Source organism: Ornithodoros turicata, chromosome 2 (assembly GCF_037126465.1).
Source record: "Ornithodoros turicata isolate Travis chromosome 2, ASM3712646v1, whole genome shotgun sequence".
NCBI lineage: Eukaryota > Metazoa > Arthropoda > Arachnida > Ixodida > Argasidae > Ornithodoros > Ornithodoros turicata.
In genome coordinates, this window is record NC_088202.1 from 21,333,569 (window position 1) to 21,405,657 (window position 72,089).

General features: G+C 46.4%; 1 protein-coding gene and 1 long non-coding RNA gene across 2 annotated transcripts; both read right to left on the reverse strand.

Annotated features, from left to right (window-relative positions):
• Positions 1 to 2,096: 2,096 nt before the first annotated feature.
• Positions 2,097 to 3,335, reverse strand: LOC135384390 (uncharacterized). Its single transcript, XM_064613593.1, has one exon. It carries the CDS (start codon positions 3,333 to 3,335, stop codon positions 2,097 to 2,099), a length of 1,239 nt encoding a protein of 412 aa, XP_064469663.1.
• Positions 3,336 to 16,427: 13,092 nt separating this feature from the next.
• Positions 16,428 to 19,346, reverse strand: LOC135383200 (uncharacterized). Its single transcript, XR_010419733.1, has 2 exons — positions 19,175 to 19,346; positions 16,428 to 17,323 (listed from the first exon to the last, which is right to left on the reverse strand). It is a non-coding gene; the product is annotated as an uncharacterized LOC135383200 (long non-coding RNA).
• Between the last annotated feature and the right edge of the window lie 52,743 nt (positions 19,347 to 72,089).

Consider the following 72,089-nt stretch of genomic DNA (forward strand, 5'->3'; position numbering starts at 1 on the left):
GCATGTGGCTAAGTTCGAGGATGAACATGAAATCTGTAAATCGTCGACATAGAGTGAGTATGTGATAGTCGCGGGTATAGCTTTGGCAACAGAGTTCATTTTGAGAAGAAACAGGGTGACACTCAGCACACATCCCTGCGGAACGCCATTCTCTTGTACAAACAGGCGGGAAAGGGTTGTACCAAGTCGCACCCTAAACATTCTTCCACTGAGGAAGTCTGAAATGCACTGGAAGAGGCGGCCGCGTATTCCACACGATTTGAGATCAAGCAATATACCGTATCGCCACGTTGTGTCATATGCCTTTTCTAGGTCAAAAAAGATTGATACACAGAGTTGTCTTTTAACGAAGGCTTCGCGAATAGTGGTTTCCAGGCGAACAAGATGATCAGTGGTAGAACAGCCAGCCCGGAATCCACACTGGTATCTGTCAAGCAGGTTATGCTGTTCTAGGTAATAAACAAGGCGGCTGTTGACCATTCGTTCGAATGTCTTTCCTAAGCAACTCGTGAGTGCTACAGGCCTGTAGCTTGTTGGGTTTGAAGCTTCTTTCCCTGGCTTCAAAAGCGGTATGATTGTTGCAGTCTTCCAATTGGAAGGAAGGTGCCCATCTTGCCAAATTAAATTGAAGAAATATAGTAGTGCTTCTTGGGAAGTTTTAGACAAATGCTGGAGCATGGAATATGTTATACGATCTGGTCCAGGTGATGTTTGCTTTGTTATTGACAGAGCTTTCAAGAGTTCAATCATTGTGAAAGGCATGTTGTACAGGCACCTGTCACCTCCACTGCTTTGAATTGTTGCTTTTTCAGCACTTTGCTTAATTTTTATGAAGTCTCTACTGTAATGTGACGAACTGGAGACGTTTTGGAAGTGCTCGCCAAGGACATCGGCCTGTTCACTCATGTTTTTGCAAGGTACTCCATTAACATGTAAGAGTGGTATTGTGAATCCTGTGTAATCGCCCTTAATTTTTCTAACTCTGTCCCAAACCACTTTAGAAGAAGTGTTGCTGTTCAAAGATGACAAGAAGCTCTTCCACGATGCACGTTTAGCTTCTTTTCTTGTCCACTTAGCTTTCGCTCGAGCTCTCTTAAATTGGATCAGGTTGTCTGGAGTCGGGTACCTACGAAAGATACCCCACGCTCGATTTTGATCTTTCCGCGTTTTCCCGCATTCATCTGTCCACCAAGGTTTGGGACGCTTGGGGAGACGGCCAGATGTCTGCGGGATAGATCGCTCAGCAGCATTTATAATTATCCCGGTGACAAAACGGTTTGCATCTTCAACAGACCTACCAGCTAAGGATGATGCCACAAGACTGGCTTCCTTTTGGAACAAGTTCCAGTCAGCCTTGGACAGTTTCCATCGTGGTGGTCGTGTAAGAAAAGTGTTTGTGGAACCACGAATTGTCAGGACTACGGGGAAGTGGTCACTCCCACGAGGGTTCTGTTCAACGGTCCAGTCAATACAATTATAAATGGAAGGACTACTAAGAGATATGTCTAAGGATGAAAAACTTTGTGTTGAGGAGTTTATATATGTATGTAATCCTGTGTTTAGTAGACAGACTGGTCGTGAAAGGAATAACCTTTCTACCATTTTTCCCCGGCTATCTACCTTTGAACTGCCCCACAAGGGATTGTGGGCATTCAGGTCACCTAGAATTAGGTATGGCTGAGGAAGTTGGTCACAGAGCTGTTCCAAATCTCTCTGTTCTATTACCACTGAAGGGGGCAGGTACAGTGAACATATCGTAATGACCCTGTCCAGGCATACCTGGACAGCTACTGCTTCCAAATGTGTCACGAGTGGGATCTGTTTTGCAGGTGTGGATAGTGGAAGGACCACAGCCACACCTCCAGATGTACGTGTGGTGTTAATACGATCCTTTCTGAAAACATTGTGTCTGCGAAATGGGTTTACACTTTGTTCATTCAGATATGTCTCTTGTAAGCAAAAACAGACTGCATTGTATTTTTCAAAAAGGTCGTGAATGTCATTTATATTTGAAAAGAGGCCTCGACAATTCCACTGAAGGATTACCTGTCCCATAAAGAAAGTAGTGATAAATAGCAACAAAGAGAGACTGTACATTATGTGGGAGGTGTAACCCTTGGGGGCTTATGTTTCCCTAGGGACGTACTACCCCTGCCTCGGCCTCCTTTTTTCGTTCTCTGTTCCTTCCATGGGGAAGGATTGGGGGGAAGGCTTGACGATGATTTCTGCGACATGCAGTCATCATCGTCAACATCCATCGTGTGTGTGGCAGCCTGGGATGAGCCCCCTGTGAGCCCGTCCCAAACTGACAGCTCGCCATCAACCTCCGTAGAGGTTGTGGCCGCTACTTCCCGGCTGCCCCCCTGAGCAGCTGGTGCCAGCGGAAGCAAGCTCTCCGCAGGCTTTTCTTGTGTGGGGGGAGTGTGGGGTAGAGACCCAGAAGTCTGGGTCTCTACAGATTTCCTCAGTGGTGCTACTCCCCTGCGCACCACTTCGGAGAAGGTTCCCTTTTTTGAAAACTCAACCTGCGCTTTTGCATCTCTGTACGAAAGATTCTGTGTCACTTTGACCTTCAGTATGTCTTTCTCTTCCTTCCACCGTGGACAGGAGCGAGAGTAGACAGGATGATTACCTTTACAGTTTGCACATCTGACATCCTTCTCACAGGTCTCTGCAGCGTGATCCGTGCCTGCGCATTTCGGGCAGGTGGCCTGTCCACGACAGACCTGCGAGCCGTGGCCAAAACGTTGGCACTTAAAGCACCTCCGCGGATTTGGGATATATGGCCGGACGTGACAGTTGATGTACCCTGCTTTAATGGTAGTGGGAAGCTTATGTAATTGAAATGAAAGGACAATGTGTTTAGTGGAAATCTCCTTACCGTCTCGACGCATAGTTATTCGCCGCGCTGTCACAACACCTTCATCCTTTAGACCTTCTTCGATTTCAGCATCTGAACAATCAAGAAGTTCATGCTCAGATATCACGCCCTTCACTATGTTCAGCGTACGATGCCTCGAAACTGTAACAGGTACGTCAGCAATTCTGTTCAGGGAAAGCAGAGTCGAGCTTTGCTGTCGTGTCTGGACATCGATCTGCAAGTCTCCTGTAGTCAACTTTTTCGCGGAGTAGGACTTCCCTATGGCTTTTTCCAGTTCCTTCGCGATCACAAATGGTGATACTTTGCTCAGGGGCTTAGACTCGTTTTCTCCATGGATGATCAGGACCTTTGCAAACCATGGTTCTGGTGTGAGGTCCAGTGATTGTGTTGCTAGTACATCGGTGCGGTGCCGCTTTCGGTACCGATCATGTTTTTTTGAGTTTGAAGAATCCATAAAAGAAATGTTGTGGTTCAGTGCAGTGGTGCGTCGCCCACCATGGAGCCCAACAAGGGAACGTGTCCCACACGCTAACGCCTGCCTCTGCACTATACCCTAGTGCAGCTTCTGGAGAGTGAAAGGACTGCCAAGGTTGACCCTTGCCGCCAAAGAAGGTGAAAAGAGGAAAAGGAAGATAGTGAAGGAGTGGAGAAAGAAAAAGTAATGAAGGGGGAGATGGCGACTAGCTGAATAATCCTGGCCGGGCCTTCCAGGACCACCCGACTATGGGAAGCAGGGGCCAAAGCGGTGTGTTGCTTTCCCGGAGGGGCCCCGAAGGGTCCTAAACAACCTCCGGGTCCACTCAACCGCCAGGATCCCCCTTTCCCCAGACACGGGAAAGCCACGCACAGCTATACGTGGGGATCTCCCTCCTGCGGCGACCCAACCGTGAGTGCAGGAGGGGGCTACTGCGGCTGCTGCCGGGCGATGGGGGCGCCAAGTTCCCGACGCCGGGACAAAAAGGTAGGAGCAATAGCGGACAGGAGAAGACCGAAAGACCCGAAGTGTGGATTTTGTGGTAGGGTTCACGCTCCCAGGACATGTGCAGCCCATGGTAGAACAAGTAAGAAGTGTGGCAAGTAAAAACAGTTTGCAGTCACTGGTGAACAAGAGCGCGTTCGACAGGTGCAGGAAGCCGGGAATAATAATGAAGATGAATTTGATATTCTGTTCGTATCTGTGACGCCGTCGATCGACGAGAGTGGATAGATGCAGCTCAGGCAGCAGGAAAGACAACGCTGTTCAATGTTGACACCGGTTCACAGGCCAACCTGCTTCCACATTGCTTATATCCGAAGTTGAGAAGCGATCAGGAGCTGTGGCCAAGTAACACATTTCTCAGAGGTTACAGTGCTGATGCTATCAAGCACCTGGGAGCGGTATCGCTGAAGGTAAGATGCCGAGATAAGGAGCAACACCCAAGTTTCTTCGTAGTGAAGAAGGGGAATGGTGCAATCGTATGTCTTCAAGCCTGCGAGCAGTTTCCACTTATATTCCGTATTCTTCATGTGACGAAGAGAACTGATTTGAGGTCTCAGATGATTGCAGAATTCTCAGATGTGTTATTTGGGATCGGTCGCGCTCGCAGAGACTACAGGGTAGTTCTTAGGGAAAGAAGTAGGCCTGTGATACAGTGCTGGACAAAAGTTTACGGAACACGCACCGGCGCATTCCTTTCTCAGAGTGACATGCTAGCAACGAATGATACCATACGGACTTGCAAACAGGTGACTGCGTTACCTAGTCACATGTCTGTAAGTCCGTATGCGCCGGGGCAATACTCTACCCCATTGCTGGTGGTGATGTGGGGAATAAATAATGGGTCCCTTCACAATGTGATCGAAGTTCTATGATGTTCAAAAATGAAAAAAAAAGGGTCTGGATTTGGCCAGGTGGTGATGATGATTCACGTTTTCCGGGCGCACGAGCGACGAACGCCATAATGCACCAAGACAATGGTAAGGAAAGTACTAGTTAAAAGTATTGTGATTCAGTTCAGATAAAATTGTACAGTTAAAGCAACAAAAGATATAAAAATAAAATAAACTACAGTGCGTTTAAAAGACCAATGTCTTGAGTGAGTGTTAAAACAGGTTCAAACGGTGGAAGAGCCTCATCCCCCAGCAAAAGGGAGGGATGTAGAGGTGAACGGTATGTGTAGAGCTCGTGAAAATAGTGATGCCCGTGTGTTTCATATGATGGACATGTAATGAGCACATGGAGGACAGATTTCGTCTCGTCTCACCGAGTGCAATGCGGAGCCTGTTCATTGCGGAGGAGGTGAGTATGGGTCAAGCGAGTGTGCCCAATCCTCAACCTGGCAGGAACAACCTCACGAAGACGACTGTTCAAAATCGGTGTCGGTTTCACAATGGTAGCTTTAACCAGATTAAGTTTGCTGCTGTGCAGTGTATCCCAGTGCTGCTGCCATTTCCTATTTGTTGTTCTAAGGTTTTTGGAGGGTACATCAAAAGGATTGACCTCAGATGAAAGGGCAGCTGTAGCAGCTGCATCAGCGAGTTCATTCCCGGGTATACCGACATGACTGGGTACCCAGCAGAATGTTGAAGACAGAGCTTTTTTTATTACCTTACCAGCAAGGCACCGTGCCTTCTTTACAAGAAGGTTTTTGGACATCCCTATGTTACCTACTGCTTGAAAAGACCTCAGAGAATCTGTATAGATGACCGACGACTTGGTGTGACTTTCTAAGATGTAGTTCAGTGCGAGGATTATTCCGTACACCTCGGCACTAAAAACTGAGAATATGTGAGGTAGACGATATGATTGTGCGAATGTTAACAATGTGCAATTGTAACATCAGTTACCATTGCACATGATACTGAGGTGTCTTTTGGAACCTCTATGTAAAGGTCTCTGTGTTGCCCAAGACTTTCTTTAAGGGACTCGAACTCCCGCTGGAGCACAACAGGTGGTGTGCCCTGTTACGTGAACTTAATCAGGGTACGATTAAAACACGGAGGAGATTGCCACGGTGGGACCCGTGGACTATCCTGTACTACGGTGAAACCATTATGTGAGTATATTGCAGTGGTTGAGTTTCATTCATTCTATTTCGAACAGCAAACGTTGTGTCTGAGGATGTTTGCAACTCATGGGATACGAGTTAGCATCTGTAAGAGACGACGTAAAACGACTCAGCAGCAGGGAATTCAAGGATTTCCCCACAAGAACGAAAATAAAGTACATCCGTTGAAACCCGTATCATCCAGAATCCAACGGGATAGCCGAGCGAAGGTGAAAATGACACAGCTTCTACGAAGAACAAAAACTTTTTGTTACGTAAACGTTTGTAAACGTTATGTAGCGTTACGTTACGTTTTTGTCAAAAAGTGATTATGTTTGCTGGAATTATCTTTGGAATGGAGAAATACGCAAAAGCACAAAGTCCTTATGTCCCCGACATAAAGGCTTATGACCACGCTTGCCCCTGGACACATAGCTATTTCAACCCCGGCTTATTCGGTCTAGAGCGGTGAAGAAAAGGCGAGGAATACTCTTGCATCTGAAGCTGCTTATAAGCCTATATTGTGACTGCTCGTCCAGACAGCTACCAGACATAGGAGGAGGACCGCATGTAAAGGCTGGTTCACACTGCCAAGTTCGCGCTTACGGGCTACGGGTTGCGCTTACGTAGTACCCATCTCGTTGCCGGCTGCCGTGCCTCCATCGTTCACATTACTACGTTTCGGCGCTCCGTTCCTCCAATGAGGAGCGGCCTCCTTGAGCGCCATCCTTCCGAAGAAAAGTGAAATAGAGCCACAGAGTAGCATGACGTCCAGCGTCCAGCACCCCGGTGCCGGCTGCTTGGGAAGACAATCCTTCCTTGGGAATTCCTTGACGATGTTCTTAACTGTTAACTGTTAATGTTCTTAACTTAACGCCATCGTTGACAGTGCAACGTACAACTAGCTACTTCGGACAGATTCATTGAGTGAAGATATCACCTGACAGACCCACTGCCATGCTAATTGTCATCCAGAGTTTTCTTTTTTCGTGGCATCCCTGTAGTCGTTTCTTTTGCTATTGTGTAGCCAGGGAAACTTCTCAACTTGGAGAATAAGAGCTTCTAAGACATCCAATATTTCCGCCATCTTTGCAAGGAGACGCGCGAGACAAAACGCATGCGCGGCATCCGAACTTTTCTGCCATCCTATTGGCCAGTGCGCTTACGGTTACGGAGCTTGCGGGAGAAAAGTTGAAGTTGCCTCAACTCCTTGTGGAAACGATCTTGCGGGCGCCGTCTCTTCGTCGTCATGGCAACCCCAACCGTAAGCGCTCGTAACCCGTAGCCGCAAGCGTAAACGTGACAGTGTGAACCAGCCTTAACACTGGACGACCCTGGAAGCAAAGTCTGATAAGCAGTTCCGGTAGGGAAACGATTAGTACCCCTATCATAGACTGCAGAGACCCCTGAACAGCGTTGCACCTCCACTCAGAAGCACGACTTAGGGAGAGACAACAAACACAGATATGAACGAAGAAAGTGAGACGGCCGAAATAAAAACAAGTTACAGCGGGTTCTTTACAAAACCACAAACGGCCAACATGGTATCCAGACAATGGACGTTATAAGGGTTTTGACATGAATACGTTTTCAAAATCGGCATCGTGGAGGGGTGTCATCCAGGAAAGTCCAGTGACACGATAAATGTCACTTTGCTTTCAATCAGGGATGACAAGGCTAAGGGGAGGGGTACCCAACCGTGCTCCTCCTGTTAGCCTTCTAATCTATGATATCTGGATGGTTGAAAGGGTGGTGATAACGAAACGGCCCTCAGCCTTTCTCTCAGTTCCCCGCGGGCGCGGCACACGTTTGAAGTTGGCTGTCAAAAGGGGTGATTCACTCTGTCGTCTCCCTGAGGGCACATGAGCGCCCTGAGCGCCCTTTGTTTGCGTCGCCAGAAGTGTGGAATTAGAGACGATTCGTGTACACAGCACCACATGCTACAAGTAGAGGAGATCTGTAGCAACTCATATAGTTGCCGGCGCCATCGTGCGAGAAAGAAAGTTGAACGGGGAACCCAGCAAAGAACAGGACTGCAGAGTCTACTTCGGAGTCGACGCGTTCACGATAGAGTGAACATCCAGTTGCTGTCGTTTCAGTGTCCCATGCGAGACGTATTCACGGATAAACCTAGCTGCAGTAGCCCGGACAAAACTTACCCCGATATTTCCCCTTCGGGTTTATCTTCTCTTGTTGCCATTTAATGCATCTTGTGCAGGGGGATGTGATAATGGACATTGAAGGCGCATATGATTTATCGTGGAAGAAGAACTGAGTATATAACGACGAGGTAGATGTCAATAAAGCAGGAGTACGGCGGGCTAGAAGGACTCGTGTGCCGAGCGCCTAATCTAATCCATGCGGAGCGCGTGGTCACGGCCGTCGACAAAATGGCATCGAATTGTACGTGCTTTTGCACTGTCGCTCGCAGCGCGCCTAGTGGGAGATCACATTTCTGTGTGGCTCACAAACGATCTTCTATTTCGAGCCGACCACGTGTTCCTTCGGTAGCACAGATTTGCACCCCGCCGGTTGGGAAGTTGTACATTGTTCTAGAGCCCATTTGCGCCAAAAGTCGCAAGCGCTCGCACGAGATCTTCTCTATTGTTGTTTACTTGGATTTCCGGTGAAACTTTAGTTTGTCTGGGACGTTCAAGAATTGCTGCGAAAGTAATTCTGTGACATAAAACGCATTAACACAAAATTTAGTCCACAGCAGTAAAAACATGGTGCCTCCAGCGTTATGCTATCTCATTACGTTAGTTCTATAAGTAAACACACGGAGTTCATGTGCCTCTGTCATAACCGACGGCCACGGAAATGCACGGGCGAACTAGGAGGTCTTGCTTTCTGTCAAGTTGCAAAGCAAAGAGCCCGAGGTACCAAAAAGGCGTCTCGTTATTTCGTGCGCCCAAAGATCCAGCTTTTTTCAACGCATCCCTAGTGAAAAGACCCCTCAGGTCTAATGTGTTATGGGACTGAGAGGGCCTCTCAGGCTGGTGGATCTCTCAGGCTGAGAGGGCCCCTCAGGTTGATTTCTCAGGCTGAGAGCACCCCTCAGGTACCCCTCTTAGAAGCTATTGCCCAGATTTGACATCGGAACATCAATGTTCAATTTCGCAGTGTACGCTACACTTGTCGTCGAAGCGGTACAATCACACAGTGCTATGATACACCAGAGATAGATACAGACAAGTGCATGTCACAAAACTCCACATATATCGAGTTCCTTCGATTGCACAGACACACTCAAGGCATGCACACTGCCATCAGATTATCTAACAGTTATTGCAATGTCTTGCAGAATTGTGAATATCTAATATTTGTTGAAGGATCGCTCGCAAGAAACTACACGAAACGGTAAATAGCAGCAACAGAAACTAGATTTAGCATTTACATGTCTACGGAAACATACAGTCATCATCAACACATACTGTCGTATTCCACAAAGCGTGAGCTCATGGGACACGTATTCGCAATGTCGGTACAGCGACGATGAAAAATATTCTTGAGGAACTCTGCTTCTCGGTGATCAAGTTCGTCTGTTTTATGTATACATGGGGACTCGCGATGCACCGTCTAGTTTCCGTTGCTTGCGTGAGACGCCAACTAACTGGCGAGATTGGGTTCTCACCACCTTGGGTTCTCACCACCTGTCGCTTCGTACGAGATTCATCTATAAGAAATGCAATTTCATAATGTCAGTGTAAGTCAGTGTGTAGGCACCGACGTATATAACATACCGTTTGGCACAAAGCGCCCTTGGTAACCTAATGTGGTTCGTAATCTTCCTATCGGCGCTCATTATGCGTGTCTGCAAACAGTGGTAAAAACGTAAAGTGAACAGGAATGCCTGTCACTCACAAAAGCATATTTGACGCATCGTCTACATACCTCAAAAACAGTTAGAATCCCGAAGACAAAACGTAAATTACAGATATCCGCGGCCGACGCCCTCACACTTCAAAATTTCAAAACAGACTGATTGAACCGCTGGAGACTGGCCAAACGCTTCCACTTACGTGCAGTGCAATAATGCACGGATTGCAAGAACAATAGCTTCAAGGAGGAACGGCAATACAAGGTTATCATGGCACCTGTTCCTTGGAGGAATAATCCATAAACATGCGAAATCTTGCGAACTATTTTCCAAAGCGGACGAGGTAGCATGTCCCGTGGTGCGGAAAACATGTAGCAACTTGATCCGGGAGGTGTTGCACGACGCACCAAAGCTGTCTGAAAGGTCCCCGCAAACCCCTTAGGGCTACCTGAATGATTCTACAACGTCTTCCAGATTTTCTCTCAGACCCTTCAGATGCGCTAAAGGGTCCTACCCGAAAGGTCCTCTCAGACCTCTCAGGAAATTTGGGTGGTCTCTTAGACACATTTTCGACACATTCGCAAGTTGCACTGTGCACACGGAGGAGGCCGTCAGCCTCTGGTATACGAAGTTCTTCCATATGGAAAAACTTCGGGCTGACGGCGTCCTCCGTGTGCACAGTGCAACTTGCGAATGGCGCTTTGAGGACCGGTACGTATGATTTGCTTTCCTTCATACATACCATTCCCTGCCAAAAAAAAAAAAAAAAAGAAGCAAGCAAAGCACATCAGGGAACCGCCTCAGGAAATGCCTCAGGTTAATGGGGTGTGGGACAATGCCGATTGCCTACAGGCGCATTGATGACGTGTGCAGCAGTGCAGTTGCAACAGAAGGAAATAATATTCGAAGCGTTGTCAACATCCAATATTTTGCGGACTAAACAGTCACGAACTCGTTAGGAAAATGGACTCGCAGTGACAGCCCGTTCTATTTATTCTCGCCACACAATTATTGAGATGCTATCGTAGGCTCCTTACACATACATAATTCGCTGGTATGAAGATGTTTTAAATGGTCAGGTTCTACGCGTACCACGAGGTTACCCGGTACTCCGTCACGAATGTCATTCCAACTATCCTGCACGAATGTGAAATCAGGAAAAGCGCAAGCCTCAACACCGAATACCAGATTGTCAAGATGTTTTCATGCAGCTTTTTCCTTGGTATCACGCCATGGTGACGGCGAGAAGCATATGTACACTATGCCAATTGTGGGAACGATTGGCTCATAGCAGGGGAGGCGACCGGAAGCGTGAGATGTGTAGGTGTGGAACCATTGGATTCTAGCTTCTACAGACACGTAAGACCGCAATCCTAGTGAAGTTCAACCTCACCACCCACTAAGTTCCCATCTACATCACTTAATTACATTACATCTACATGTTTCCTCGTTTTATTTTGTGTGTGTTTTCATTGAGTTATCTGCCATCACGGTCACTTATTTGTTCTTCCGTGTGACTTAAGTTTGATCGTGATAGAATGACATATTCCTACGGTAGTGCGCATGTATGTGTGTAGACTGTCATGTCGTGGCTACAAGCATGCGTCGTCGTCGTATGTGCAACCAGTTTCAACGACTTTAGTTCTTGCGGTATCTACATTATTCATGTAGTTACATGCTATCTGCAACTACTCGTCGGACTCATCGTCAGAGGCACGATGTGAGATACTTTTTCTGTCTTCATAAGCGTTGTTTATAAGCGTCGCTTAACACTTCGAGGGTTCCTCAACTTCGAATTAGCGCTCAACCATGTTTTCGAAACGCTGGCTAACGTTGAGGAGTTTATGTTACATCACCAAATAGCACGGATAAAAAAAGCTTTCACCGTTAACTTCAAGTTTAAAACATGATCTTTGTTGAAAATTAATCGGTATTCCTGAAACCGGGCAGAAGCTAGCTATTGCAGTTTAATCATGAAACTCTGGAGGCATCTTATTTCGTTGCACTGTCATTAAACGTCACACGCAGTGGTCGATAGCGGTTAAAAAAAGCGGTTTTCGTCGCCGAAAAACCGTTCGTAAAGAAGCTCTCTACCAAGGAGTTTCTAGCACCTCTCCTGAATATTGACTCGTTGTTCGTGTCGTTCCACGCTGACTGCCCTGCCACCTCGACGGCTTGGAATACTTAACATTTGGCGACGATGAACGGAAACCTGATCAGAAACTCAGCCCAAGCATAAGGTATGACCTTCTAATTACCTCAGTTTGAAGAAGGTAGACACAAGTGGCCGTCGTACCAAATTCGAGTGGAAGCGTACTTCGAAGCAAATGGTGTTAAATAAGACGCCCAGAAGCGAGCGTTATTGGTTGCAGCGTTATGCACATCACCAATTGAGGTATTGCAAGGCAAATGCTCACCCAGTGAAGTCAAAACGTTGACGTATAAAGAGATACTGCAATAACTGAATGAGTATTATAGCCCGAAACCTAATGAAATTAGTGAAAGCTTCAAGTTTTTCAATAGACGCCAACACGATGGAGAAACTGCGGCAAATTTCTTTGTCGAAATTCCACATTTGGCCGTTGGGCAAAGTCAAGAGGTACGTAACAAACGAGGTTTGCGCAATTTGTGGAAGAAACAAGAGCGGCTGGCAAGTAGTGGGACTCGAGGTGGTGGTGGTGGTGAAAGAGCTCGCCGTTGTCGGCCTCACAGAGGAGCGGGACTCGAACCCACACCTCTCCAGTGAGATTTCCAGTCAGGTGTGCTCAGTGAATGCATGCTTTGCGTGTCTTCTGAACAAGGCCCTGGCAAGTTAGGGGCGCGATGTCGGCATGGTATAATTGGCAGTACACCTGACCAGAAATCAGAGAAGTGTGGGTTCGAGTCCCGTTACCGGCTCTTCGCTGACTCTTTGCCAATTGCCCTATAGTTTCTATATTGACGTGCTTGCGTCTTGACGAGTTTCTCTAGCCTCATCCATCTGCGTTACTACCGTGTAATTTGTGGTTCGCGCTAATTTTGATGAAAACATTTCGCACTTCAGATTCACTTTCTTCATTACACAGGCAGGGCTTCTCTTGACCTGATTGTAATACGTTCATCTATGTCGCTCTGTTGGTGGACACTATCTTCTTTTGTATTGTGCAATCTTATTACAGTGCATGCAGTGTATTATAGGTCATCGAAATAAATAATGTGCCTGTTATTTTGACTGTTGTGTTGCTGTTTAGGTCGGCATAACACCCTTACTGAAGGGTGTTGTCTTGCCTGGGGGTGTAGACATACACCAAAATGGAGTCAGTCAGTGTACCGCTGGATTACACCAAAATAGGTGTTCAGAGTACACCCTATCTGGGGGGTTTAGTCTTGCCAGATGGTGTATATATACACCAAAAAGGGAGTTAGTTAGGGTATCGTCGAATTACACCCAAAAAAGGAGTTACATTTTTTAGAGTGTACCACCGAATGGCCTAACTGTGACGGCTTGCGCGATGAAGAAAAGGGACCAACAGTGGGATTGGAACCCACACCTTCTGATTGTCGGTCAGGTATGCTAGCAATTACACCATGCTAGCTACTCACTCTTCAATGTATCAAGTCACGCTAGGAAACACGGGGACACGGACTCACCCGCAGCACATACTCTCTTACATTGTTACTAGTCCCTCTCACATTGATACAGAAGAACACGCTAGTGGCGGGCGGCATTTTTCTCGTGTAACATTGTATATGATGCGGGAATTAAACATACAAGGGCAAACCATCCATGAACACAACGTCCAGTTGAATACCTATGTGGTTATTGTCTGCAAACGCGCCACGGCGTTATGAACCGTGCCCATGCTTCACCCTGAGTTCAAAACGAGTTCGACAGCCTAAGCTGCAAGATACCGCTCTATCACGCCATCCTCGATCCCTGAGCCCGCGCTCTCCGCGATTCCGTTTCTGGCCGCACCATCCCCATCACCATCGCACCATGCTTGCGTCGCCAAAGCGTCGATCAGGTGCCAAGAGTCCCGCATCTTCCGAGCAAACGTAGCAACCGGCAACTACAGGCGACTGCGATTTCTGGTCTTCACCAAGGTCGCCTATTTTTCATCACCAATAATCTCTTCAAGGTCCGCTTGCTCTTCGGAACCGCTCGTCCTTGCCTTATTGACTGGCCGCTGGAGTCTACACCGTGGCCCTCCACTTCCAGCTGCCACTGATACTCGCATTGCGACCTACGGAGAACGTTCGCTCGTCCTCAACCTTGGACTCAGGCGTACTTTCAGCCAGGGATGGGCAGCATATAAATACATTGTAATTAAAATGCTATTTAAAATATAAATGCATGTATTTATATTTTGTATTTAAATAGGGACTCGAAAAATATATTTATAATTATATGTAAATACCATTTTTTGGGTATTTATTCTTGTAAACACTTTATAAATATTTCTAAATACTGAATATACTGACTCATGTCTTAAAGTTGCCGTGCATTTGACCTTTCGAGAAGAAGAGCGAGTTTGGGGCGCAGTGTTTGAGCTAGCATGCATGCGACAAACCATTTTAGAGTGCGAACTTTTCGCTGTTGTTGCGGACAGTGGTTGCGCCTGGTCACCTTGTTGTACGAAGCATCTTCTGCAAATTTAATACAAGCCTTTGTTCATCGGCAACTGTAGAGATGCTGTTCTCCTTTGCGAATCCGATTGCACGGCAGAACAGAAGACGCCTAAAAGATGCAGTCTTCGAGAAACTTCTAATATTAAAGTTGCCATGATCATCTAACAAATAAATGCTATTGTCCCATGCTGATTTGTTATGATCGTTGTCATTTCTTTAATTCCAGATGACATCCTCCTCACTGTATTAATGGTAGCAGTTACGGTATTTAAATAATCATATTGAAAAGTATTTATGAAGAGTGTTTAAGTACTGAGTATTTATATTTATATACTCAAAAAAATGTATTTATGCCCATCCCTGCTTTTAGCCTGTTTTTTCTCACCGGTCGTGTGTCACCCAACCCACGAGGCTAGTTTTCTCAGTCGCTTTGACCTGTAATCACCATGCGAACTCACTGATGGTACAACCACGCTCAGTGTGTTTGACATAGCGAGCTGCATCCCCTCTTACGGCCCCTGAAGCATAACGTGTACTATAACGTTGACTATACTATACTATAGACATTGAACAACTGGAGCTGCGCAATATATTAATATTCACAATATTGCAATATTTATAACGCGTGAGAGCTTAGTGTCATGGCGGTGGTAACACCAGCGAGAGAAAGCTCCTTGTGAAATGAGCAAGGGCGGAAGATAGTGCGCGCACAGAAAGAGCAGGGCCAATGCCCCGAAACATGCATCCAGTCCGTCCAGACCCCCAGGATGGTTCGTCCTTCACCAGCAGGGAGGCGTGGGGAAGACGACTACAGGTCAACACCTTGCTCCACCGAGTGATCGTCGTCGGACTTCATTATCAGAGCCCTTGCCAGCCATTTGGGATCTCAGTGATTCTATTAAGCTAAGTTCCGCCCTCGCTTCCCCTATGAGCCTATCTTATTGCTCGCGAATGTATCACGAGTGAGAGAAAAAAAAGGAAGAGGAGAACTGTGAGAGAACAGAAGGAATGTGATAACAAAGGCAGCTACCAAGACTGTGTGACTGCAACTTGTTACCGAAGTATGACGTTGAGTATCGCATGCTGTCAAGCTCGAGTGGGACAAAAGGGCAAGGTCGTATAGGATCCCCTCCGTCGTCGCGGCTGGTGTCGCTTCTACCGTTGGTGCCGGGCTGACGCCGGAGGACATGTGACGTGTTACAGAACTCTACACGTCCATATTTTAGACGACAGTCAGTTGCCTGCCATATTTTAATAGCGCTAACAGCTCCTGGAAGGAGATGAAGAGAAAAAACGACATGGTGCCTTTGCTGGAATACGACGCTCTGTTTTGGCCTGAGGAACACTGCTCCGGAAATATTAGAATTTTGTCGCAGTGATTAGGAGTTGTTCGCAGTGTGAGCGAATATTTTGGCTCAGTCATGAATCATAAAAGAACGCAAGAAACAACGCGGAAAGTTTAACCATTAAACCATCAACGACAATATTTGCGGATTCACGCATGAAAAAGCTACGGTTGTATAGCCTTAGCTGCAGTTGTATATTCTAAGTAAGAAAAGTCATATCGTCGAGGCCTGAAGGTCGGGATCAGTGATGGGGAGAACTGGAAATGCCAAGTTACACTTTATGTACATTTCTGAGTACTTGTACTTTGATGTCCGTTTCAAATCGTGTGAGTGGTACTTTACTTAGAGTACGTTTCTCTATTACATTATTTTCAAGCACTCAAGTGACAATTTTAGACTCGAGACAAAATTCCGCAAATGGCAAAAAATAATTTCAGTGTCTTGAAGTTGCATGTTTGACGAACAAAAGCCCTTGCGTGGAAGTTTGAAATATTAAGACCTAGTGCGTTCATGTTGTTTACGGGTAAGAGTTCGGAATGCGGGACACGGTCGTCCAGACATGTAGAAGACACTCGAAAAACGTATTTCAAATAAGATTCTAAATATTCTAATAATAATATTCTAAGATTCTAAATATTGCGATCTTAAAGTAATTAAAATACAGTCTAAATACTCATAAGATTTATGTATTTAGAGTAGAGTAGTAAATACTTCAAAAAGTATTTAAGATGCATTCAAAATACTAGTCAGAATTAGACGTAGGCTGTATTCGCTCTTAATAATAACTGCATGTCGAAGTTGGCGTTGGTCATCCGTCCTCGTTTCCTCTGAAAAACGTTTCCAAAACGCTGAACAGGCGTTCCACTGGTACACTTGATGGTACGGCTGCATTCACTTTAGCCATGAATCGTCGACGTATGCGGTCAACAAGCATACATCGTGTCAACTGTTTCTTGGTGGGAGCAAGGGATTTCAGCAGCTGGACAAAATCGTCCTGTTCGACTACAGCGAATGGCTGTATTGCTCCGATGAGAAAATTATCGACGAGCCTCTCGTAGTGTTGATGCGATACAGCTCCCTCAGTTACAGTCCTGGGGTCGTACTTGCTTCTGCGGGGTGCGCTGGTGGGACGAATCCTGACTCTCCTCGCGTTCCCGCCGTCGCTTTCCGTGCTCGGGCGCATTGAAGTCAATCTCTGCAGCTCTGCTTGGACGTACATTCTAAGAGAGGGGGGGGACACGAGTTTAAACGGCATTCTAAAGCATACATTAGTAAGATATGTAACCGAACATCGACCGTGTAGGACAAATATGTAGTACTTCCTTATGTGTACAGTAGTGTTGGCGACAAACATCGCGTGCATACGACAACGGCATGGAAAGTCATGAAAGAGCTGTGAGGCAGAGAAAGCATTGAGAAACCGGAGGGGTCAACGACATGAATAATACTTTAACAGCTTGATATACATACCTTGATGTGCTTCCTGAGGTTGGAGTTGGAAGTGTTCCCGACGGACAACACCTTGTTTTTCGGCAAGCATAGTTTGCAAATCACAGAAAGATTGTTGTCTTCCTCTGAGACACATTCCAAAAATGGCATTACATATGGCCACGGTAGCAGAGGTACGTCGTTGCTCCCCATTCTGTGGGAACAGCCAGTATGATGCGGAGAAATGAAACAACCCAGACTCTTTTCGCGATGAGGCGCGTATGCCTTCCAAAGACGAAATGGCGAAAAGAGGCGCTGGCAGGGTCACTAAGTAGGCACAGCTTACACATTGACCATCTGAATAATGCTGCAGCACAAAGCAACGTATGGAGGCACTTAGTTCCTTGAACAGCCACAGCCACTTCTAAACGCACAGAAACGAAAGCCAAAATGCTATTTAAGAAGAAAGGCAGAGTAAATATCAACGGACAATGGGGGCAGGGGGAAATGAAGGTAGAATAAAGGATCAGAGGAAAGGCGGCCACCCAGCAAAAAGAACAGAACTCCATAAAATGGATTCCTTTGTGACCTCGAGAACATGCCAATTACCTGCTCCATTCGCGGTGTCATCCTATTCACAAAGACACTTATGTATGACACACATGGGGCGATTGCCTTTCTTTGTAACTTTTAGTTTACCTCTTCGTTTCCTCTTTGTCACCCTAGTTTGCCTCGGCCCAGTTGCTCTTTTTCTGGAACTGTAACAAGCAAGTTGCTAGCCAGCCCTGTTCGCACCCCTTCTCTGTGGTCGTCGCGCAACAAGTGGCCCGTGGTTGGCAAGCGGAGGTATTGTAATGAAAGCTCAATATTTGCCAATGGCCCCATGAAACTCAAACTAGTCTGCATATTCCCGAAAAGATAAAGTAGTAGTAGTAGTGGAGTATTGAGTAGCAAATACGAAAAAAGTAAGTATTTTAAATAGAGTATAAAATACCTTTTATTAAAAGTACTGAGTAAGATACTTAAATACCACCAACACTTTTTAAGATACAGTATTTGGAGTACGATACTCCAAATACCTACATGTCTGGGGTCCTCCACGTGGTCGTGTAACCCACCTTAACCGATAACTGTGCCTGCTCCCATAACTTTGTTACAAAATACCTCCAGAGCAGAGCAATAATAAAAAAAAAAGAATTGTGATGAAGCAAAGCAAGCAGCGGCACACATGATTGCGTGCGCTCATGTCTGTGCAAATTATGTTATGTGATTCAGCTTCGGAGTCGCCAGTACGTAGTTAATCAGCAGGCCTTCATAGCACCTGCGAAAAGTGCTAGCTAAAGCCCTATGAAAAAAAATGAAAATATAAATGCGAGGCAGTGGTGCAAAATCAATCCCGTCACAACGGAACCTTGTCGAACGGAAGGACGAAACGGACACACACACACGCACACATACGCAAGGGCTCAGAACAAGCAAGTGACTATTAACGTCAGATCACACAGGTGCGATCCGACCCCAACAAACTCATTTGCTGGTTCTGCGCCCTTGCATGTGTGTGTCCTTTTCGTCCTCCGGCTCAAGGTTCCGTGCTGATGCATCGCCACCTGCTTTCCGATTTTTTTTTCTACCTTATGAACTAAATTTGTGAGTACCTCATTGTGCTTTGCTGAGTAGGTCCCACATCACTGTCCCTAATACAACGTAGTTCACGCGTGGCTCTGTCATCACAAGTGACAACACAACATATTTTCGCTGCTGGACGGACATACAACTCCTATTATTGGCTTTTAGTTTCATCCTCGGCTGCTGCGCTCCGCCGCGCAGAAAGGGTCACTTGCATCTGACAGAAAATGTTCTCAGCTAAGCTCAATCGCAACTGCAAAAACTGAAATACATGCGAGAATAAACTTTTATTTTTTAGGTGACAATAATAATCGCCAAAGTTCCTTCCGTCTGCCGTCCGTGTGCTGGAATTTTGCTTCCATTAGGTACTTTTCACGGATCATGCTCGCCACCCGGTTGACAGGTTCGTACGTAAGTGAACGAAACTTATCTTGTGTACTTGCGTATGCTGCTCGCAGACTCGTAGACTCCTACGTCCATTTAGCTGGCATGAAAAGAATTGATTGTGCACGAGTTACAACGTAGATTGCTACACTGGAAGGCACATGGAACATGCTACGCAGACACCGAGAAGGCCACGTGCACGCTCAAGTCCGATCGGAGTCGTCGTCTTCCCCGTTCGCGTGGCGGGCGGTATTGAGAAATATTCTAGGAGTGAAGGTTGCATGACAAAGACGAGCTGCGAGGGCCTACAAGGGCTTGCACACACAGTAAACGTGTTACACCTTGTTGAGTGTAAAAAGGGTGGTTCATAACTAACACCCTTTTCAGTGTAGTGGTTACACCACATAGATAACGTGTTTGGTAATACACCCTTCAATACACCCGCAATTTGTTGCCTCGCCTCTATAATACAACGAGGAAACACAGCATTACTGGCAATCATCTGTAGAGGAGGTGGTGTTTCTCTACATGAGTCCTGACCGGCGATAATGGAATGTCCCAGCGGGCAGATGGACGTGGCTTCACACTAGGACGGTGCCGGTAGAACTGGCTGGCAGGCGCTGTGCCGCGCGCCAGCAGAGGCACGTCTTCATTATTGTGCCTTATATGTGTGCATTATGTGCCTTCATTATTATCAGTACGATAGCTTATATAATATCACACAAAAGGGGAGCTGCCTGGAAATGGAGACACAACGACATCACTTGCTGCACCTGTTCATGAACTTCACTGCAACTGCCCCCAGTCTGGTCTCGTCGATCCCAAGACACAGATGTTCCAGGATGCATATTGTGCTGTATGCGTGCTTGTCATACTCTATATTAAATATGAAATACGCTGCCATAACTGCAGCTATTCCTTCTTGGGCGTCCATGGCTCGGAACAAACTGGTCCGGTCCACATGAAGGTGCATTTATTGCGCGCCACGGATATCGGGTCCAGAGAACACCAGACATGGCGTTGCTGGTATGCTTCTCTGGAAGGGCGACAAAACAGAAAAGAATCAATCAGTGCACTGAGAGAATAGCATAAAAGCAGGCAAGCTGGCAATGGAGCTCTCTAGTGGGAAAAAGCATGAGGCTGGGCAGCATTGTACAAGAAGTGTGTTTCACGGTGCTTTCAGGTACTACGGACAACACTGCAAATGCAGTAGCTGTCAGTGCCTCCCGGACGTGCAGCGAGACTGGTCGTGCCCCACGTACGTTGGGCGCCAATTTGTGGGATTCCGTTCACCCAAATCCCACTTGGGGTCGAGCTCAACCAGTCTCCTACCGAAACCACCGCACCGAGAGACACAGACACAAATAAGTGAACACCTCCTTTACTGTGCCACAGAATGTCAACTTACATTCTAGCGAGAAGAAAAAACCACTCCACTCCGTCTTCACAGCTGCCGCTCAGACCAGAAAAAAGAGACACCCCCTCGCGCTCGGCGCCTTATCAACCCTCGCTGATAAGCGCGCTCAGCGCCCCCTTTTTGTCTTCCACAGTGGATACAAGTGCAGTTTCAGCCATGGGCGGATATGTAGATTTTGTTTGGCCCTCCGTCAAGAAACTGAATGCAAATATCTGGAAAATGACTTTGTTCTACGCACAGCTGAAGGCCACCGACATCATTTAAGCATGTTGCAGTTCCTCTCTACGGCGTGAAAGAGCCCTGCTGCTTGACGTTCTCGGGGTTTGACGCAACCCAGGATCTGCCTCCAGACGTCATGCATGACGTGCACGAGGGCGTTCTCCCATTCGCAATGAGACACATCATGTCTACTCTGATTTCCTCACAATTTTGCTGCCTTGATGACTTGAATAGGGAAATTGCAAATTTCGAATATTCTCTATATGACCAAAGGAACAAGCCAGAGCCGGTGTCAAGGGACATTATACACAAGAAGGCCAACCTCAAAGGGAATGCAAGTCAAGTTTTTTCCTTGTTTCGACACATGTCATTTTGCGTGGGTGATCGTATCCTTTCTGATCACGAAGTTTGGCGGTTGTACCTCTTACTAAGAGATTGTTGATCTCATCATGTGCAGAAATATCCCGGTGTCGTGTGTACCATATCTCCAGCGCCTTATTCATTTCTTTGATATTGATTTTCGAAACCTTTTCCCATCTGTCGCATTTCCGTGCAAGCTGCATTATTTGATTCATTATCCGTCATACATCTATTAGTACGGACCTCTAATTAATCTTTGGGCTATGAGGTACGAAGCAAAGCATCGGTATTTTAAAGACATTGCTCGAAAGCTCCGAAATTTCAAGAACATAACTCTCACTCTAGCCACAAGGCATCAGTTCTTGCAGATGTATGCGCTGTCACAGCCTGAGGGTGAATGCAGACTCTCAACTGCTGGCTGTAAGCCCTGTTTAACTGAGCATGTTCCAGAGGTCCTGTTGTCTTACATGAACGATCATAACATTGCCTGTGATAGCATAGTTGTCGAGAAGTCCATCACTGTAGATAGCCGTCTGTACTCAACAGGTAGCGCACTAGTGCTTGACATGGGTGAGGACGAGCTCCCTCTCTTTGCACAGATTTGCGATATATATTGTGTGAATCGAGTGCTACTTGGAGTTGCGCAAATTCTGGATACAATGGAATTTGACAAAGATTTTCACACATACGTTGTGAGCTTCACGTCGCGATCTATCGTTGTGACAAACTTTCAGGACTTCGAGAATGAGCCCCTTTTTGTTCAGAGGACGAGAGGCAGGCATGTCATCAATTCACGTAATGCGCTGGTTTAGGAAGAGCTGTTGTACATTGCATTCTTCACTGACACGTTAAGAAAGTCTGTAGCTTGAGCTTTCATTCCCACGATTGTAAGGGAATATCATGGTCGATTCCCTTTATTATATTTTGCAGTTCATTGATTTTGACAATTGTGTACACGTAACGTGTGTTCCCTCTGACTAAACATTAGGTGCACATTCTTGTTAGTGTCCTCGAATGCAACTTTCTCTTAGAGATTGCACGTGCGTATTTAACTTAATTTTCCTTGCTCTCCAATACCATTAAAAGTGTATTATTCACGGATATACAACTGAGTGTGTGAGTGAGTGTGATTACGACAGTAAAGAACATCAAAATAAGCGGCCTTCAGCAGCATGCATATACTCTGATATTGCACCCGCTACTCCCGTACATTTTGAGAAACACCCATGACACACTCAAATGGGTGTGCCGTGATGATAAATGAGTGTAAGTTGGATGTAAACACCTGGATTCACCCTTGTTACACTCTAATGGGTGTTACACTCACACTCACTCACTCAACCGTAGGGGTGTGAAACAAGTGTAAGGAAGGTGTGATGCGCAAAATACACCCCATTTACACTTAACTGGGAGTAAACATTTTTACTGTGATGTGATGGGTGGCGAGGAAGACCCTGACAGCATCGCTCTTCCACTTTATAGCTGCCGGTCTACATATGCGTAGTGAAATAGACCAACAGCTAGGCTCTGAAAAATGAAATTCACCGAGTGAAACCGCTCAGAACTAACAGTCATCTAAAATGACATCTGTCTCCTTCCCGATTTGTTGAAAACGGGAAGGGTATGTCTTTTTGTGCCAATTTACATGCATGTTGATATAGTACAAGGAGGCATGCGCGTCGAATTTCTTTTCAAGTCAGAAGCGTGTTATAGGGCTAAGTTATGCTTGTAGAGTGTACGCAATTCACACTGGGGGGGTCTATGTATTGCTAGCTATGACACGTAGCAAAAAACAAATACTTCCCCCAGTACAATGCGTAAATGATGGAACGAACAACATCTGTCGATATAGCACATCCCCTTCCATTTTGCCCAGCTCACTTTACGCGCCCTACAATATCAACAGAACACAATGTGCATTTCATGTCCTTCGCAGAGGACGCCGGGTCCGGGGAATCCGTACCATGCCACAAAATTGTTGCCGAGTGTGAATGGATTCGAAGTTCATTGCGACCACTTCAAGCGCATCTCCTATGTTCTCGCTTGGAAAGTCCAGAGTTAACATACGCGAGACCCGGCAAATATTATGACACACCTGACATATAGCGAAAGCTGGTAAGGACGCAGAATTAGTTCCTTAGCTGATAAAGTCCAATATAACGCGTGAGAAACATCAGTAATTCGCAGCTAAAGTACATTATCAACAAGCATAAACTACACTTTTCATTGCTAAGAGACGCGCGAGCTTCGCACACTGCTGCGTTGATGAGCATCCGTTTAACTTCCTCCATCAGACTAGCGGTTCCTAGTTTCCTAATGAGCCTTCTCGTTAGAAAGTGCCTACTTCCTTAGTAGTACCAAATGTATAGGCTACACGGCATTACCTTGACAGAATGTGTGTATACGGCTGTAGGTGCACACATTTCCCCACCGTCTCACGGCAGTCTGGGTGGCTGATTTGCCGCCTCATATTAAGCAGGTAGGCATTAACGTGTTGGAAGCCTTGGAGATCTTTTCAGTTATTTCCCACCAGTCATTGCTAGTCACACGCTTTAGCTGCAGCCGCGTCCCTCTTGTAAAATCGAGCCGGGTCGTTTCGGCACTGGCTGTTAGGAATATCGCGAGAAGCACCGTGAAGTGATGGTAATGCTGCTGGTTCTTCCGTGACGGTTTTTATTGTTACGCTTGAAATGCTCCGGAAATTGACGTTCATATAAATGTCTAACAACGATATTGCAATGTTCGAACACCACGATTGCAAGGAGACCAACTAGCCTTTTTAGTTTCTTTAACCGTTGTCTTCGTTGCGGGGTTAAACGTACTTTGTTGTTACTTTGTAGCTAAGAGGAAAGTATCACGGCAGATAATTGATCGAATAAAGTACCAAATTTGGCATGTTGGTCAAGCATAATAAAATCGCTAAAACAGTGTAGTTCCTTAGTAGAACATTTAAAAACATGTAACAATTGTGCAGCCGTGTTCGAGGAAACTCAGGTTCTAAGGAAATGTAGGGGTAGGGGCGCGTTATTGTTGATGAAGCGAGGCAGATCAGGTTGTTTGCAGATAACTGTGTTAGTTCGTGTTCAGTCCTTTACTCTGATAAGATACATGAATTACTTGAAAACACGAGCTAGGAACGTGTTTTTGGAGTGGCGCGACGTGGCGCTGCTGTGTTGTGTAAGGTGTGTAGGTTGTCGGATCATTAAACCTTTGTTGAAAGTGCAGTGCGTCCGTCCCGTGTGCGTCCCGAGGACGGACGGAAGAAAGGTCCCAGCAGGTCGACAACGACCGTAAAGATTGTGAAGTTTGTACTGCACAGCCAATACTCCTCCAAAGCATTCACCATCGAAGCTTAAACCATTCTACTTATGTGCAAAGACCTCGCGGCGACACTAATTGATCACGAATTTATAAGCTCAATTCGTCAAAGGCTTAATCGCAGATGACGTGCTGTGCCCAGACATCTCTGGCGAAGTCCGAATAAGTCTCCTGGTAAGCTGCGATCAAATGTGGAAGCTGTGGACCGGCGGAGTTCACAGATGCGAGGAAAACGAGAAGCTGGTGGCGATCTCGACAATATTCTGCTGGACATTTCAAGGGCCTACCACGCTCACCTTTCACTTTGCCAGACAGACCACGACGGCGGTGTGAGTGCTGAGTGCAAACGACGCCAAATCAGGAACCTGACCTTCGGAAACGATGTTGGGAATTGGAGAGCATTGAATAGCCAGCGAAGACAAGAGCAGTGCAAAGCAGAATAATTTCGTGCTGGAGAATTCGAACGACATCTAAACCTAACAGATGGCCGATACGAAGTGGCACTTCCTTGGAAACCAAGTACCACCGATTTACCAGATAACCTGGAAGTAGCAAAGTCTAGGTTCCAAGGTCTTGTGAGACGACTGCAGCGAAATCACAGTGTAATGGAGTATGATGAAGCCGTACGATGCTATGTAGAAAATGATCACGCCGAGCGAGTGCTCGGTGGCTCACAAGATTCGAGCTGCACGTATTACAGCATGCCACACAGAGCGGTGATTCGCAATGGTTCTAGCTCTACCAGAATACGTGTAGTTTTTAACGCCTCATCACGTAGTGCTGGTGCTACATCACTGAACGATCACCTAAGGGCTCAACTCTGAACTAATTGCGACTTTACTGCGCTTCCGGATGCACAACATTGCTATTACAGCGGATATTAAGAATAAGAAGGCATATTTACAAATTTGCATCAGACTATCCCACAGAGACGCTTTGCGCTTTCTCTGGTTCGCCACTACACCGCTGCCGGGTGCTCCGCTTCCACCAATTGAGATTTGGAGGATGACCCGAGTGGCGTTCGGAACTACTGCAAGGCCTTTCCTACTCGGAGCCACCCTCAGACATCACCTGAAAAACACTAACTGGGGACATCGCCGACGCACTGGCAAACGCGTTCTACGTATACGACATGCTACACGGTTAGGAAAAAAAAAAGATATTAATGAGGTGTAATAATAGGCTATTATATCTCTTTATACCTTCTGCTTAAGATGTATACCCTAGAAGGGTAGAGAAGAGGTACAAATTTCCGATGTATACCTCCAACCCTTCTCAAGGGTATAAAATAGGTATAAAGGAGGGCTAACGTAACATATTTATACCTCATCACCACGCGTTTATACTCGGTACCAATTATAGATCACCGAAGCCCTTCTGCGTTTTTATACCTTTATGCTGTTTTATACCTTTACATCAACAACGTGCTGTATCACATCATTATTAATGTTTTCTTCAGACGGTATCAGCTAAGTTAAACCGATTTTTAATTAAGAAACACGGACATTAGTACAGTACTGTCTGGATCCGCATCGTGAGTTCATGGTTTCATAATACTGTGTATATCTGCAGTGATTAAATCTAGACGTCCCCACCCTTAGAGTCGCTTACCAGGCAAAGGCTGCTCCACAACTTGTCAAGTCGCCAGCGGTATATATCAGTGTGTGTTGCCCTGTAAACGTCTATCTCTGATGAAGCCTTTTGGGGGATATTTGGCATTGGCAGTGCCGTGGGTCTACCTGACTAGCACTACTTGATCCTGCTCTTCGTTTTGAGGGCGAGGGCAGTACTATTTTCGAAATGTGATGTGGGCAAGCTTTCACTTGTCCCATCCTGCAGTAGGCAACACACTACGCACTGCCAAACTCGCTGACCGGCATTGCTCCTTGAAATGTTTCTTTTGTTCTTAATCCGATGTTTCATTTCTACATGGGAAGTAATGCGCACGAGCTTTACTTTCTATTTCTCACCCAAGCGCTGGCGCGTGTCTGTAGTTCCTGTACGTGTGTGTATGTGTGTGTGATTTTTTTTCTTTTCTCCCCATCAAATGTGATTTTTCTGGTTCACTCCTCTAACAATTTCTCAAAAAACTGGATTATAATATACCTTTACATCGGTATAGTTTGTGTACCCATGGGGTATGAATTCGAGACCTCCACTAGGGTATAAACTATTTACACCTTTTCGGAAGTTATAAATTTATACCTTAAATGTACGAGTTATTGCACGAGCGATTTATACCCTAAAAGGTATAATTTTTTCTCACAGAGTAACTGTTGCTGGCATTGTGGAAGAAGCGAAGAGGTTGACTGAAAGGGCACAAGCCATCATGAAAAAGGGTGGTATGAAGTTGGAAAAATGGTCATCAAACTCTCTGGAACTCCAGAAGATATTCGAGCAGTCCAACACCAGCAGCTATAATGCAGAGAGGCGGCTCGGTGAAACGGAGGACACTAAAGTACTTCGCATTGCCTGGGACAAAACACGTGACCGCCTCAGATTATCCGGAGAACATCTCATAGACACCATGGTTGCCGCAAAATCGACTAGGCGAAACGTGCTACTGACATACGCCGAAATATTTGACCCGCTCGGCATCGATTCTCCCTATACAGTATGAGAGTGAAGATTCTATTTCAACGCCTATAGGAGAGAGGACCCGAGTGGGACACTCCGTTGCCGGATGACCTATGTGGCTTTTGGCTTTCATGGTGCGCCGAACTTCGAACACTTCACCTGATTTCACTGGAACGGTGCTTGGTGCTCCATGGGGAGAACGGTTACACGGCAGAACATCATATTTTTTTACTGACGCCAGCCCGCAAGCAAACGGTGCGTTGCTTATGCGCCAAGAAAACCTGAATCATCATCAGCAGCAGCAAACGGTGCATGCGCCTTCTTATGGGCGGTTGACGGAGAAGGACACTTTAAGGTGGGGCTACTGTTGGAGAAGTCTCGTGTATCACTCATCGAGAAACTCACACTGTCACGCTTGGAACTAATGGGAGCGCAGATGGGAGTCGGAAACGCGAAACTGGTGCGTGACTCGCTGACAGCTACAATCGATGATCCCACGTACTGGACGGATTCCACCATTGCCTCAGCAGGATAAAGGGGAATTCCTCAAAATGGAAGCCATTCGTCGGGAACCGCGTGAGTGAAGTACAAAGTGGCAGTGACCTGTCATGCTGTCGACACTGCCCCGTTGTTTCTACCCAGCCGCTGCTCTGACAAGAGGCCTTATCGTCACAGCAGCGTCATACATTGCACTCTTCGCGTTTGCGACAACGAGAGCCATCCGCCTCGAGTTGGTCTAAGACCCTACTTCGAGATCCTTCATTGCGACGCTTCAGCTCACGAAGGGGACCACCATCTACGGTCTACACCGATAATGTCCTCACCTTTAAGAGAGCACAACCGGACATTAGGGAGCTGTAGGAAGTTATTCCATGTGATGCCACCCAACTTTGCTTCCACCAACCGCATGCGTTGGAAGTACATTGTAGAACGAGCGCCTTGGTGGGGAGGTTGGTGGAAGTGTGTGGTTCGGAACGTAAAACAGTGCCTTAGGCGGGTCCTCGGACGTCAGTGCCTACCTTTTGAACAAATGACGACTCTCTTACACGAGACCTAGGCGGTTGTTTATTCCCGTCCGTTGACCTTCCTTCCTTCAACGCCAGACGAACTAACCCCCGTTCATCTTCTAAGGGTGGGTTCACACGAGGGACGCATCCCCGGGATAAGTCCGCGGATGGTGTAAACGTCACAGCCTACATCATAAAAATGTGCGTCTTCTTCGGTCCGCGGAGGACCGGAATCCCACCGCGGACCATTCGTCTCCGACCCACAAACGGTCCCCGTGTTGGCGGGGGACTTGAGGATGGAGCAGCGTCTTTTGACTGTTTTCTTTTCTTCTTTCGACTGGCTGTTTTACAGCTCTGACCGCTGTAGCAGAGGGTATTCGAAGAACAGCGTAATAAAAGAGAGGAATCGTGTACGGGTATTCACGAAGCAAGAAAAAAATGGGGAAATCGAGGGTTTTGCTACGAGCAAGCGGATCTCCAAATACGATACCCACTATAGCACGACGTGGAAATGTGACTTTACTGCACGATAGAACAATAACAGATAAATTATGATTATGATAGGTTTTGCATAGGCATTTGTCGCTTTGTACTGTAAATAGCTTTTACTACGTGTCTAGACTCGAGAACTCACAGTTGTCTGTTTCCTTCGCTGAAAACTCAGTGCAGTTTGAGTTCTTTCTTTTCAACGAAGTGGACATTTTATGGTTCCGCGGCACGGCAACACTGCTCGTACGTAAAGGTGTCGACTGCGAAATGTGTGTTGTCATCGACAATAGCAGTTTCTTTTTTATTTCGCTAGTGCAGTGGTTCCCTCCATTGTGGACTGCTGGAGGTGCGACAATGTACCGCAACGTATAAAATGTCATTTTTTCTGTTCAACGACAGTGCAGAAAAGTGAGAAAACTGGTTCACGCAGCCTGATAAGTGTTGTTGGACACGGACTTATCCGCTCCCATCCCTCGTCCCGTGTGAATGCTCAGCGGGGACCGGGACTTCTCCGTCCACGTGACGTCACCGCCCGCCGCGGACTTATCCGGGGATGCGTCCCTCGTGTGAACCCACCCTAACTGGGCGAACGGTGACACCGTTACTTTCAATGCCCCCCACGACTGGTCATCCCTCGTCTGCGGTCAGCCTGAGGGAACGATGTAGGCATCTGCAAAGACTCGCCGATCAGTTTTGGCGAAGGCAGAAGCGCGAGTATCTATTAGAGCTAATATCCGATTGGTATTACACACTGAAGGTTCTCCTCGCACGTGCCATGGATCAAGCAGTTTCCTGGGACCCCACATTGTTCCCTCGCTAAGGTCGCAGCATTGGTGTGTCAAAAGAGTGATCTGTTTTCCAACAATGCTCGGTGAGCTCAGTCTTAAATCGCGTTGCGTTTGTTGAGTTGCGTACGTGACGTTCGTGCTCTTTTAGTCTGTACTGCGCTTGCGGCCCGTCTCTCCAATGTTGGACACCTCGCAACCGAGACATTGTACTTTATACACAATACCCGTCTGGGACTCAGGGGGAATAGGGTCTTTTGGCTTGGAAATGAGTGAACAAAGTTTCCGGCAGGACTTGAATGCAGTCTTGATTTGTAACGGGAGGAGGGCTCGCCGAATGAACTCTGATGCACCTTTGACGTATGGGATGGTGACGATGCCGTGTCGGAAATCGTCTTTCCTTCGGGTACTTGGTTCGTGCATTCGCTATCGTGTGTTCTCAAAGAAACGTAGCGGGTATCCTCGTTTCATGAGTGACTCCTTGATTGTCATCTCCTCGGACGTAGGTTGTTCCGGGCATGAGACGAAATTTTCACAGCGGTGAAGCAGGGTTCTCACTACACTGCGTTTGTGTTCAATCGGATGGGATTCGAAATTTAAGAAGTTGCCAGTATCACAGGGCTTACGGTAGACGGAAGTTTGAATCTGGCCGGTGGTGAGCATGCGTGGAGGACTCACGGTGGAGGACATTATCACGCTGCTACGCTTCTGCCTGAACCAATCTTACTTTTCTTTCCGGGGGCAGATTTACTATCAGATTTAGCGTTGTCCGATGGGCAGCCTGGTGTCCGTGACAATGGCGAATCTCGTCACGGCACATGTTGAACAATCTGCCTTCTAACGGTTTACCCACAACATCAAATTCTACCGACGGTATGTCGACGACACGTTCGTGATCCTGAACAGTATTGAACCGTCTATTCAGTTCACCTACGAACTTGAACAGGAGAAGCGGCTCCCCTTCCTGGACATGTCCGTCCGCAGGCTCACCACCATCCAGATTCAAACTTCCGTCTACCGTAAGCCCTGTGATACTGGCAACTTCTTAAATTTCGAATCCTACCATCCGATTGAACAAAAAACGCAGTGTAGTGAGAACCCTGCTTCACCACTGTGAAGATTTCGTCTCATGCCCGGAACAACGTACGTGCGAGGAGCTGACAATCAAGGAGTCACTCATGAAGCGAGGACACACGAAAGCGAATGCACGAACCAAGGACCCGAAGGAAAGACGATTTCCGACACGGCATCGTCACCATCCCATACGTCAAAGGTGTATCAGAGTCCATTCGGCGAGCCCTCCTCCCGTTAAAAATCAAGACTGCATTCAAGCCCTGTCGGAAACTTTCTTCAATCATTTCCAAGCCAAAAGACCCTATTCCCCCTGAGCCCCAGACGGGTGTTGTGCATAAAGTACAATGTCTCGGTTGCGAGGTGTCCAACATTGGAGAGACGGGCCGCAAGCGCAGTACAAGACTAAAAGAGCACGAACGTGACGTACGTAACTCAACAAACGCAACGCGATTTAAGACTGAGCTCACCGAGCATTGTTGGAAAACAGATCACTCTTTTGACACGCCAATGCTGTGACCTGAGCGAGGGAACAATGCGGGGTCCCAGGAAACTGCTTGATTCGTGGCACGTGCGAGGAGAACCTTCAGTGTGTAATACCAATCGCGGCCCCCTTCCACAAGTGTTCGCCGACCTGGTTAAGTAATCCGCTGGTTGCGGTCGTCTCTCATTCTGCTTTCACTGATGATGTCCCCCGCATGGGAGACGAAACGTCTGCATTAAATTGTTATTTGTTGTGTCAAGCCGGTGTGCAAGTTCGTTGTTTTCTCATTACTCTTCCCGTTAGAATGCACCTAAAAAATGACCGTCGGCCCAGGAAGCATACTAACCCAACTGTCCCCCACTCCTTCCTGCTGTGCTCTCTCCATCAGTCCACGTCTGTACGCCGCTCATAGCCACAGTTGCTTCGCGGCGCTAACATCGAAATTTAAAAATATATATGCATAATGGACACTCATTTTTTGGGGAGGATGTTGTAAAATTGTTCTACGAATTGTTTCCACCCGTGGATTTTTGTATACACGCCCTGAGGACATTCACAGCGGGAAGAATGGCACCCGTGTGGGGGACCCCGAGGGAGAGAGAGCTCCCGGGCTCTCTGGGAATGAAGACTTTTCGCTCTCTGTGTGACTGTAAATACGTCAGTTGTTTCACTTGTTGTACAGAATAAAGTTAGTGTTTGTCTTAATTCCAACGAGAACGGACGTATTTGCTTCTTTCTAGCGTTACAGTGCGATGCAGTTGATTTTTATACCGAGCAGCGTATGTCGGGTGCTAACAAAGTTTAACGAGTGTTTCCTAGATTCACAACAGAGCGTCTCTCCGCTTTCGTGGCAACGCGCCGCCGTTAGTGCACGCAACGAGCATAAACACAACAATGTGAACCAACCTTTAGAACAGCTGCGTGGCAGCGTGATGCAGTGCTCTCTCAAGTACGGCGGGGCTAGCGCACCCAGTAGATCTGGCCACCGATCTGCCCCACAGCAGCTTGACGAAAGCATTAAAGATTCGTGTTATAAGAGAGTTACTACAAAATAAGGATACATACGGATAGCGAGGAAACGCGACGAGCGCTGAAGACGGCCGTACATTTCGATGTGTGTACGAAACGAGAGCAACGTTCCGTCATCAAATTTGTAACCGCCAAGTGTGCAATGCGTAATGCATGTCTCCCAGACGACTGTACGAGTGCGCATACAAGTTGAAAGATGATGCGACACGTACAGAATATGCCCCCGTCCATGCCGGGCGCACCGAGCCATTAGCCCGGAGAATATTGCGACTACTGAGGATCTTATTGATGAGAACCGCTGTATCACCGTGGAAGAAATGGCGGACATTCCCCAGATTCGCCAGTGTGCGCTGCGCGACACTGTCCACGAGGAGCTCAAATACCGGACGATGTCCGCCGTACCACATGAGCTTCGAGAACGGTGAGAGCATTCCTGTAAGGAGTTGCTGCAACGTTACAGGAACGACTGAGAGAGCTTACGGACTCGGATTATGTCGGAGGGAGGGGGGGGGATGAAAGCTGGACCCAGCTCTCATACTCTTGCACAATCCGATCAATGATGAACCCATTTATCATTGCCAGCGAGAGACCGAGCGGTCAAACAAGGAGTGGCGACGGTTCACGTAACCGAAATCAAAGAAGTTTCGGGCACAACTATGGGCCAAGAAAATGTCACATGCTTTGTTCTGGGACCTGGGAGCAAAGCAGCGCAATCACCAGCGGAACCTATTACGAAACCTGTATTTCGCCGGGAACGCAAAGGGTTGTTAACCGAGGATAAGGGTTGTTAAAGTCGCCTTTAAAAAGTCACAGTTACAGATTAATTGATTAAAAAATATAGAGGTTGCAATTACAAATACCGCATTTTAAAAGACACACTTATATAGTTAGTTACTCCAGAAAGAGTACTCAGTACTTTAGCAGTTACTTTCCTCCATTTTATCCAACAGATAGCTAGATAAAAATATTATTATCGGGCCACCCTGTGTATTGAATAGTGCGTTTCTTATTTGCGTATGAATGACTCAAAATTTTCTGCGTATTCTAAACTCGTGTCAGTGGCGAATTATGAGCACATTTTCATCGAAAAGAGCATCTGTTGATAAACAAGTAAGGATTGAAGTAAACAATGACGCACAAAGAGCTCCCCACCAGCCCTTTCGGCCTCCAGAGAACTTCACTTGCAACCCTAACCACTACCTCAATTGGCTAGTAATAGTGGAAGAGTAAACATTTGTGCCTGTTGGTACTGTGGGAATCCTACTGTCCTCCAGGGGCAGGCGAGACCCACTCACCAGGACCACCGCCGGTTTACCGGCAAAAGGGGTGCAACACAAGAAATACAATGCAAACAAAAGTTTATATATAACAGTATACCAAAAGAATTCCCCGTTCCGCACCGTCTAGCCGATGAGCAGGAAAAAGTCCCCTTTCTCACAGCAGCGTCGCTGCTTAAGCACTTCGAGGAAGCTCACTTCGCGCCACGAAACAAGTCCGGACAACGAGACACGCCAGCGTACGGCGTTGGTGGCGAACGTACCGAGATAACGATAAGTTATCACAACATTTCCCCACATTGCCCCCCCCCCCCCCCTGCAAAAGATGGACTAGAGTGTCCGAAATCGAACTGTCATACAATCCTTCGGGCGTTTACAAAAAAAGGGGAGAAACAAACAACGTTAGGGTTGCTTTTCACATTCAGAGGTCATCGGGGATATCAATCAGCACATCGTCCATGCGCTCGGGAGGCACATCAAGTTGTTGGGCTTCCGGCTGTCGTAGAAGATCTGGACGCTGTCTAGCGATAACGGTGACGGCGGCTTGCACGTCCTCAGGAGCAACTCCGGGAGCACGAGCAGCTTCAACTCAGCTACGATGAAGTGCACCTCTGTGATGGGTTGTTCGATCAATCTCGGGTACTTGGCAAACGGGGCAGAGGATACGGCGCTCTTCCTCCGTATACGGGATTGGGGGATCCGCCGGGTGACGCTATTCGATGGTTTAGCCCCGGAAAGGTGAAGGGACCTGTGTCAAATCCTTCCCTCGAAGAGGCCGCGGCTGAGCAGCCCATCTCGAACGAGAGGCCCATGAAGCTGGTGCACCGTGTGCCACAACGGTCCATATGGCCACTGACCGGAAGCGGGAGGACCTCTGACTGTTAGTTGAATCCGTAGGTGTTGACGCCAGACGGCTTTGGCCGAAACTTCTCTGGCCTGCAAGGCGCCTGCGACGCTGCGACATTCAACAGACTGAAAGCATAAAAATGTCAGAAAACGCCAAAAGGAACCTCCTGGCGGAAGGATCTGATAAGTCCCCAAAGGAACTGCAAACCATGCAAACGGTTAACAACTCATGTAAACAATCAATTACTACGAGAGCGCCATGTCTTGGCGACCGGGTAACAACGTTACGTGTGCTACACGAAAAAGCGCGGGCTGCAGTGAGGAACACGTGGAAGGAACAACCACTCCCCAGGCCTGTTGGGAACCAGACAGACACATGCGTTTCTGAATGAAGCCAGCTTAAGCTTTGCTGGAACATGGGCACTGGATGTGTTCGGTGAAAAGGGTATTCTGCCGTGAAATCAAAGCACGTCGTTACCGCAATAAACTGCAGATACGTTCGATAAGACAAGCGAGGGCTCCTGTCTACCATACGCTCGCCGATAAGAGAGGAAAACTCCCGTTTTGATCAAGGACAAGTGTCGTACGCCCGCACAGTAAACGGCGATAAGCGACTTCGTCCCCTGAAGCTTGCTCAGAAGAAAACCGCATACGCCCAACTGTTAAAGCTGGCTGATGGGTCAGGGGTGCCTATCAGAGTACACACCTGCGTTAGAAACTTTCGTGCAAATACAAAAGAATAAAATAGCCGCGCCGTGCAAAAGGCACATAGATCGTCACTTGGTTAATTGCAAGTGCGCATGCAGCCGATTCTATTTGCGTCCAGCAGTCGCAACTCCCGCTATATGATGGCGGGGCTCAAGTTCTGCGAGCAAGTCGCAAAGAACTCCGAGCTCTCACGGGAAAGGAAGGTCTCGAGCGAAGCAAGCGAGCAGCCGGCACGTGAGACGTGCGTTCAGTATTCGCGTCCTGAGAGCTAATTCTGCCTTACGCCTGTGGGCCGGAAAGGATCCCCTACGGGCCTGTTGCTCTGGGCCAGGTGGCGCGAGTGAGCAGCAACATCAGCGCCCCAAATCATGCAACACTCCCCAGTTTAGCAGACGACGCGGCACTTTCAAGTACACGGTTTCGAGTTTTTCGCGCTTTTCAAGAAGCACCGCTTTTTCTGTTGATTTCCTACAGGTTTTGTAGCTTCCTTGGCACCATACCGTTTGACACACCATGCAAAACCCGCTGATGGAACTCCTTACTGTTGGGATCCGCGGCCGTTCGGGCCCGAAATGGCGCTGTGCAAACTTCACTGCAACAGCCGTACTGGGAAGAAGTGGAAAGAAAGCAAAGGTCGAAAGGGCACAATTAGGGCGTCCTACCATGTCTGCAGTGGCAGCACCCGGCTTTTCCTGGGACAGGGTCTGAGAAGCCCTCAATCACAGTCGCACTTCCAACCCCCACTAGGCGGGCGGGAAACTAGGGAAGTAGAAAAGACAAAAAAGTACCCCAAAACTACAACACACTACTACCAAAACCTGAACGTCGCTTAAAATGTCGGCAGCACGCGCCTAACCTAAAGCCGCACAATTCTTTAGCCAACCGGCAGTCGGCTCCAAGTTGGGCGCCAGTTTGTGGAATCCTACTGCCCTCCAAGGGCAGGCGAGACCCACTCACCAGGACGACCGCTGGTTTCCCGGCCAAAGATGTACAACACAAGAAATACGAGGGGCGTTCAAGTCAAACCGGGACTTTCTGTCTCCTGAGTGTGCAAATGGCTTGCGCTACTTCTTTTTCGCCATTTTCACACGCGACAGGCCTCCGCATTCATCACGTGGTGGTCCAAAGTTTGTGCAAAACAGAAGGCACGTGCTGGACAAGATGGCCGACAACGACGTGAGCGCACATCGAACAGCGAATTGTCATGAAGTTCCTCGTGGATGAAGGCGTAAAGTCATCTGAAATTCAGAGAAGACTTCAGGCTCAGTATGGCCACGATACACTTAGCCGTAGCATAGCGTAGCCGTAGCAACACGTAGCCGTAGCAAAGCGTTTGAGTGGTGCAAACGGTTCCGAGACGGCTGTACATCAGTGCAGGACGACCCCGCCCGGGGCGGCTCAGAGCCCAGTGTCTGAGTTCCTGAGAACATCCAACTTGTGGAGCGCCTGATCCTCAAGGACCGACGGATAACATGTCTCGATATCAATAGCGCACATAGTGCGATAAATAGTGCATATTACTGCCAGGTTCTCAGGGATGTGCATAAGGCGCTGAAGCAAAAGCGGCTGGGCCTCATCACCAAAGGAGTCCTCCTCGTACGGGACAATGCACGCCCACATACAGCGCATATCACGACACGCACCTTACAGGAACTTGGCTGGGAGTTGCTGCCACATCCCCCTTACAGTCCAGACCTCGCCCCCAGCGATTTCCATCTCTTCGGGCCACTGAAGGCGTTCCTTGGGGGCCGCCACTTCAGCTGCGACGATGAGGTCAAGAATGCAGTCCGATCATGGCTGTTACGCGCCGGTAAGCATTTCTACGCTGCTGGCAATCAAGTCCTCGTGAAACGCTGGGACAGGTGCATTAGTGCAGCTGGAGATTACGTGGAAAAATAAAACTAATTTCTCGCCTGTAAGTTAATTTTACTTTTGCGAAAAATGAAAAGTCCCGGTTTGACTCGAACGCCCCTCGTGCAATGCAAACAACAGTTTATTACATACCAAAAGAATTCCCCGTTCCGCACCGTCTAGCCGACGAGCAGGAAAAAGCCCTTTTCTCACAGCAGCGTCGCTTTTTAAGCACTTCGAGGGCGCTCACTTCGCGCCACAAAACAAGTCCAGACAACGAGACACGCCCCCGTACGGTGTCGGTGGCGAACGTAGCCAGATAACGATAAGCTATCACAAGATTTCCTCACAGTACATAACTAAGTGTAAGGTAGCCAGCGGCTACCGACCTTCGGCTTGGAGCTGCTTCGAGACCATGTTCGTTTTGTTGTAATATTTGTGCTACCATCAGCTGTGTCCACAGCTTCGGTACAACGCTCGCATTCATCTGCGTATTGGTAACTGAGCTCCTCAACGGTAGAGCTGAAATAAATAAGTCTCTTAATAATAAGGTCTGAAATAATTAGGATATAACTACAAGATCACTAATTACCGAAACAAATTCATGAATTAATTCTTTCATTAGGGGATTTCGTGAAAAAGCGTTAACAGAACGGAAGATATTTCTCGTTGAAATAAATCCATTCCATTTTTAAAAAAAACCTTAAACGCGCAAATATGTTGAAATATCCATAGCTTCATGAAACTCCCCCTCCATCATCTCCTAATAAAATTGTTGTTGTTGTTCGATAGCTGAATTTCCCTATGCAAATGAGCCGACACAAGAACAACGCACTTTTCGAGGCCAGGAAGGGCGACAGGCAATCCAGGTGAGAGGGCCACGTGGTTTGGAGCGATAGAGCTGATTGGTGTAGGATCCAATCTGTTGGCCAGGTAGACCGCGCTCTCCGACCCAGATAAGGCGAAGGTCGCTTCATTTCTGCGCTCGAAAAGTGCGTAGTTCTTGTTCCGGCTCATTTGAGCAGCGAAATTCAGCGATAGATATTTCAGCACACGAACACGTTTAAGGGTTTTTTAAACGTGGAATGGCTTTCAACGAGGAATATCTCACGTTCTGCTACATCGCTCTTGTGCGAAATCCCTTAAATAAAGAGTTAATACATTTTAGGTAATTAGCGGCTTGTAGTTACATACTTTATTCGAGAGAATGTTTACTTCGCCATATAAGTCAACTGCGAAAACGGCATCTATTTTACTCTGCTAGTTTTTCTTTAAATAAAAATTCTGTAACTAATAAAAGAAAACACCCTGTATGTATATGTGGTATTGTACAGTGAATTCACTCCTGCTGGGGCCCTATGGGGGCCTCCAGTATTGTATAAGTAAATATTAAATAATATTTTCATCTATATGAGTCTGCACTACATGCTTTACAGCAGAAGAAGTAACAGACACGTAGAAAGCAAGCACCGCGAATAGCGAAACTTATACGGCTCTGATGTCACTGCAGGTTTAACGGTTGGTTGCCGCCAAGGAGTCATGTGCTCATACATGAACCAACCCAAGCATCACAACATCTTGACCCAATATTCCAATATTGGCTATAGAGGCTGAATATTGTGTCAATCTTGGGTCATTATTGGGCCGGTATTACCAATATTGGATCATTATTGGGGCGGTATTGCCAATATTGGACCAATATTGGGCCAATATGCTGTGCTGCTTGGGAATGAGCAATAGTCTATGCTCTTGCTTCATGGACGTCACAGCTTGACGCTGAACTTTGTTCAGGGTTTTATATCTCGCCCGCGGCGACACGTACAACAATACTTATTTTTCCACAATCTGCTAGTGTGTAGTAGAGCGCCTGCACTATTGAATGAACCATATGTGTCACAAGTGTCACAAGCCTGCTAACAACAACAACAACAACTTTATTTCAGGATTATGGGTGGGGAGTTTCATCGCCGGGGGCGATACTCCACCCCGCCTGCTAATTTTAAGCCTGCTAATTCTAAAGATCGCCTATGAAAGCTATGCCGTTTCATATTGTTATAAAGCTTTCTTCTTTCTTCAAAAATCTTTCTTCAGCCTATGCACTAACGTCGTGCAAGGCGTCGACCTACCGTACGCTGCTCGACTCACTCCTCCTCGTCTAGCAGCTCAGACATTCCACGTTACTTCGGAATTTGCCATCTAGAATTTAAGAGAGAAAAGTCGCGTAAATAGAGAAGCAGCGTTGTATCTTCTCCCCGCTAACCTCTTTCCTGCGTGCATGTGTGTGCCTGTGGGACCGTCGATCTAACTTCTCGGCAGTTCTAATTGAACGCGGCCTAGGCAGAGTCCATTAGGCTGAATTTTGAACAGCGCCGGCGGCGCCGTGCTCCCTTGTTAGCGGTTATACTTCATTCAGCTGACGTGTGTGTTTGGCTGTCCCATAGGACGCGGAGCGCGAGACTAGATTTCATTAATTTCAATCAGTCTGGGCTATTCTCAAGCCTCTTGACTTGCGAAGCCAGCAATAGTGGTGTCATACGGCAATGGCAGGACGTATGCATAGTGGATGTGCGAGTATGAGAACGAACGGTCGAATTGTGCGATATGGTTACGACGCTGCGTTAATGAGAGGCGCTTGAGGCTTCATAAATTCCGATACTGAGCGCAATGAAATGCATCTTGAACGCGCGTGATCCGCTTGATCAAGATACGGCTCAATACCGGGTGTTACTTCGAAAAAGGCTGTAGCTATCGATTAACTTTGTTTGGAGAACATCCTTGAGACATTGTGGCATCCAGTAAGTGGCTCGGTTGCATATGTTCGTTAGTTAACTGTTGACTTACTTTTGAATTTCTGCGGACGCTTTCGGCACCTCTGGTGTAGCGATACGGACATTCAATGAGAAATAGCTATTAAAAAAAACTCGTCAGCACTTCATGATCTAATGGAGTAATTAGTTTGTTTCGCTTTGCATATATTTGTGGCGTGGAATAACGCAGCACTGTGTCGCTCGTGCCCTCCGCTCTCACGCAGCTGCGTGTGCGCTTGCCTGCTCTATACACACGGGGGTGACGGAGGACAAGGAACAGCTATAAAAGTCGCTTCAGTATTCCTCCTTACCTGAATGGCAGACACCGCACGCGGTGCATTCGTCGCCGCGATAAAAGCGCACTATCTCGCCTTCCCAACGACAGCTGTCAGCGCTGTGTGCCAGTAGGGGAGAGAAAGAGAAGGACCACCTAAGCGTCTCTTCCCAAGCAGCACAATGTACTGAAAGTCGAGTGCAATAGGGGTGGACGGTATGTGTCTTATCACTGTTCCTTAGTTTCAAGAGTGTGTTCAAGATCTTCCACCTACCCGTCCACCCCTATTGCACTCGATTTTCAGTACATTGTGCTGCTTGGGTTGCGGCTCTTCCTTATCATCTGACCCACCGCTGTGTAATAAGTAGCGTTCCGCAGGAAGCGGTGTTTCATAACAGGGCTAGCGTACTAGGGAAATAGGTTTGTCATAGCAAATTCCTTCAGGACTACCGAAGTCGTGGGATGACACATTACAACACTATTCGAAAGAAAGAAAGCTCGCACAATTGTTTCAATTAGACTTAGTTTTCGAAAGTGAAGCAAAGCAAGATTCACTTCCACAGTTGCCAAAGTACCTTTTACTTCTTTTTTTTTTTTTTCACTTGGCTGTAGCGTGCATTTTATGCTTTGCATATATGTGTTTTATATTTCATGCGCGTAGGTTATGTAGTTATCCAAGCAAAATTCACGTCATGTTGTGCCGTTCCTTTTCGTTTCAAGCTTCCTATGCTGCTGGAGCAGAATAGCGATTGCGTATTTTTACTATATCTTGCTACAATATTTTCACTTTCGATTGCATAGTTGGTGGCTTTATCGTGCTCTATGATTTTTAGAAATTATGTAGCCATTCTATAGGAAGTCTATAACGTCCTCCCACCCATCATCTCTGAGGAAAAGTCGCTCACCACCATGCTTACTCGACGAGAGTGTAACATGCGTTACCGAACCTACTCGACCCGTTAGCTACTCTACGGTCACGTGGTACAACCGTGTCACGTGATCTACTCAACTCGGGAGTTGGTTTAGGAACGCACCACAATTGAGAACCGGATAGCTGAGCGAAAAGAAGAGCGCATCGCTGTGCTACTCCGCGCAAGAAGTAATTACTCCGAAAATCACGAAGCGTCAAAGTGTTTTTATAATATTTTTTTGCGGAAGGTCGATCCCCATCGCTACGGCGCAGGTGCCGAAGTAAAATTTAAAAGTTGGGAGTTTTATTTAATTAATGAACGTTTGCGAATGAGACACATACTTCTTTCGTCACGGTCGACGACTCCAGGATGCTCACCAAAAACAATTTTATTTGATTGCTTCTGCTGCTTCAGAATTATTCAGCTGGGGGATTTTCGTGAAACACTCGGTCTATTGATATCTCTTGTTGTAAGGACCATCCTCTGCTGCTGAAAACACAAACAAAAACAGTTCTTCGTAACAATGTTAAGGGAATAGGCTCAGGACTAGAGCAGTCAACAGAGAGTATTCTTCTGGGCACCGTTCTTACTACTACAAAAGGACAGTACCCGCTACCCTTGTCTCGGGTACTGTCGTTTTGTAGTTATATGCCAGCCTCTCAGCCGCCTTTTGGTCCTGATCACTAGCATGGTATTTAAATAGTTGGGAATGAGGAGTTAAGGGGTTTACGGGTATCATTGATCAACAGCAAGCGTGAACGGGAAAAATCCAACTAGGCTTTCGCGTCAACCTGCAGCCGGGACGCGGCAGGCGTTTAGCAGAATGGACGCATCTTTCCAAGAAAGCCGGTAAGCAGGACAAAAAGGTTAGCTGTTATGTGGAGATTCGGATGCATGCAAGTATTTGTTTTCTTTGACTGTGTATGTAGTCATAATCGTGTCATAACAACTAATTTTACGTACACAGACAGCAAACACTTTTACGTAGATGATAACCAAATCGTCACGTTTACATACACACATAACAAATACTTTGACATTTACATTCTACAAGCTCCCGTGGCATAGTTGTTAGGGTGACCGCTTCCCACGTCGAGACTGGGGGGTGACAATGGTTCGAATCCCAGCCCCGACTGTGCTGTCTGGGCTTTCCGGCAGACTTTCCACACGAATGTCGGCACAGTTCTCCCGGAAGTCGGTCCAGGACGCATACTATCCCCTTGTCCCCCACTCCTTTCTGTTGTCCTGCCTGCATCCGGCCTCCAAGAAGGTCGACAATGCGGAACGCGCTTTTATTGGTCTCCGCAAATGATTTGTACAAGAATCACGTGAGATTGCATGAGGAGATCAATCCGAGGCTCCTCCGGAGTGTCGCGCTTCTTGAGAAGCAGAGGGAGGGGGAAATATTTTACTTAAAAAAATCAGTGTTAGCGCCGCGAAGCAACATGGCTATGAGCGGCGTACAGACAATTAAAGAGGGAGAGAGGGAGCAGGAAGGAGTGGGGCACGCGGGGCGGGGGGGGGGGGGTTGCGTTCTGGGACGACTCCTGGGAGAACTGTGTGAAAAACTCAGAGAAAAATATATTTGCACTTTAACTCCCCTTTAAACTTAATCGGTCGGTAGCGTTCTGGTATGGTGAGCTGAAGATCACTGTTCGGTGCTCGCGGCGGATGGTGTCGAGCCGCAATCTCGAGCAATGTGGGGGCGGAAAACATTGTTTCCAGTGCCGGTTGTTGCATATTTCCTGAGAGCCGGAGGTGGACGAAATTATCCGGAGTCCTACCCTGCGTCATGAGCAGGATGTAGCCCAAATACATAGGCTGACTCACCTTACGTGTGGATTTACTCCTGATTGTTATTAAACCTCAATCCACGCCTTGTGTAGCGCCGGTAATGAGCATTATTCGTTTCTTATCTAGCACCCTGTAACTGCGTGTCTCACAAACTTCGCATTAAAAAAATCACCACTATCGGATCGATTTGCGCAAGAAAAATCCTCTTTTTATCCTTCGTAGAATCCTCGTTGTAAATGACAGTGCCTCGACTTCTTGACTCTGTACGACACTTTGCGAACTATTCTCCATCTCACATTCTTCCGGGATGCTCCCAAAATATGTTTCAAACAGTAACACCTATAATCGCAAAATATACACCTTGTTGTAGGAACGGTGATTCCGAATGCACACTTCAAGGGGCTCAAAACGCACCTTCATTAATCAGGATACGACACACATGCGTCGTTGATGTATAGGAAGGTACCGAAGGACCCGTTTTCCTCAAGACTCATTCCATAGACCTGCTGAAGCCCCTTTCGTAACGCTTGCTCGCGCGCATTAAAGGAAATGCAATCTATTTAGCTCAATATCCATAATCTGAGATGCATGCAACTCAGGTAATGAATTTCACCCAAACAGCGCTCCCTACTGACAGGCTCACCCATGTGTGGGCCTTAATTACGAGAGAGAATGCGCCCGCATTACTGATGAAGTCTTTCCTGCATTGTCTTAGGGAAACACTAGCCTTTCGAGATAGTTCTGTCCCGTCTATATGTGCGTTATCTGTTGGTCGACGGCGTTTCAATTAGGCGCCGAATGAGACATCGAAGCATGATACCCATAACAAGACCTGTGATGCGTAAGGACGTGTCGGGTTAAGTCGCATTTGAAACACAAAGCACGAGAAAATGAATTGACTGCACCCTTGCACATTGCGCAAAATACCTTGAAATACGGTCAGAGCCGTATATCAAAAGAGGCCCGACCTGTCAATCCTAGGCCTACATGTATTACACCAGGCCTGAAAGTTTCACGATGCGCCTGTAGAACATTTGTGCCGAACTCAATTTACTTGCTTCCCGTACTGGCGCTTGCTAGATGACCCACGCCAGAATAGCGCCGATGTCGTTAGATAGCAACAGGGGCAAAATGTTATGTGTTTAAGAGTAACGAAATAAATATTCATATGATCCATTTTTAAGACAGAAGTGCGAGAAGCTATAGAGCGTGTTGGTTAAGTAACATGGCGATAAACGCAAATAAATGTCTGAACAATATTGTGACCCCGTTTTGAAGAGGCACTGGTCAAGTGGAGTCATCCCACCCGCCGCGGAAGGGAGATTATCGAGGCAGCCTTCGTTAAGCGCGCGGGCAGCAATCTGAGCATGAATCCGTCAACCTATTCCGAACGGAAGTGGCCTTTTTGGCGAAGTTGCAGTCAAGTCCGGACGTCAGTGTCATTTGTGTTTTTGTTGGTTGTGAACGCTGTCCACTTCACGTACGTATTTTATTCAGGTTTATCACACTGTTATATTTTTAAGAATTCAATTCTCGCAGTAAGTGGAACACGTGTGAATGTTACTGCGGTTGGCGTGGTCTGCTATGTCAGATTTGCATTATTCCTCAAATTTCTGCACAAATGACATTTATTCGCAGGCGGTTAGTTAGACACAGAGTTAGACACGGATGGTGTACGCAATGCCTGAAACCCCTTTGATTAGAAGCTGCATCATGCAGTTCCTGGGTTAAAGGGCGGTACATGATAACTATTTCCCTTAGAGGATCGTGCTCTGCTTAACGACCTTTTAGGCCATGTAGAGAGCCACAATGGGGTATGTTACAAGAACCTCGAAACGAAATCTCGGGTAGCTTGTAAATTACGTCATCAGGTTGTACCATGTGATCGAATGATTAGCTCAGACCTGAGTAGCTTATGGAACGATGCAGTGGATCGAGACTACCTGCTTACAAGCGTGATTACGGCTGCCAAACGAGTGTTAAGAAGCGAAGAACGACTAAAATGTCTGAAATAATCAATCTTTGCTAGCTCGCTCCGTTGTTGGGAATGTAAATAAACGATTACAAGAAAAGCACGTTGTCTTGATTTGAATAGTTCCTGCAGTTTCCAGACGACATAACAGCGACAGTGGATATGACGAATCAACGCTTCGGAAGTTTCTGCTCCGGGTGGCTCAACTTTTCCACTTCCACTTGATGACGATTGCGATGAAGCACTTCTCATGTAAACGAAAAATAAAGGCGCGTTTAATCTGATCACGGTGTCGATTGCTTGTCGCGTGTAACCTAGCACACCGCTTTTCGCAGATGCTAGAAGGTTATTGCGGAATACATACGGCTGCAGACTTTCTCTTGGTTTGTTTGCTGCAATACTGCGTCAATCAGCAGCGCAGCTCTCGGGCTTTTTCGAGAAAACCTTATGCATGTCATCAAAGTGCGCCAGGCTGAAACTGCATCACGACACTCGTGTTATGCTAACCATTCCGATAATATTCTTGGGATTCTAGCCTCTTGATATGGTGTAGACAAGCAGACTTACCGGTGGTTGCTACTCTTTTTGTACTGATCAGCGAGTTTTTCATATTTCTTTTTTTAAAATTATTCCATTTGTTTTCCACCTAGACGGCTGACACGACATAGCTTTATTCTCGAAGCGCAACACAGGTCCTACGGGTACAGAAATCGGATTTAGGTAAATGCAATGGACCCTGATATGCGAACACAAGTGAGCGTAACATACTGCATCATCAAGTGCGTTGCGCTGCACTCTTACTCGGTAGCTCCTTACACAGGTCTGTCAGCTATTTCATTGCAATCTGTGTCCAGTAGTGTGTTATAAGCCGTGACTGCTGTGAACTAGAGGGTCCAGTCACAACGGCATGCATTTCTGCGGTTCGTGCAGTGCTTCCAAGCTGATCCACCCAGTGTTACTTTCTGGCACTATAACTAGATCGGAATGGAAGAAAATGAAGAGCATGTTAAAAATAGACAACAAACAAATAGACAACAAAAACAGACAAAAATAGACAAACATACGTGAAATCGCGCAGAGTTAGCTATCTAAAATCGCGTTACATGATGTAACGAACGTATGAGTACGTGAAATAAAGAGAGGCCTGGAAAGATCCGCTGCGACTGAAGCACAGTGTTTGTTGAGTGAAGTTACAGCACAGTGAAACAAACGAAAACCATACAAAAGCTTTCTGTGCGAGATGTCACGAAAAACAAACACCACCACTGCACGCTTTCCTTTTTCTAAGAGCCACGAATTTGCAACCGCAAAGAGCTACAACAGATTGCCTACTAGCCCTCTTGCACAGGAAAATGAAGGTTGCGAACGAGCTCGTGTGCCTTCCTTTTGCAAGGAAAAGTCGTGTCACAAAAGGCACACTAGCTGGTACATTGTTCACAAATTAACTAGTTGAATGGGGAACAGATGTTGAAGTCGGGACAAAACGGTGGGAGATTAGCAGACGACAGCGTCGGTGACATCATTACCCGCTCCTACCCAACAGTTAGGGAGGGTCGTGTGAGTAGCTCGTGCGGATGACCGAGACTTTTGGGCGCTAGGTTATGACGTTGTCGAGTAACTGGGGTTGATTTTGGAACTGGGCTCGTCTACTCTTGAGTTGCTCGAGTAGGATCAGGAACTCAATCAAAGTGTGGCACAGCTTTTTCTTGGGAGCTTTCAGGCCTGGTATACTACATGTAGGAATCGGTCAATCATAGTTGCGCGCCTCTCATTCGTTTGCTTTCTACCACGGGGGCCGCCATGACGCCTGACTGCCACCAAAAAGGGCGACGAAAACCAGACTTGTACACGTTACAAAAAAAAAAAAAAAAGTAATCGATTACCGTTACCGTTACCCTGTGCGAAAAAGTAATTCTTTACAGTTACAAATTACTCGCCGGAAAAGTAATGCATTAACGTCTAGAAAAGTAACGCGTTACTTTGCCAACTACTTTCGATATCTGAGAGAAATAGTACAAAGAGAAGTGTATGAACGCCGTCGTGCATAACCGCGAGCGTACTGCAAGTGCAAGGCCTCGAGAAATTACCCGAGTTAAAGCTCAAAGCTGACAGGAGTTTTTCTTGAGGGACTGGCACCATGAATCGTACAGCAGGTATTTGAAGAAGCTGTTGTTTGTCTCATTTATCTCCGCCGCTCTGAACATGTCAGAGAGATGAGGCCACAGCGACAAGCCATTGCAAATCGTCGACATCGTTGTGACATCGACAGTATACCCCACAAGACTGACAGGAGCTTATGAATGCACAATAATCGCAATAGGTTATCGGGGTCGCGAGTTTCGTGTTGTCTGTGCGTGTCGCATAGTTAGAAAAGACAAGAGTCCCAACTCGGAGTCGCACAAATGACTCATCAGGTTCATGGTACAACCTACAGTCCAACCTACTGGACGCAGGCCCGATTATCGAAAGATAGTCCGCATGAATGGAGAGAGGACAGTGAACTAAAAAATACACAACACGTGCGGAACTGTGTGGCAATTGACCTCTGGTACCAAACTGTGGCAGTTGGTTTTGTTTCACCGAACAATGTGGATTCATTAGTCTAAAAGTAATGGATTACTTGGTAATTATTACTGAAAATTGTAATTGAGTTACCCAAAAAATTACTTGGCCAAAAAGTAATCGTTTACGTTACAAATTACTCAAAAAAGTAATTGATTACAAGTAACACAATTACCCGTTACGCAACGCCGTTACCCGAAACGTGGTTAAGCGGAAATTTCGGAACGAAACCTTTCCACGGATTACTCTAATTTTACGCTGCAGACGTGCATCCTTTTGTAAGTTTCTCGAAAATGAGTTTCACCTTATACTTCGCTATCGATGTCTACCCGAAAATAATACGCCATGTCGTCGTTGTTAGGCCAAGTGAACCCAGCGATCGGAACGAAATCACAGGAGAAGCAGCACTGTGCTGTACAATTTTGAATGTAATTTTCTTGATTTTATGGATACAAACATTCTTACCATTTTGATTCCAACTAATTATTTTGCGTAATTTCAAAAATCGTACGGACGACAGGACGTGTACAAGCAGGTGGTTCTGCTGTCAGTGGAACAACAACGGATGGCAGACGACAATTCCCGACGTGCCTTGCGTTGCCAAGGTGGCGTTCATCAAAATGGCACAAAAGTCCACTGGTTCTGTGAATTGCGACAATTATCAATTTCAATCCTATCCAATCCACTTGCCACCGAAAACGGTGCCACCCATGTAGGATGGGGGGGGGGGGCAGATAGTAAGGCACCGATGATGGATAATGCTCCGTATTTCAAGGCGTCATTGGTCAGACACCTCAAAAAGTGGCTGGAGCTTAAGGTATAGGCAGGTCCCACTAACGGCCAGACTCCCTTTCAATACACGGCTCTGAATACGGTAGCTCCTTGGAGCCATCTTCGCGGTAATTTTTTTAGGGAACTGTTCTTGAAATGTTTTCAAATTGTTAGTGAAATCCTTGTACTGTTTTGTGAACTCATCACAGTACTTTTGTTTTCTTTTGTATTGTGGGGGTTACACAACCTCATCGTACCGCAAACACAGTCTTGCGATTACGCACTGTCACGTGGTCCTATGAAGCCATGGACAGACCTACACGCTGGTTGGCCTTACCCAGTCAACCACATCTGTCCTACGGATGTCCGGCTATTATCCCAGAACAAACTGCCTGAATCGATGTCCTATAGATCTCCGTAGGATACCCTTAAAGGATATCTAATGTCCCAAAATTATACAATGAACTACGGACGTCGGATGGACAGAGGACGTCGTGTGGGCATCCGTGTCAGTAGACTTCGCAGTGAAATTCGATTAGAATTAGTGCTGCGACTTCAATAAGCATTAATCTAGTGTACCTGGCTCGCAAGTTTGCTTTGTTGGTGCTCGTGATCCCAAAATGTAGTTCATTACTGCGACGCATTTTTGACTGGGGTAGGAGATCATGCACGAAATCGAGAGCAGCTCACGGCTGGCAACAGTGGGCAGGCAGCCGTGGCGGTTGGTTTTGACCAGTTTGCCCGTCGATGAGTGTGTCAGCTACACAAGTTGGTACTTGTACACACTTCAGTTAAAGTATCGCTGAAGCAGCAACGTGTACAGGTAAGGTATGCAAAAACAGAACGGCGAGCAGACGCTGCTCATATTCGTCTTCCACAACAGGTCAGGCAGCAGGGAGCCGGCCGCCATATTGCGGTCTCCAAGTTATCACAACAGCTGAGAACATCAGCTATGGATATATGTCAAGCAACAAACGGTGTTCGCTCAAGCAGTAACATCGGTGATTGAGGTGGGTACTGGGTCACCTGTCCTGTCAGAGTGCCATATATTTCGGATAGCGAAGTGTTTTCAGGTAGTATTTCGGATTTGGATGCAGGTCGTACGGCTGGTTCAGAGGTGCATTTTGCGTTGTGACAAATGTATCTGTGTAGGTCTAGAATGACGCATGGAATTAACTGACGGTGACAAAATAAAGCATGCTCAGTGTTGTGAAAGCTATAGCTAGGATGCTCCAGAAAAATCTGAAACCTGTTCTTTGAAGAAGTGGAAGAAATGGAAGCTGACTTACACGCGAACTACATTCCTCCAGACTAAGGGACTGTAGCACTCACAGATGTGCCGCTTTGAAGTTTCTTATTGTGTAATAAACGTTCTTTGTTCTGTATATGCTGTCTTTACTGTGTAACCACCACAAGTAAATAAAATAGAGAAATAAAATAAAATCATATAGTACCTGTAGAACCCAATAAAAACCTGCCACAGCGTCCACAGGATAACCACAGAACGGCCCCCTGCATGCCTCAAATTATCCAAAATGTGTCCTCTGTTCGTCGGCCAGGATGTCCTGTAGACCGGTTCGGGTGGTAACATTGAACAAGCTATGTTAGTACAATTTCCATCCGTGGGAAGTTTCCCGACGTCCTGAGGACGTCTGGTTATCCGAGGTCGTTACTCCATGGGACATCCTGAGGTTGTATATGGCTGACTGGGTATGGAGTGATCGCTGTGAAATCGAAGTTACTAAACCTGGAACTTCCATGAAAGTTCGACGCATGCAACGAGTTCAATGTGTATTGCATAAAAAGGGGAAAAAAACGTGAGACATTAAGAGCCGAGTTGTCCCCGGAGTCTGGTTACAACACGTTTCTAAAATAGTTCTTACATTTTGTACATTCGCAGGTTCATTGTATGGAACCCCTCCGACGACGACCGTCTTCGATCGTCGCGTCACGGGTAATGCGCACATCCGCAGAAAAAAATATAGTGTGATTCACGGTCGTAGCTACTTTCCTGACGTCACCATTGTGCGAGAAACCTGTATCAGCATGGGTCAGGCCTCAATTGCAGTGCTGTTTTTTCTTCCTGTTTTGGATAACAATATCGCTTTTTCAGGTCATTTCACTTGGCGGTGTTAAACTTAACAAAATAATACTCTTTTGTCGGCATGAAGAAGCTTTGCTGCAAGCTACACAGTGAGCTCTAAAGCGAGCTTACATACAGGAGCAAGGACAATACCTTACATCGACTCCCTATTATTGTAAAAACCTTACCGACACAGTAAAATAGAAGGCATGTAAATACATGCAGTGCTTCGGTGCACCTTTCGCCTATATTGTGTTCGACCATCAACATTTTGCAATTAATCCTCACTCTCGGCCTCTGTGTTTCCAAGAATATGAGTTGTCGGACAGTGTAATATAATACGTACATGCAGGCACGCTTAATGTCGATGTATCAAACTGTGTGGATAGTTACGCTAATGCAACGTTTTATTTGTCTTCATGAACGTGTGGTCGTAAAACATGTCCCACACATGCAGTGTCCAATTTCTGCGCATTACATATCGAGCAATAAAATGAAGTGCTTGCATTCTATGGCACACTCGTTTGCGAACGTCTATCAGTTAACTAAGAAATAGTGGCGAGGTAGCTAGTATAGATCAAAACTCATGTTACTCGCACAGCATGACCCGGAGGAGATTGTGTCCAGTTTTGACAAATCTTGACGATATCATTTTTCGCGTAACAGGCAGTGATGGCCAGTAGTTAACTACATGTAGTTAAACTATTTTTTAAACTACCTGATTGTAGTTAAAAAGTAGTCATCAACTACTTGCAGAAATGTAGTGGCAACTACTAGTTAAACTACTATTTTAAGTAGTTAACTACAGTAGTTAAGTTACTGAAGGCGTAAACTACTTCCGATTTTGCCGCAAGCTTTACGGCACGATTGTGCTTCCGACTTTTGCCTTGAGCTACTTGTTTGTTGAGAATGGAGGTGCAGAGCAGTTATGTGGTGCATGTGCACTAAATCTTCACTTTTAATTAGAGGTGTGCGAATCTTGGAATTTTCGAATACGAATATCGACAAAATTGTCCTTCGAATATCGAATATCACGTCACAGGATAACGGCTTCTAAGAGTTAATTAAGTTAATTAGGCCCCGGAAAAAAGCATCGTCACAGTTGTGTTCTGCTGATCCTTAGAAAAATGTCCCAAGTGCTAATGAGGAATATGTATTAATGTATTGGGGCTTAGCATAGAGCATACAGGCTTATATGGACTTGTACAGTAAAATTATTTTTACAATGAAACAGTGTGCTCTTCTCATGAGGCAAACTGAAAACCGCAAGCAAAAACTTTCATTTAAAAAATCTTTCATGAACAGTGAACACCTGTGTTGGCATTGTAAAGTGCTGGTGAAACAGACAGAATGGAAGTAAAGAGCAATTACATGTACAGAGAGTGGGATGATTTAGTGACGAGCACCTCAGAAGGAAAATGATGGTGGCAAGTGGTCTCTTCTTGCATTGACAATGCCTTCCGCACTTGTCGTGAAGGCGAGAAACTGCGCGGTTTCACTGCTATCACGCGTGACGTCACGCGTGAGACCATCGTTACTGACGGTAATACATAGTTTGGAACGGCCTCATGCATTATAGCGTGGTAAAACTGCGATCCTCGACGATGTTGTGTGGCTCTATCACGCGTGATTGTTTCCGCGACGTTCGTGTCCAGCGCTCCTTTCATTTCACAGCGGAAATCCGCGCGCGGGCCTCAAACTTGAGTGAGTCGTGAGCCGCGCGTGAGTCGCGAGCAAAATCGATCCACGAAGGTCGGGCTTAAGGCTATATATGCGTCTTGCTATCACCTGTAACAACAGTTAACGCAGTTTCAAATGACTGCAGCATTCCTGTCGTCCTAGTTGGCGCTTTCATACGGTCGCAGAGCGCCGGAGTTGGAGAAACTATGTCGAAATATCAACACATCCCACTCCTCGATTATCGCCGTCATCGAACGCGACCATGATTCTATCATATATCGCTGATAACCACAAATCGAAACTGAAAAAGATGCATTCGAGACGCAGGTTTTGGCTGTGCATCCAATGGGACGCTGAACGGCGGTGTTCAGCTCACCGTCAACAAAATTTCGATATTTAACCGTAATTTCACCGAACTGTAAGCCCTATACGAATGTTCAGAGTTCGCTAGCAATCCACTAAAGCTACGACAGTGCTGACGATGTATGAAACGTACCGAGGTCTCGGGTTTCGCTGGGGCGGACTCTAAAATGGCGGCCGCACACAACTGCGTACCAGTTTCGATTTCGGTTACCGAACGTATAGCGACGCATTCGCGAACGAGCGTACTTCGGAAGCTCCGCGCGTAGCTTTGCAGCTGTTCTACTATGCATGTTCGTCGCCGCAACGTACAAATTCCAGTGCGCAGCCCGCAACAGCTTCGGAATAAGCTGCTGTGATATGCAAAAAGCAATCGAATATTCGAAAACTTCGAATATTAAATTTTCGAATACGAATACGAATCGAATATCGCAAATATTCGATTCGTATTCAAAATTCGATTATTTATCGATTATTGGCACACCTCTACTTTTAATGCTTGTCGAGTGAAGTCTCATATGCTGTGGAATAATTCTGCAACTTAGTTTATCGCGTAGGCATAGAAAGAATCCCGCTGCAAGCTTTGTATTTGACGACCGTAGCAATGGCTTGAGCTGAAGTTTATTATCGCTAGTGATTCATATTTAGTTGCCCAAGGACACTACAAGGGTTTGGTGTTGGTGGACAACGTTAAGTAGTTAAAGATGTAGTTAAACTACATTGCAGTAGTTAAAAAAGTAGTTTTAACTACTCCCCTGAAAAGTAGTTGAACTACTAGTTAAACAACTCAATCCCAAAGTAGTTAGTAGTTACAGTTAAACTACTGTAGAAGTAGTTAGTGGCCATCACTGGTAACAGGTTCATGCCGCTTCAAGTAATTGAGGACATTTTGGAGAACCGAAAGTGTATTACTGGAGAATTTTAGAACAGGACACGTGGGAGTAGGAAAGCAAAACACAAGCGCGCTATACAATACAGGCAGGGGCAGATCCAGACCCTGGGTTTGGAGGGGGGTGGCTGTTTCATTCTCGGAGCACGTAGTGGGGGAGGGGAGAGGCGAAAATCCAATGTATACACCGACGTTTTGGGGGGCGATCCCCCCCATCGCTTCGGCACTGAATACACGCGGCGGCCTCTTCCCGCGCAGGGTTTATAGAAGAAAATGTCCTTAGTAAGCAGAGCGCAGCGCGTTCCTGGTGGAGTTCTCCGCTTGAAGCGCCGCTACGAAAAAATATCGAGACTTCAAAAAGCAAAGGAACTTAAGGAATGCACCCCCAAAGCGCGGTTTTGGTTCTGGGCATGCACAGCGGCCATGGCTCCATTTCTTTGGGGACATAAAGTGATTGGGCCCCCTCCTTTAAGCTTCTGCCATGGCCTTGCTCTTCATGGCTGGGCCTCGTCCTTTAAGCTCTACATATTTCGTGGCCCGAACGTGCTCTCCCCTGGTCCATATAAGTGAGATGGGAATGAAGGAGATGAAGCAAACACATACATACATGACATAACTTGAATGTGTAGGAAGCATGGGAATTCGCGGCTCTTTGGCCCCGGTGGTAGTTAGTATCCTGACGGCACCCGAGGCTCTTGGCGAACAGGGACACCGGCTAACCCTACAGTGGGTCCCCGGCCACATTGACATTCAGGGCAACGAGGAGGCAGATTTGGCGGCGGCAGCCCACTGTATCTCCAGAGCCGTGCCCATTATCCTCCCCAGACAGAACACCATCTCCTACGGACGTCCGAAATAGATCCCAATGTCCATATCCGAAAACTGACCTTCGTGGGACTCTCCTCGGATATTTGTGGAAGGATATCCGTAGCCGTATATCCGCAGGAGGTCCTGTTGCGGCCGTTTCACGGATTGTCCCAATCAGCTCCGTGATGGGATGCTGTACGGATTATGTATTTGAAGAGAGAGAGAGAGAAACGCGGGACGATGTAGCACTGCAGAAATTCCGATATCCATGAACCAACTCACTTTCTCAAGCTACTTGAGTAAGAAACAGAGACACTACCTCTACGCCGACTTAATACGCCAAACAATTTCTCATTTCGCCGTTGTTTGTGCACGCAATCGAATTAAACTTGGACAGCTCACCCTTCATTTCGACTCACAGGCGAACGGGGCTCTCGAATGTGTAGAAGCTCGCGAGAACACCAATGTACAGTGTCTGTTCCCTGTTTGGAAGTGAATGCAACTTCATTTCCAAAGCATTTCGTCTGAGTGGCCCAATCTCTTGTTGCTGTTTCTTCTTTCTTTTCTTTTTTATTTTTTTTTTGAAACGCCGAGCTGATTTTCCCTCATGGGAAGCAAAGCGGAGCAACAGAAAGTGAAACGAGCGGCGACGGTGGCAGATGTTAAAAAAATGGTGGAAACACGCTTTATATTTTACTACAAAGCGTATACTGACTTCTGAAAAATAACAAAGTAACACGCGCTCGAGATACACGCTACATCCCAGAGAGCTCCTGTTTCTGTCCGTATCTCCTGGTTATGTCCGCAAAGTGCATGTTCGTAGGAAGTTCGAAGCCCGGCCAAGTGGATCTCCGTAGTATCTCCACTGGAGGAATTTCATTATTCTGCGGATATCCGTATCTCCGTGAAAGTATATCCGATAGACATCCGTAGGAGATAATTTTCTGACTGGGTCTCCAACGGAGATAGACGCTTCTACTTGTCTGCGTTTGTGTCACCCTTGGCCCGCCAGCAATGACTGCATGACATCACTCAGTGGTCACTCCTCCATGCAGTGGACCGGTCATTATCATCTAAGATGCCAGGTGGCTTCCCTCGCAGCTTTACATCACTTCTGCGGCGTCTACGACTCAACGTCATCTTCATACCTGTGATCCGGGTTAAGCTGGGTTACAGTATCACGGCGCTGCGCCCAGCTTGCCACACCTCAGCTACGATCCTTCATATCATCGAGGACTGCGACCAGTACACGAGTGAATGCCGGGTGTTTCGACGCCAACTTGAGCTCCTTGACCATAGACCATTCAGCTTGTCCAAAGTACTTGGCCCATGGAGCTCTCGCGCGCAACAGTGCCGGGCTCTTCGCTCCCTTTTTGCTTCCATGCAAGCCACTGGACTCCTCGAAGAGCTCTAAACAGAACTCCGCCCTGTCGTCGCTTCGCGTTCATCATAATTCATCCTCCCATATTAACCGCTGTGAAGTGGGGCAGGGTCCTGTGGCTGCCACGGGGAAACATCCCATTGTCATCATCACTTTTCCTTCATTTATTGTTGTTGTGAGCCATCAAAACCGTAATCATCATCATGAACACATGACATTACACGCGGAGAGTGAGGCACTGCACGTCGAGGGGCACGGCAACTCTCGGGGTTAGCAGTTCATCCAGTGAACCACACGTGGTGTGGCCGCCAACAATTTGTGAAATGATTGCAAACATGGACGATGCTGCGCAGGGTTAGCGCAAGAGCCTAAATTGCAGCAAGGCTGAGCGGATTGCTTGCTATTGATGCGAGTCATTTGGGACTGGGATACTGCTCTCCCCATGTTCTATAGCACAAGAGCCGTCCCGAGGCGAGCCTCCACCGAGGGCCCGATTACGTGAACCCCCCCCCCCCCTCCCCAGACGCTGTGTAAACAAAACAGGACCCCATATTCCGTTCCGGGCTCAAAATTATCCTGGTTGTCGTTTTATTGTCCAACCTAGCTCCCGGAACCTGCCGTCCGTCACCTCCTCAGGCGAAGGCGCCCAGGGCAGCAGCCCCTCTCCCCCACATCCGAACGGCTCTTTCGGCTGGCACTCGACAAGGACGTGTTGAACGTTAGCCACCATGCTGCTGTTGGAGCAGGAACTTGTTGAAGTGTACTCTAGCCCGTGTCTGAAGTGGCCACATTGATTCGGAGTCTGTCCATAATACAGGAGAGATAACGTGGCAAAATTTTTGTGAAAATGCCGCGGGTGTCTATCGGAATCCACTCCGTACAAAAACTCCAGACTCGTACACACAGTTGGTGTCATATGTTTCCCCGTAGCAATATTTAAACCCCAGAATAAGTGGCCGAATTCGGGAATTGATACTGAACTGCAGAAGTTGTATTGTTTGCGGAACGAATTGTTTGCGCAGTTGAAAATGGTATTTCTGCACAGGCAATTTTTGTCTCGTACAACGAGTAAGTTTAGCAAATATTAATTGAAACAATTAATTTTAGGTAAACAGCGCAACAGAAACAACAAAAATATGTGGTATAGTAATTACACTGTGGAAAGCATCAAATTTGAAATTACAAACGCGTCCAACATTTTGAGTCGAACCGTTGCTGTCATCCGACATTGCAGCACGCTCCTTCTGCTTCACAACATGCTATTTCGAGAGTTTGGGTTCCACAGTGTAAAATCTGTACCTGCTACGTACCCTACGAAATAGGGGTTTCGTGAAAAAGAGGAGGTTCATAGACGTGAGCCTTCGAGAACCGTCTCATTCGTGAGGTTCAGGCTTCAGCATGAATTGCTTTAAGCGGTACATAACGAGTTTCTTATGTCTGAGAAGAGTTAAACCTCCTACCTTCACCGTGAGCCCCCTCTCCTCTCCTCGCCCACGAAAAAGAAAGAAGAAAGTGTGTACTTCATCAACTTCTCGCCAGCAGAAGGACTGTGTTGGCACTGTTCCAGTAGATGCTGACTGACGTCCGTGGTCAGTCATGTCGTTAAGCGAAGGCAGTGTACAGCGCCCAAGGGGCGCTGCTGCTCGCTCCCCTGTCGGAGAGACTGCAGAAAATGATTCGGGAGACGTCCAGCGCTAGCAGACGACGCTGCGCCCGTTTCCATTCATTTTTCTTGCAAGCGTTCTCGTAGCATTACTTCATACTAGATATAGTGTGTCCAGTTTTCGAGCAGGCGCTCTTCGCAAGGTTAACACTAGAGATGGGACGAATCCACGAATCTTATGAATCTCGAATCTTTCGAATCCTTTCTTAAGGAGGAGTTTTTGTAACCAGCCAGGGGAAAAAACACTTGTACTGAAAAGTGTTTTGAAGCAGAATTCGATATGTTTGTTTAGAGAAAAACAAATTAAATACTAGTTCTCTTTCAGCAGAAAGCATACCCACGTACTTTTTTCTTAAATGTAAGCTATTTAGCATGTTGCTCATCGACTACAGGAAATGCATACACATTTCAGTCTGACTTCTTTCCGTAAAACTAAGAAACAATCAAAAGCAAAACTTGTAATGTAAGAGTTCCTGCCTGAACTCTTTCAGTGGTGGTGGCGGTGGGGGTGGAGGTGCTTGTGAAAGAGGTCGCCGTTGTCGGCCTCACAGAGGTGGGGGTGAAATAATAATTCAACACTGTCAGTCCAGAGCAATGTAAACAAACAAACAAGAAACCACATCGCCGGCCAATCAGGCTCTCGGTGGACACCGGAGGCGCCAATTTTAAAAAGAAACAAACAAACGTAGTTGGTGGATTCGAATGATTCGATTCGTCGTTTTCGGCACTGGGATTTGGATTCCCGAATCTCGAATACCTGCCTAGGATTCGAGGATTAAGGATTTGGGGATTCGGTTGGGCCATCTCTAGTTAAAACGTGTGTAATGATTTCCACATAACTCACGTATCGTTGTTGGCATTCAGGCAAACCGCCTCAATAGCTTGACATGCAGCGGGTTCCAGCTCGCCCGATGTTTCTACATTTGTCAAAACTCCTGAACGCGTGAGACATTGCTTATTTTCCAACAACGATCCTCAGCTTTGGCGGATATCCTGATTGCTGAGTTCACTTTAATTGTTTCCAGATTGATGGGCGCACTCGTTGGTTGATCCGGGATTATTACAAATGCTAAAAAGGCTGTTTAGTTTCCCTTCCCATTGATACTGATAAAGCGGGAACGGTATATTTACAGTAACAATATGATTGGATGGCGCTGTTTTGTGGTGCTGGAACTTGACTGGGTCTCCCAGAAAGGAAGATTGCGCTTATGTCTAGATGGGGTAGTTTAACCCTTGAGAATAGTCTGCACCGCACAAGAACGTAAGACAATTGACTTACACTCACAAAGCCTTTTCCATACAGTACGGCAGATTGCGCTAATGTCACGTGTTAATTGAACTAATGTATTTATTTATTTGCGTATACTGCAGGCTCAACCTGAGGCTATACGATTAACCTAATGCGATTAACTGAGCTAGAAAAATAGCAAAATGTCACCCTTAAAAAAAGTCACTATACATTCACTCACAACGCATCACTTCAGGCGAAGCCGATGTGTAACGTGCGCTTGCTCAAGCGACATTTTTCATATGTGAAATTCTCGCAGATGCAATGCAAAAATGGCAGTGTCCCTACTGCAATAGTACAAGGTGATGGACTAAAAAATGGTATGTTAACTTTGTTAACATTCGAGTTCAACTAGCCAGATTAGATCGATTTACGCAGGGCAACCTTTACATTTCATTGCGATCGTTTTACCAACCTTCTCATAGCGTATTATTAGCTTGCTGTAGGCTTTCTAAAAACTCTCTAAAAGTACTAGGTTTGACGACTTTTTTTGTCGGATAGCTAGTCCAGCAGCATATGTTCCGATTTTTATTGTGAATTACTCATGTGGCCTTGCTTGAAAAAAATGTGAGTCAAAATTAGATATGTTAATTGCCAAAGGAAGAAAATCGCAAAATCCTTTGCATTTCACCGCTTTTGGTGGCACACACCTTTCTGAGCAATTAACCCAAAATTGCCACCACAGTGTCGAATTCTCCTTCCTTCACAAGAAAGAGAGTAAAAGAAAATGGCAAGTGCAGACCGTAACTCGCAGGTGCCATTCTTGCTAAGGGCGTTTTTTTTCTTTTCTTTTTCTTTCTTTCTTTTTTTTTTTTACGGGAGGCGCAGTTCGGAGGCGTCGGGTGCTCGACCGCCGTTGATTTCCACAGAAATAATTTCCAGCATGTCATTTCGTGTGGCCAGAACCATTCAGCCTATTTTTTCATGAAACACGGTGATGAACGAACACGGCGGTAGTTGGGTCCCTCCTTCTGGATTTGCCTGTCTGAGGTGTGCGCAGCCGCGCCGTCGCCGCCGTGCAAAAACTGTCGGCGCGCCTCCGCCGCCGACGTTGAAAAATAGGCGCGGCTGTGTAATGTGCCGATTTTGATCCATTTTCTATAAACGAATATCTCCCATACCTAATATTTTTGTTTGTTTTTCTTTCATCTTAGGTTCCAGGCTTCGTTTGTGGTGTTTTTAGCAGTAACAATTTCATCTTTTCAATTTCTTCATTCAATTTTTGCAGGTTGTTTGCCGGTCATCCACCAACACCATGGCACTGGTCATTATCCACATACAGGGTGTTTTGCTTTTTTTATTCGTCACACTTTTGTTTTTGTTTTTTGTTTAAATTTTTGTTTAAAACATAGCGGAACGAAATAGATGCCGCTTTTGAGTTGGTCAGGCGAATATTATCTCGAAGAAAGTATGTAACTATCAGATTATTAATTACCTAAAATTCATTACTTCTTTAATTAAGGGATTTCGCATAAAAGCGGGATACCAGAACGGAATATATTCATCGTTGAAAGCCATTCCATGTTTAAGAAATCCTTAAACGCGCACGTGTGTTGAAATATCCGACGCTGAATGTCGCTACGCAAATGAGGGCCCCGAAACAAGAAGTACGCATTTTCTGAGCGCAGAAATGACGCGAGCTTCGCCTTATCTGGGTTGGAAAGCGATCTATCTGGCCAACAGATTCGCACCTACACCAATCAGCTCGATCGCTCCAAAGTACTTGGTCCTCTCATGTGGATTGCCCGTCGCTCTTTCTGCGCTCGAAAAGTGCGTAGCAAATAGTGCATTTTGTGTGTGCCGGCGAAAAGCACCCAGTCAGAGAAGGTGTTTTCAATCGCGTAATTGCAGGGCTTATAATGCGCGCGAAGCATGGCAGACTCAACCCACTCGCTCTGGACATGTTTATACTCTAAAACCCCTTTATTCCGCGAGACCTTAATTTTCGCGAATTTTGTGAATCGAGAAAATTCGAGGAACTCGAGGAGCGCGCGAAATTTAGTTGTTGCGAATATATCCCTACTCGATTTGCGAAAATTTAGGGCTGCGAAATTAAAGGGTTTTACAGTACTTATTCATGATAACTACAGCCTCTGCAAAAATACTGTTCAATGACGTGGTGGGTGCGCCTTATGTCATATCCTTTGCTAACGTTCGCATATTTATATGGCTTCCCAAAAAGAGCCACTGGATCAGTGGATAGAGCTTTCACGCGTCGCCGTCCTGTGAACGTTCGGCACTCGCTATAACTGTTACGTGTAGCTGCCATTTAATGGATGTGGCTCGGCGTTCTGATTATCTAGCTATGTTGTTTTCTCCAGCGAGACCCTAGCTCAACGCGCCCAGTCGAAGTTCTTGGGCGACGACCTTCTTGAAGTGCTTTACTTCTCCTAATGTTCCTTTGTGTGTTCGTTTTTTTTTTTTCATAATACTATCAGGTGTTGACGCACTTGTTTGGTGCAAGGTACAATAAATACTGCCGCCGTCGCGGTGTCTATGATGGAGAAAATACCCCCGCACTGAAGTGTTCGTGCGTCCCATTTGGAGAAGAGAACATATAGACCTCTACCTGTTTGTAAACAAATGATGTCATAATGTTCGACGGCGCCACGAGTTTGGTAGAGTTGAACTACGTTCAAAGCTAGTGGCGAACAAGGTCGCGCCCGAAAGCCACGGTCTTGAGGGGATTACGATGGTCTCTGAACAGGACGCGACCTTCGGTCCCACGTTTCTTTCAATAGGAGGCAGCGAACAATTGCCCATTCTTCGAACTCAGCTCTCCCCTTCCGATCTGGTTTCGGTGTGTCTACCAACGTCATGATGACGTTTCTTGGGTAGAGGTTTACACGCGGCCTACGCCGATATGACAGCATCGGCGTGACGACGCCGCCGCCGGCCCTTCAACGTGCTCTACGCCGCCGCCGAAAAAAATGCCCACGGCGCACACCTATACATGCAGCCGCCGCGTACGACTGCCAGCACGTGTGCTGTTGTCTCCCGCATGGCGGCGCGGCGGTCGCTCTGCACACCGCCTATACGCGTTTCACATTTCCAGACCAGAATTCCACAACGTGCTTTTGTTGAATGGCACCGGTATGGACCTGGACCCTTTGTTACTCGTACTCATTACACGGTCAGCATTCATATTCTTTGCCGCAGGGACTAAGGGAAACGATGTGGCCTTCGTTGGCCTTAGAGACTGCAACGTGCTTATGAGGAAAGGCGTCGGTATGTAATTGGATCTTTTTTTTTTTTGCTTGTTACTCGCAAGGCGATCACTATTCCTATTTTTTGTCGCAGGGATCAACGGAAACGATGCAGACTCCGTTGGGTATCAGCCCGTTGGGTGTTTAGCGTTAGTCTTGGACTGTTTTGTTACACTGATAAAACTTTCCAGATTGCATGACATGTGGCATCAGGAGAGACTTTGAAAACGGAATGCAGATAACAGGTGTGCGTGGAATTCATTGGATCTCTGAAAGGCGATGGGCTGGTTTTCTTATGTTACTTGTTTCTCTCGCGCGTATACAGAAACTTGGTCACTTGGTCGTTCGTTCGTTCAGCGAGGTTGAAGATACAAGTACTAACTTGAGCTTTATGTCATGTACGCACACAGGTTTAAACACTGCTTCATTGGTCGCTGTGAGACTATGTCTATGCTTTGGGAGAAATAAATGTTTCAAACGATTCGTTTGCTTTGCTTTATTGTTTCTTTGTGGCGTCGACCGTTGGGCGATTCAGCGAGAGGGGGCGAAAGGGTAAAGAAGAGCGAGAAAGGGCAACCAGCATTTCTGGAAAGAACTCCAAAATGAGAGGGTTATCTAGAAACTGGTATGACAAGGATCTGGTATCTATGGGATCTGAACCTGGACCTAGAACCGGCATTCTCTGAACGTACTCCGACAATAGTTTTTTAGATCGCCCATAACAAATTATTGCGTATTATAGCTGAGAACAGTCCACATAGTAATAGTTTACCTTCCAAGAGCTGACGATATATGCGGAATAGAGTTGGTAGAAACGGGTGTTGTTCGGCATTTGTCGGCAGATGCTCAAAACCCGGGTTCCTCTCCTAGGAAAGCGTGAAGTGCCACAGTTACGGCCTGAGGCGAGATTGCCATGTGATCTACCATGGTGCCTCCCGATTTACAGAACGAAGGGACAGGAAGCAAGGTACTGGCGTGAAATGAGAGGGTATTGTTGTTACGCTACGAACGCGACATATCTCTGGAAACCAACAAGAGAGAAAGGGTTACAGAGGTGCACAGTAATAATACAGTAGAGTGCACAGCGATGGAACCATGAGATGGAGGCAAAAGCATGAAAAAGGATCTGAGGGGACAGCTCCATGGTCCTTCCCGCGTTACTTCTTGGTGGAGTACTAGCGCGACTAAGCAATTGCACTTTTCAAAGTATCGTTTTCGCTCTTCCTTTTTTTCTAGCTGACACCATTGCACTAGGGTGCGCATTTGATGGTTAATTTGGGTAATTGTACACTGCAGCCTCCTGATGTTGGCAAGAAATGTTCACTTTCACTTGGCAAATGTGAGTGTTCAATTCAGTAAATACATTTTCTATCAAAGTTTATATTTAAAAAAAAAAGACTACTTCAGCACGCGAAAGCTCGCGACGGATAACTGCCTGAATTGCATATCTTTCAGTAGCGTGCTTTTTTGTTGCTTTGTTCTTTTTCACACGTTTACTGAAACACCCTGTGAATGCGTTCAATTGCTGATTGTACACAGTGCCATATTGTTTGTAATGCTATATGTTGCAGCAGTCGTAGGCAACCCAATTAATTTCCACCGTTTCTACTTTACATGTGGCAGCAACACACCCCGGGGAGACCCGTGTCCACTTCTTGCCGACGAGAAAACAACGCGGGGAACAAGATCCTCCCAGATGGGATTTACTTCCACTTCGGCCTCGGTGTTGCTGATTCAAGCAGTCTGCCATTTCGGAAACCCCTTTACGAGACACGGTACCACGACAGCTTAAGCGCCTGTTCTGCCAAAGTAACGGATGAGTCCTGTCTCTTTTTCGTTTGATCTTGTTGCGAAACTTCTAATACAGATGTTCCATAGCCTGTAGGTGGCTTACGAATTGAGAGGGCGCCTGAGTAGGTGTGTGTACGGCGGAATTAGTGAGTAAGCGATTGTGATATGTCAAGGGAGAAGATTAAAGAAAATAAGGTCATCGGACGCGTTAGGTATTTTGCTATCCGGTCGGCACTATTGGCGTTGTCAGGTGTTCAAACGGCGACCTACTGTGCTAACATTCTTCCAAGGCAAAGTGCTGTTAGGTCAGACAATGTTGGTAGCAGCGTTAGATGAGAATGGCACAGCCCGATACGACTGTGTCGTGTGCACCTGTATGAATGCCAGTGCACCTGGCAACAGTGTAGGAGAGAATGTGTTGATTTGTGAGCTCGTGTCCCTTTGTTTCGTAGCGTAGCTTGGTTTATTTAAAGGTCAGCTACGCCGATTTCCCGATGTGTTGAAACGGTTGTGATATTCAGAACGAGCACATCCAACTGCCCCCGAAACGCACCTTCGTTTCTCAATTTTGTCTTCCTATTACGAAAATTAATTCATCAAAGAAACCAAAACAAGCCATGGGCGCAGCCATTTTTGTGACGTAGATGGGATAAACCTGCTCCATCTACGTAGATAGAGAATCGTGCGTCTGATTGGATGAAAGCTGAGGCTTTCTCTGACTTCCCTGGCGTCTTCTCCCGTTTGCGAGGAAGTCCAGTTATGGCCGCCGGCTACGATGAGCGTTTCGTCCGAGATAATCCCGAGAACTACTGAACGATGGAAACAACAACCGCGAACTCACCTCAACATCATTTTCGGCGTGAAATTGTGATTATGTGCTCGAGAACTTCGCAGTTCAACCGTTCAGCTGCCATTCACGTCAACCCGTTTGCTGCTTTTACTACGTGCAGGAATGGGAGCGATTGAGCAACAACGTGAGACTTGGTGATTGTTTGAGCATATACCTGCAGAGGACTGGTCTTCAAAGAAAGAAGGCCGTATTTCTGCCCATGCACATCGCGCGATTGCCAGACTTGTTACACGAGATACATATATTGTGCAGCATCATCGCGCGACTGCAGTGAACGACGTAGGAATGTATCGTGACCACTCGAACTGCATTCGTTGAACCATTCGTCGGTTATATGAAAGTGCTCATTAGAGTTGCCCCGCACAAAAAGTGTTGGATGTAGTTTTGTAGTGTGTTGTTTATCTCGTAGAGCGCATCGCGGCATGTAGGTCGAGAGACCTTATACGTATTTTTTGCAAGTTTACTCGAGTGTGCGCATTGTTCTATACCACACAGGCCATATTTCATTCATAATAGTTTCGCAAATAAACACGTACGGGTCAATCTCATATTGCTTTTGAGTTAGGCATAGGTGTATCCTGTTTGCTGGGCCCAACAGATGTTATTAAGGGTAGTGCAACATTTCCCACTTCTTGAACCATGCTAACATTGCCAGAATAAGGAACATTACACTGTGCTGTGTATTCCACACTCAGTTGTCTCGCGACGTAAACCCCCAATGGTGGTGGTGGTGGTGGTGGTGGCGATAGGGCTTGCCGTTGTCGGCCTCACGTATGTGGGCAACGTCACGACTGACGCCCTGGGGGAATGTGCGTCCTGGGCCGACATCTAAGGGAACTGTGCCGACATATGTCTGAAAGCGTCTGAGGAAAACCCAGGAAAAACCCCAGACAGCACAGCCGGCACCGGGATTCGAAACCCCCAATGATTATATTGGGTACTCCACATGTTCAACCAGTTAGCACTTCCCACGTCGTATTTTTTTAAATATGTGCTTAAAATTGCACAACTGCTACTCAAGTAACTTTGCCACCAAATTAGTTAGTGACAAAAGGTATATGTACTTTATCACAAATTTAATAACCTTGGTGGAAATGGTTGATGGTGTCCTCTGCCCTGTATGGTGCACTTCATAGCAAAATACACAATAGTCCAAATGTTTTCATTGTCCACAAATGCCCTGTCAAAGCTGAAAGACTCTTATCAAAATGGAGAAGCGGGCTTGCTTGTTCAGAGAAACAAATATGAAACTGCAGTGCTCAACGTAAATAACTGCATGCTCAGCAACTAAGGCTGGTGATGCCGAAGACCTAATATTTCTAGGTTAAAAGGAACAAAGGAGAAAAGACCACAGCGGCGTATTAATGTTGTTTCAAAAGTATAACACCCCAAAATTTGTGAGAGTCAGCGGGTGTATTTAGTTATGTTGGTCACTTCCTGCACCAATTTTTCATAAGATTCAAATGCGTTGCTACCAACCAGGACCTAAGCCTGACCTATGATTTAATAATAATAATCGTATCTATCTATGACCTATATGGACCTTCACCCCTAGTTTGGTCTAGGTTTCACACGTGGCTTCTAGTGAAATTCGAAGCTGCTCTGTAGAGATGACAGGAGACTTGGAGAGTAGAGAATTTTTTATTTATATTTTCCAAAGAATATGTAAAAAAACAATGTGCTGTACCAACTGTATTCAAAGAAATACAAATATACTTTGTTTTAGCTATGTGCATATTAGCAGATTACAGGTGACCGATGACACACAATGGACGTCAAGGGTGAGAACACAAGAATGCTACCACTGCAGGCACTGTCCTGAAATTTAAAGTCACCATTTGTCAGAAAGCAGTGACCACGCACAGCTTAAGGATCATATTGAGCTCCTTCCATTATTCTTTTTATTGAGAGCATGTTGGCTGCCATCCAGCCCATGAAAGTGACCCTTATCATTGAAAGAACGGTTCAACAGCAAGCGAGCTGGTGATAGTGTCCATGATGGCGAGACCTGAAGAGGAGATACAAGAAGGGACATAAACACGCTAGGTTGAGACATTGTGTATGTCCCTTCCTATCCCTCGTCTCAGGGTTTTTCGCTATGGACCTTCATGATGTTTCCTTCGGCAAGCTTTACATATTTTTATGTAGATTTGTGAAGGTACAGCCAGGCGCTGTTAGCAAATCACACAGTACTTTGCTTGAATCAAGAATCCATAGAAGGTACTCAGTCATCTTCAGCATTGCACATATCTATGGGACATGTTAATCACTTTGGAATGTCACAGACATGTCATGGAGGCCGGCACATGATTAGTGGTGCTGAACAAACAACTATTTGTCATAGCTTAGGCATAAAAAGCAGTTTTGTCACCTGCATGTTGAGACAGATGTATATCTACATACTTTGCCATGACACAAATATATGAAGCAAAAAATGTGCCCTCTACTTTATTATGGTTATTAGTCAACACTGCCAAGAATGTGGGAACACAGTCTTGTGCCGCCTACACTCTTCAAAATGACCTTCACACACAACACATTGTAGGTCAATGGGCTCCAGAATGATGTCCTCTCCCTCCCCATTAACTGAAAACATTTTTCTACAACCTTGCATAAGGGGAAGTTAGTACAAGAAACGCACACACTCCTTTTTTGAGCAAATCAGTATTAGGAGCGTTACCATACTGTGGTAGGCCTGCAGTGCATTACGTGGTACAGCACACACTGTAAAAAATTTCACCGTAGAACATCTCCCCCATTCTAATGACAGTCTTCTCCAGTTTTTCAAACTGCCATTTCCCATAGTGCTGTATGGTATGACACAGTATTTCTAAATATTTACTGTAGTTTACTGGTTGTAGCAGAAGAAAGACACCACTGTTTCCGATCACAGGACGCAAGCCATAAGTGCTATACGGAAACAGTACATGCTGCTCTCTAGCAGTTGATCGTGTTTGGACATGGTATGGTGCATGCAGGGTAAATGCCATGGTTAAAATATCCAAACGTGAACAACTGTTAGATTCCATGATGTAGAATGCTCTATTGTACAGTAAAACCTCCAAAGCCGGACACCTCCCTACCTAGGACAACTCCCCATGATTTCATTGCACGGGCAGGCTCCCATTGAAGCTACATGGGGACGAAATTCTCTATGTCGGACAGCTCCCTATCTTGGAAGTAGGATAGGGTTTTCCCTGCAAAGTCGGACAAAACCCTGGCCAAATTACCTCAATATCGGCCCATCTCTGCTCCAAAAAGACCCAAAATGAGCCAGTGGCCTTGACGTTTGCCCCTTTTCCCCCCTATACTGGTCTCAGCATTTTGTTGCTTTAGTTTTTAGAGTCCAAAAACAAGTGCTGTCAGTCTACATTGTAATTCTCTATGTGAGCACTTGTCTTCAGTTTGTCTAGAGCCTTTGAACGAGCACTGCACCAAAGCTATGAGAAGTGGGCTGACGCTTCAGAGACAAGTCCTTCCTACTCGAAAAGCTCCAGAGGTAATGCCATTGAGTAGAATCTGAACGGAATTGAATATACTAAAATCAGTAATAATTATCAGTGAAGAGTGGGTAGAGGTACCACTACCAGGCACCACCACCAGGTACCACTAAGGACCTTAAATTGAAGAAGGGGGACATTTCTCACAGCTGTGATCTCTTCCATTTTTTGTTGCCGTCATATTCTGTAACTCGGACACCTCTATAAGTAGGAGACGCTTCGGCTGCCCCGCGGGTGTCCAACATAGGAAGGTTTCACTGTATTTATGGTCCGTGTCATGTGACCACAAACAATATATGCTTTTGCTCATGCTGCACAGCACAGGCGAATTGAGCTGCATGTGAGGATAATAATATGAAACCCGAGGCGGAGGAAAAGGCATGACTTTACGGTCTCTGTGTCAGTTGTTTCATGTTGTAATTGCGTACCAGCTGGCCTGTACCTGAGAATAGGTTTGATGCATTGTACACGCACCACAGACATGCAGTATGTGGTGTGTTGTGATAGTAATGCCACTGCCAATCGAAGAATAGTGCTCCAGGTGGATAGTTTCGGTACAATCTTGAACTATGCGTACCAAGGCGTAGGGCATCTGCGTGACAGGTTTACCTGGAAGTAAGAATTTAAATGTTAGCTGAAGTCATTGAATAATTAACATTATCAATATACTGCTGCAGATGATACAAACAATAGCACACAAGATGCTCCGATATGTTCTGCAGGAATGTCTCTGTACTCACAATATTAGTACAGCAGCTACAGAAAGGCATAAAACAATTTTTTGTATACATGATACCACTTGAATGCAACAAAAGCTTCTGCTGCACTGTCAGAACACCACGGCGGACAGATTTACCTTACTTCACCCGAGAAAAAGTATGTACTGTTGCACACATGATGCTGTTTGAATGTCTCGAAAAACATAATTTGACCGAAAGACATCAACTGGAAGATTTCGATTTACCTTAGTCAAAACTGAGAAAAAGTATGTGCTGTTGCACACATGAAACTGCTTGAACTGCCCTTGAGCGCTCTGGAAGAACACCTTATTTGTGACCAAAATACAGCTGAGCCAACATTTAATTTATACCTTACTCAAAATACACAAGATGTGCTGCCGTGCATATGATACGATGATACTGCTTGAATGTACTCTGAAAGCGCTGGCACCTCAGGCATGGTTGCTCTAAGCTAGCGAGCAACAGCAAGGGTATACGAACACAAGAAGTCGAGCACAAGTGGTGGAATGCACTTGATTAATCAGAAAATGAAATGTCTCAGTACCAGGTGTCACTGTTCCGTCAACAAAAACAGATGAACTTTGAAGGGGCGACTGGTTGGCACTGGTGACAGCCTTCAGCTTGAAACCCATACGGTGATAGTTGAGACGCGGGGTGCAAGCTGTTCAGTGGTGCCAGAATGCCTAAGAAATCATTTAACAAATAAGGCAATTCCAATTCTGTACTGAAAATACACCCGCTGGGGCGTAATCTCTAAAGGATGAAGCAGTAACTGACAGATAGCGTATTTTTCTCTTCTACGTGATGCAATTTGCACCGAATGACTGACTTGTCTAACATTACGCGTCTTACCTTTATCTGCTGCCTAGTCCTGCCCCTGCAACCTCCTGCTGCAGATAAGGGTGGCACAGCATCCCGGACGAGACATCTTCGGCTTCTTGTGAAACAAGTTGCGCATTGCTTCCGTAACATTTGTATGAGCCAGATGAACAGATCAAATCGCTGCTTTCGAAGGTGGCACCCAGTCGGAGTTGTAACCGATTGTTGCAGTCAATAGATTTCTCTTTCGCCTTTCGGAAAATTGTGGTTTGAAACATTGGGACTGCATGCTGAAGTGTTCTTGCAGACGGGAGGAAAACGCTCACGCATTCTCGGCACGCAGCACAGAACACGAATCACACCACGAAGACTGTACTGGCCTAGCAAATGCTTTGCAGTCGAAGGAAGCAAAGCTCACGTTCCTCGTGGGTTTAGTGAAGTCCAGAAATATACTGGCTCTCTAATAGCGAACTGTTTATCACTTCCCCAATGTGAATCTGCGTAGCAGACGGCTCGGCAGAAGAAACTGGCCGGCTTGGCGGAAGAAACCAAGCCAAAAGTCATGCCAAGACGGAGCGCGGGCAGACCACGACTGTGGCGTCGACACAGGGTTTGCGGGCCACAAGACGGGATGTCAGTGAAACTAAAAATTCACTTTTTCGGAAAACCGCGAGGAGTTTGGGATAACTATTTTGCATACATAATCAGTGTTCCCTTATGAACACATCGTGTGAGTACCATTCCATTCTGTAACAATCGAAAATCGGCGTAGCTGAGCTTTAAGAGAGAGTAGCTGTAACTGGTTGTACTTCAGGGCTCGCTTGCACGAATGCTGAGGCTATTCCTGAGTGCTGTACGCCGTAGCTTTGCCAACGCCAACGTTAAAAGAAAGAGATGCAACGAGGATAGTACCTTGTGCAAAAATCACTACCGAAGCTACGGAGTACATTACTGAGGAATACTGTCTACGTTCGTGCAAGCGGGCGCTGACCGGAAATCAGAGTGCGTGGGTTCGAATCCCACGCTTGGTGCCTTTTTGTGAAATGCAATTCTAAAAAAAAAAGAAAAAAAAACAAGTGTTACACGCAGCTCTGCTTCACCTTATTAACTACTTGTTATGAGCTAATCAAATATTTTTCTGGTTGTCTGGTATATCTTAACTCAAAAACAGTACACTTCTATATCTCTCACACTTGGTACCTTGATTACCTACTCGATCAAATAAATATTTCAGGAATACTGCCTGTCAATCCTCAACGTGCAGGTGCAGTGCACTAGTTCCCTAAAGGGCGAAACGCATTGGACGTTTTCTCAGCGTCAAAACGTCGCGCGTAGGCCATGGCCTTGCACACGCGGCGCAGAAATGCCAGCGAGGCGACCACCCGAAACACATGGGACGTGTACGGAGCGAGTGACGCGCGTCACTGTTGCTATATTCGTCGACCACATATATCTGTTAGAACGTGCAGATGCTCTTCTTTCCTGTGGTTCCTGCGTTCCTTCATTCCATATACCAGTAAAATGTTCACGTAAATTTAGTGTGATGGATAATGCCCCCAAAATTTATGCGAGCTGCTCATACGCCACCTTGTCTGCCGCACGACGGCCATGGTTCTGTCTACTTCTCGGAAAACGCGCCCAGACGCGCGATTATCTGTAGTCGACAGATTCCGGCGTACGCCCTCCGCGCGCGTTGAAAAACTGGTTTTTACGAGGTCACACGCACGCCGAGTGCGCGCGCGTCCTGAAAACGTCGGAAAAACGCTCCATGCGTTTAGCCCTTTAGATTTCATGCTAACGTGTTTTTGATTCCTTCGTTAATTTCTATCAGGTCGCAGCGAATACGCAATGGTTAATGATGCTCGCTCTGGTCTAACTAATGGGACGACGCGCTTCACAGACGCCTCTACCGTTCCTTGGCGTTCAGCACCTCTTGCGGGAAATATGTGCAAACAATTCCTGTATCATGCCGTTTGGTTGGTATCGCTCGCATATGTTTGCATGTTGCTGGGCGCAGTGCGGATTTTCCCTAGGTAAATTGTTGTGATTTTTCAAGGAGCTATGTCGGAAAGCGAAAGAGATTACTGGTATTCGGGCACGCTTATAATGTAATAACAAATCATCATTCATTTGCATCGGCTAGTCTAAATTGATCAACACATATTGGTATGTTAGATGCTTTCGTTCCATTTACCTCCAAACCATTATTATCATATGGTGAGGAGGATTGTGCGGAGCCTAATCTGCACCATCCTCGTCACCTGGATCTTCACCCGCATCCCTCGCGAATTAATTCCTTGTTGAGCCTTTAACGCATTAAATCACAGTGTCGTAAATACCATATGTTGCAAACTGTTTATGTATTTTCCAGCTTCTTAAATAGTGAGTGGATTTCATAGCCACATCTCTGCTTTGGAGAATTCCAACTTCGTACTGACTCCAAGTTAATCACTGTACATTATGATATTCCAATATTTCTTGCAATCGCTTTCTTGTTGTCGATTGTACGCGACGGTATCACTTTAGGTATCAACATTAGTAGCGCAGCTTAACCTATAGTATACCTGAAAAGAATAAAAAACAAGAATCATCTGCCACCATTGTCTGCGCTTTGTGGTACTCTGCATTTTGTATTTGTGATACGTAGATTCCGGATGTTTAAGTACCTATGGCTTCACACCCAATTGCAGTAGTTTGCGAAGGTTAATGATTTCATTTTATACTCGGCGAATTTTCGTCGTTGATGATGTACATTTTTAAAGAATGATAGGCATGTTTTGCCCCTTCTTCCTGGCGAGGCATCGGTCTTTAAAGATTCGTGAGTATGCAGCACACATGAAAAATGTCCTCCGTAGATGGTAGGAGTGCCACGCGTAATTGAGTACTCAGTATGTTACATATCTTGGTGCACGGTATTGCACTTTCCACGTGGATGCGGACCTGAGCCCTGAGCCCTGCGGTAGTTTCCACTTCTATTTCCCTGGCTATCCAGCATTGTTTTCTATCCGTTTCGCGCGGCCTCGGAGGAAATGCATACGTTTAACAGCGTTGCAGGCACCCCATACGTTATCAGTGCACCCGAACACGAAGGAGTATATTCCTCTGGTTGTCTAGGACGACCTTCGACTGATGTTCTCTATCCCGCTGGCATGGACTCGGGCGAAGACGAAGTGCCGCTCTTACAGGTTTGTTGCGCCCGCTAGTGCCTAGGCGTGGCGCTAGTGGTACTGAAAGCTGGAGTGCGTCCTCCCAATTGTGCTGCCAGTTGTACCTCAGCGTTTCGTGTGTGGTCCATTGCTCTTTCGAGCAACGTACTAGAATATATTAGCTCTTCTTTTGACAAAGATTTTTGCCCTGCCCGTTGCCTGAAAAATAGTGTGTCCT

Bases quoted from the DNA above. Each gene is read 5' to 3' on its own strand.
- LOC135384390 (XM_064613593.1), bottom strand. From the start codon at position 3,335: ATGGATTCTTCAAACTCAAAAAAACATGATCGGTACCGAAAGCGGCAC.